Source organism: Lycium barbarum, chromosome 2 (genome assembly GCF_019175385.1).
Source record: "Lycium barbarum isolate Lr01 chromosome 2, ASM1917538v2, whole genome shotgun sequence".
NCBI lineage: Eukaryota > Viridiplantae > Streptophyta > Magnoliopsida > Solanales > Solanaceae > Lycium > Lycium barbarum.
This window is the reverse complement of record NC_083338.1, coordinates 52,353,585-52,425,673: the sequence shown is the minus strand read 5'-3', so window position 1 is coordinate 52,425,673 and position 72,089 is coordinate 52,353,585. Positions and strand designations below refer to the sequence as shown.

The following is a 72,089-nucleotide window of genomic DNA, read 5'->3' as shown; positions in this document are numbered from 1 at the left end:
GCGATTAATAGGAGAAGGGTGATTTTTGGAAAGACGGTAAGGAAAATTATGCAGATCTTTTCAATGAAAGATTAGACCCATCCAGGGCCAATATGTCTATAAAAGTATATGACCTTTTATATGTGTGTGCAACCGACCATACAAACACAAAATAAGAATAGTTATGGTTAAGATTAGTCGCGGAAATTACTGGGAGTATGTACCTACAGGAAAAAGGAGAGCTAAATGGGACGTCAAATGCAGAGTAGTGGGTTAACACCTTCAGGGGGGAAAATGAAACGACAAGTATGGGATCAGAAGTATGCCTTGTAAAGATGGGAAGATAGTAGCATAAAGGAATTGGAAACTACCTCAAAGTAATATTACGCTAGCAGGCCGGTAAGGTGTAAGGACGATTTGATAATAAACATAACCAGTCAGTCATGTGCATGACTAAATGAAGATTGGGAGATAACATTTCAAGGAATGAATTATTCGAAGTTTCAAGATAAGAGTGTAATAGGAAATTCAGTAATGAATAAGCAGAGAATGATTGAGTAAAATGGCACTCGAGGTAAATAAGGTACTAAGATAAGAAGTTAAGCGAAATAGCCACCGCGAGCTAGTCGTATGGATATGAAGTTTCAGCATCTCACAACGTTTGGGAAAACATTGTACAAGGAAAACCTTAAAGGTAAAAGCATCTGAGTCAGAATCTAGTAACATCTTGTTGAGGGAAGAATGCGAAGTTAACAATAGGAGAGGGCTGAAATGAAAATGAAATATTTGAAGGAACGCGAGTACTTGACGGTAATAGCCTACGATGAAAAAGAAAAAATGTGTATGATTATGTGGAAGAGAAATCTTATAAATGATCCGAGCATTCCAGGCATAGAATATTCAGGAAGTAAGAGAATTAAAGTCGTGTTGTAAGTAAATTGAATGAGATGGATCTAAATGAGGAACTAGAGGCTAGTGGCAGTAATGAAGAGGATAATGAGAAGTAAGTTCGTGTAAGACAGCTTAATGGCATTAAGATGAATAGGACAGATCTAGCACCGAAATGGATACGCTCATTCTGAAAGGTAGCGGAAGGATATGGAATTATTTGGTTAAGATGACCAGTTGGTATTGCTTGAATTTGCATATCAAGATGGGCCGTCTGAAGCTCTATAAGAATGGGAGAATATTAGATTGTTTGAGGTTTGGGATTTCATTCTGAAGATATTTATGAGAATTATTAAGCAAGACAAGTTTACCCTTGGATACTTTAGACTTCATAAGAATATACGCAGGATGGGCTGAAGAGGATACTAGATTTATCCTCCGAATTGGTATCTAAATATCCAAAATTTTACACATCTATGCTCAGTAAATATATTGATAAATCCCCCACATTTGTACCCATCTGATGATATTCGGATTACATAATAGTTATCGTATGAGGAAGTTCCAACTACCCTCTCAGATCACCAAGTTCTAGGGTTGTGGATTGAGAATCAGAGATGTAACCTCGGTAATAGTACTATGAAAGGATGTGAAGGTAGAAGAGATGACTTGAGAGGCTAAGAAAGATATGAGATCCAGATATCCGCATTTGTTCCCATTACCAAAGGAGATCCAGATCGAGATATCCTAACCTTAAGGTATGTATATGTTGCTAGTTACTGTCATTGGTCGTGTGGGGCCATTGTTATTACTGATTGCTATAGCCCTGGGTGGCATTATGTTATTGGGTTGCTGTGTCACAGGTTGGTAGTGGTACAGTTACAGAGGAAGCTCTGCCAAAATTTTCATAGATATCCTGAGAGTCTAACATTCGAGGACAAATATTTCTAAGGGGGAAAGAATGTTACACCTCGAAAATTTTCGCGTCATTTGTGTCGTAAGTAAACTAACGTAAGACCGGAGAGGTCATGGAACCCTTATAAGGTTAAGGAATGTTGTTAACAAGTGTTAAGTAAGTGTCTAAAGGTTCCGGGATCAAGCGAATTGAAAGAATTAAGTTTGTCAAAACTTTGGGAAAACTTGGCAGAATTTTGGTCCAACTTGAGAGAGGCATATCTCCTAGAATATGAGGAGTTATCCATAACCTATGTAAATTCAAGTTCAACGAGTCTTCTTTCCAATGCAACTGACACAACGCAATTCTGAGAAGTACGGGATGAGTTACGGCGCGTACAAAATGAACGTCCCGTACATTTTGGACGTACTTTACTCGGAATTTCCAAAAAGTTGAAATTTTTTACCTCCAAGTACGGGATGAACAGTAGCACGCACTTGAAAGTATGGGATGAACAATAGCACGCACTTTGAAAGTATGAGATGAATAGTAACACATACTTTGCCCGAATTTTTCAGAAAATTTAAGTCGGTGGACTTGGCCTATATATTGATTTCCCCACGACTTGGGCCTCATTTTTCACCAAAATAAAATCCCTAATGTACCTCTAATCTTCCCTTAACATCCATAAACACTCCAAATTATTTCAAATCAAATCAAGAGAAGATCAACCTTGAAAACCTAAGTTAATTTATGAAAGTTAGATGTTCTTGCTTTTACTTGGAGTTGTGGGGATTAAGTCTTAGAGTAAGTTGCGTGAGTTGAAATTCTTCAAATACAAGGTATGTTCTTCATCTTATCTCTTATGTTAAGTTGATTTGAAGGTGTAGCAAGTCTTAAAAGGTGAAAAGAGTGATGGTTCAAATATGAATTGATGATATTTTGAGTTGTAAATTAACTTGAGCTATAATTGTTAGCATGTTATGAGTATAATCTTGTTATGAGGGGTAATAATGATGTTGAGAAAGTGTGGTATACAAGTGTATAAGGGGTCGTATTGACGTTGTTGTTATGGATTGTTTATGAAAAGAAGTTTTGGGATTGGATTGAGTATAATTGGAATGTAATCTTTTGGTCGTATATTATGTATTATCTATATGGGGTATGGGGAAGGTGATGGTGTTATATATGCACTACTACCTGATCAGCTGGTCACATGATGATGATGCCCACAGAGTCCGCTATAATACGATGGGATGCCCATAGAGGCTAGACAGGCGTTATATACGCATATATATATATATATATATATATATATATATATATGACCCCCCAAGCGTTTGCACTAGGGGTGGGCGTTTGGTTCTTCGGTTCAGTTTTATCAAACTTTGGTTCGGCTATTTCGGTTTCGATTTTTTGAAGGTGGACACCGAACACCGAACCAACTAGTTCGGTTCAGTTCGATTTCGATTTTTTCAATTCGGTTTTTTTGATATGATATTAGAAGTGATTCCATTTACACTAATTCATATTCTTAAAAGCAATAAAACATAAAACTGATAAATTGAAATCAAAATCAAACAAACAGCATACACAAGAACAGAAAACCATAACCATGATATAGGATTACTAGGTGTTATATACATACAGTAAGAATAACTAAGAAAACACATAAGAGATATATATTAATCCTAAAGACACATCCTAGTCACCTTCCTTTGTTAAGGATATTTGATTTTCTCAACTGAAGTGGAAAATTAGTGATACAAAAGCAAAAGAGGGCTTGTTACAATTGGATTTCTTTTGGCTTAAACTTAATGGGCCTGGACTATTTTAATTTTTTGGTAATGTATTAAATTTCGGTGGGCGTTCGATTTTTCGGTTCTGTTTTATCAAACTTCGGTTCGGCTATTTCGGTTTCGATTTTTTGAAGGTGGTCACCGAACACTGAACCCAACTAGTTCGGTTCGATTCTTTCGATTTTGATTTTTTGAAATTCAGTTCAGTTCGGTCCAGTTTTTTGGTTTCAGTATTTATGCCCAGCCCTAGTTTGCACGCATGCACAATATTTATGCATATCATTGGCCCTCAAAGGCAGTTCAGACATACATGTTGCATTTATTTTTATCCTATGTACTTTTATGTCTCTTTCATATTACTTTCATGTCTTACATACTCAGTACTTTTTCCGTACTGACGTACCTCTTCTGGAGGCGCTGCGTTTCATGCCCGCGGGTTCAAGTAGATAGATTGGCGATTCGCCTCTGTAGGTTGTTATTCAACTGATATTGGAGCACTCCCTTTGTTTCGGAGTTACTATTGTGTTTTGGTACGTTATACTTTTGTGTACATATGGGTATGGCAGGACTCTGTCCCGATAGTATGGTATAGTCAGACATTGTGTGGCCCCCTTCGGCCTACATTTTGTTGTATAGTCATCTATAATGGCCTTGTCGGCTTGTACATGTTGTCCAGCATAGTTATATAGTATGTCATTTCGGGCTCATTCCTTTTCGGCATATTTCTCTTATGATCTGGCAGATTTCAATTCGATGACCCTCATGGTCCACTCTTGTTTATGATTATGATATGAAAGTATGATTAGTTGTGCTCGGCAGGTAGGGCTCGGGTGCCCGTCATGGCCCTCCGTTTTGGATCGTGACAATAAAACACGCAACAAATGTCACAACCCAGCCCGTGGGCCGCGACTGGTGCCCTATTTGGACACCCAAACAGACTTACGTACCAGATCGACATATCAAAGATTTATTCAAACTTAACATATGTTATTTTAAGCAGATACTGAAAACAAATATCATCTTAAGCGGTCGCCCGTACAAAAACATCATATCAAATCCGGTAGGCTGGCGGAATACACATCGCCCAGATATACACACATATGGGCCGTTTTGGCCATAATAGCAAACGGGACCGCATTAAGACGCAGATCATAAACATAAACGAACAAACATGACCCATGACCCACATATATGTCTACAGGCCTCTACAAACCATAACAGAAGCATATGACGGGACAGGGCCCCGCCGTACCCGAATGGTCATATATACAGAACATGTATAACAGAAGATATGTACCAAAAATATGAGCTCCGGATAAAAGGGAGTACTCCAAACAGCAGAATATGTACCCTACACTGGCGGGTCACCTGAACGAACGTCTGTACCTGCGGGCATGAAACGCAGCCCCCGAAGAAAGGGGGTCAGTACGAAATATGTACTGAGTATGTAAAGCATGAAATACAGAAATCCGAGTCATAACTGAAGTGAGGAGTACAGAAGATGGATACAGAATTAGTATATCAAAACCTGTGCTGAAAATGTATATATATATATATATATATATATATATATATATATATATATATATATATATATAATGCAAATAAAAATCATGCATAGGGCTCAGGAACGTGGCCGCCACTCCGACGCTGGCGCCACAACACATCATACTCCAGAAGGTTTCATATCTCCGTACAATCCCCGAACATATTGTATCATCATAACATATCACAACACCAAAATATATCATATGCCATATCACATCATAACGCTGTATATAAGCGGTACCCGGCCTTATGGCGAGGTCTCGGGAACCGTAACACATCATACTGCCGAATATAACATAGTGCGCACGATCACAAAACCGGCCCGGGATCCGGCGAATGATGTAATAGTAGTATGCACGAGCGGAGTAGTGCGGAAACCATATGCATACAAATAAATAAATCCCAAGACTCGACGAATAAATACATATATATATACTGATATCAGAAGGCTCAAAGTAAGTATCGAGTCAATCGGAATTAGTATACAAAAGTTGCGAGCTTTTAAATTACAAAACCTTCGAAAAACACTTCATAGGTCATTTTTGAAAATTTAAGTATCATTCATATTAAGGAGCTTTCAAATAACATTATGGAGCACTTCAAACGGAGCCTTAGAATCATAGGCACATATCCAAAATATATACATATCCAAACTTTAGCCATATCTAATATTTTTCGAACAACATCCGGAGACGTATCGACTAGAACTTCGAACATCACAAGCATGTATCAAACCACATGGGATAGTTTATGGAAATCAAAGACATGGGCCATCCTGGTGGCTCTAGGAATAGAATTGTCTTTAGAAGCATACATATATGTCATTTGTTTATTTCATAACGGTCATGCCAAAGAAAGAAAGGTAGGCTCTACATACCTCAATCGCTCGCTAACAAATCTCGATCACTCGTTAAATAAATCCCGACTCAAGTCTCGGGCTCTCCAAGATTTGCAATGATGTTATCAATTACCAAACATTAGCTACAAGTACTTAGAATTTCAATTCTAACTAGTACTTGTCTACAGAAATTTCGGTAGCACCTCCCCTGTAAATTCAACATCCCCGAGAATACAACTCGGCCAAATTCATCAATAACCATACCAACAATACCAACAACCATACCAATAACATCAAGAATCAATTCAGAACGCATTCTAACATTAATAGCCTTCTTTTCTACATAGTTCATCATTATTCAATTCAACTACGTACGTTCAAGTCGATATCGACACTTACATATTCACTACTAATTCAAGATCATTCAAATACAATTCAAAAGCATTTCATACAATTCTACAAAATATACAACAATCCCACCAAAAACCATACTTCACGCGAAACCTCCAATCTTCGATACAAACATTCACAACACATTTTTATCTTCCAATTTCATCAACAACAACAACAAGTTGCACCTTAACAACTCCATTCCCATAATTACATAAAACTATAATAAAATCACATAATTTACTACAACAACTTAACAACCAATTTTTCATGCCAAGTTGAACTACTATTCTTCCATTTACATCACAAGGCCACAACAACACAATTAACATAATAAATAAAATTTGTTCATCCTTTTCCATCAACAACAATACACGGCCACACACACACATACCCATAACACACAAATTTCATACTTTTCATTCATTTCCACATACTACAACATATATATAAGTCTTCCATAACATAAAAAGGATAGAATTCTTACTTTTTTTTTTCAATTTTTCCACTTGCCAAAAAAAAGTACTTTCTTGTCCCAAAAATTATACCACGTTGAAGAGGGTCTTGAACTTAGTAGGAATACTAGAAAAATTATGATTTTTGGATCAAAGATGGAAGCCCTCCAATTTTTCTTTCTTTCTTTCTCTATGGCCGAAGGCCTCTTTTCTTTTTCTCTCTTCTTTTGTGTTCTTGAAGCTTCTTAAAAATGAAGACTTGGTGGCCCCTTTTTATTATGTAATACATGGATTTTAATTTTGTTGTGGGCTTGGGCCATTTTTGTTGCCCATGGCCGGCCACTACATTTTTTTGGGCCTCTTTGTTTTTTTTTTCCATTTCTTTTGAGCCCAATTAGGTATGGGTCTTATTTTGTAATTCCCGAAACTAATTTTTAAAATTCCCAATTTTACCCTTGTCCTTCCTCCATATTTCCACATCAACATTTCATGAACAACACATATATATTAATAAAAAATCTGAAGATTTTTAGCAAGAAGAAAGGGCTTCTTGTATTTCTGAATGAATATACAATCCATAAGAATGGGTACTTATACATGAGTTCTAAGACTAAATAAGGAAAGACAATATTACACAATCAATTCCTAATCATTTACATCAATACAATATATTCCTAAAATTAAGCTATCAATCTTAATCATCAATATCAAATCAACATCTCAATCTTAATCATTAATACCAAATCAACACTCCCCCTCAAGTTGATGCAAAGATGTCGCACATGCCCAACTTGCAAACCAGTGTATGAAAAGTTCGTTTGTTGATGTCACGACCCAAACCCCGTGGGCCGCGACTGGTACCCTAACTGGGTACCCATACGTACCTACCTGATCGAATTCGAACCATACGGATTTTTTTTTTTAAAACAGAAGTACAGAAGTAGGCCGATACAAATACGGCGTGCGCGTAACATACATATATATACATATACCTGAACACACAGACATTTACAGATAAGCCGATAAGGCTAACATACAGACGGAACCCGTAACCCACACATCTATCTACAGGCCTCTACAGACATACAGAGTCATATGACGGGACAGGGCCCCGCCGTACCCAGAATATACAGACATACGGAGTACACAAAGACAGAAGATATATATACCAAAGATATATGCTCCGAGTCAAAGGAGCTCTTCAGATAGCAGAGTCGGAAACCTACGCTGGCGGCGTCTCACCTGGTGCGTCTGTACCTGCGGGCATGTAGCGCAGCCCCCGAAGAACGGGGGTCAGTACGAAAAATGTACCGAGTGTGTAAAGCAGGAACATAACAGATATAACATAGTCCGAACCGGAGTCACAGAAATATAACGGACAGAACCATAAATTAGACTGACGGACAGAATTGTGATCCAGACAGACATACAGAATCGTGTTCCATACAAATAAACAGAGTTACAGTTCGGACAGACAGACGGAATCATAATACGGACAGACGAGCAGAATCTGAATCCATACGGACATACAGAATCAGAAGCCATACGGACAGACAGCAATAGTCATAGCACAGACGGACAGACAGTAGTGTGACAGACAGAATTATGCATGCAGAGTAGCACGGAGTCATACAAAATCATACAGAGGCGTGTGCCTTATAAATACAGATGGCACACGCATATATTCATACAGATCCCGGCCCTGTCTGGGGGCGCGGTAACAGAACCCGGCCCTCTTAGTACGGGACGCGGTGGACAGACAGAATCAAATCAGATCATATGCCATCCTGGCCGCCATCCCCATACACAGATCATACAGACATACAGATCCCGGCCCGTACGCCGAGGGACGCGGTGAACAATGCAGAGAAAATATGCACGATAACAGAACCTGGCCCGGGTCGCAGTGAAAGAATGCATTGAGACAGACACGAATCGATAAATGAGAAACCACCTACCTACAGACTCAACATACAGACTCGATCAATCAGAAGGGTGCCAAACGGCGAGCCAAAATCAGGATATTCAGATAGTATGCATAGCACGCGCTCATATCCTAGTTAGGAAGGCACGACAGATTTTCAGAATGGGATGCTCGGATGTTCAGAAATCATATTGTATAAATTACACAAACTATCCATAATATTCACAAAATAATAGTTCAGAAGTTTTTGGAGAAGATCGGACCAAAACAGAAGTATTTTAAAAATCGTACCGGAAGTATCGGGCCTTGTGGGCCCACCTCGGACCAACCCGAGGCTACATATGTAAATTACTGATGATTGACCTTATGAGGTCACCCATACTTATTCGGAAGTGTTCCGACTCCGTTTGGGGAAGTTTTGTACAAAATCTCACTTTAAGGGCAATTTGCAATAAAATAGTTTCAATTGAATTGAAGGAATTGGAGCGGTTTTCCGTCTCGAATTCCGGGGAACGGAGTCGGACCTAGGGCTCGCGGCCGAGCCTACCACATCCAGAACATGCCTAGGAGCGTATAGAAGTGCTTCACATACCTTGATGGCGCCTTATGCTTGCTTGGCGTCAATCCAAATTTCGTCCAAAATCTGGAAATGGTCAAGTTTACCATTTGGTTATTTTCATTCTTTCAATACTCTATCTTTACACATAATTGCCTACCGAAATTTCGGCAGCATTTCCTCTGTATATACGACATCCCCGAGACTTAGCTCGGCTCAATTCCTCAACACAACAGCCCAGAGAAAACATCCAAACAACAACAAACATCAATAAACACTAATTCATACAGTATGGCATTATTAGCCATCTTTCGACACAACGAGTTATTTTTCGTTTTAAACTTGCATTTCCAACCAAAACTTATTATTTTCATATCCATTATCCATCAAAATCATTACGACACACATCGGAGGCATCCATACCATATTCACATAACATTCATAAGTTACTCAAACATTCAACTTCCTATCAAATCACTACCTTTCCAATCTTTCCTAACTTCCAACATACAAGTTCATAAACACATTTTCATATTCCAAGTTCGTTATCGTAAATCACAATTTCAAGACATTAGGCTAACGCAACATACTTTCCGACAACGACTTAACAAACAATTCTTCGTTTTGGCTTAACCATTATCCTTCAATCTACTTCACAAAGCCATAACACAATTAACATACAACCAAAATCAAATTCACATCCCATATTACACATAGTACCATACGGCCAACATACTATATTTTCCAACTCTCACTAATTCATCCCACTTTCCTTTCTAATACAATTTCCACCATACTACAACTAACTTACACAAGAATTCAAACCATTACAATCATGCAATACATATATATGCATTCGGCCACCACCCAAAAATTCCAACACACCAAATTTCCATATTTTTCATTCATTCACACATACTACAACATACATACATCATTTTTAACACAACAAAAGCATGAAATCCTTACCTTTCTTCAAGTTCTTCACTTGGGGTTGAAGTTGTTTTCTTGCCAAAATCTTTATATCAACTTGTAGATAATCTTGTGCTTAGCAATAATCTCTCAAGAGAGGAACTTTTTAAACCCAAGAATTGGCTCCAAAAAATTTTTCTTTCTTTTCCTTTTCTTTCTCTCTTGAACCCGAAACCCTTTCTCTCTTTTCCTTTTGTTCTTTCTTGTTTTCTCTTGAAAGTTCTATAGATTAGGACTACTATATAATGTCACATGGCATTTAATTGATCCATGGGCTTGGATCAATAGTGTGGCCGGTTGGGCCCTTATAGTTGGGCCTTTGTTTTGTTTCATTTTATTGAGCCCACTTTGGCTAGATTTTGCAATTCCTAAGGCAAGTTTCCAAATTTGCCCTTGGCCACCTTTTGCAATTCCACACCATTGAATTCATAACTCACACATTCATACCAAGTAGTGTCCAATAGTGGCCTTATTCATCACAAGTCATTTTACCTTGAATTCTTCCGAATGAACAAAAATGTCGGATGTAACAGTTGAGGCCTTTAGTAAACACATCAGCTAGTTGTTTTTCTGATGACACGTGGAATAAACTCAAGACACCACTCGTGACTTTTTCTTTAATGAAGTGTCGATCAATTTCAACGTGCTTTGTTCGGTCATGCTGGACTGGATTTCGAGCTATACTGATTGCAGCCTTGTTGTCACAATACAAGGAAAGTTTCCTTTTTTCGGACAATCTCAATTCTTTTAGTAACTTTTGTAACCACAAAAGTTCGCAAACACCCTGGGCCATAGCTCTATATTCTGCCTTCGCACTTGATCTAGCAACTACACTTTGCTTCTTGCTTCTCCAAGTGACCAAGTTTCCTCCTACGAGTGTACAGTAACCGGATGTAGACCTTCTGTCATCTAAAGATCCAGCCCAATCTGCATCGGTAAAGGCTTCTATTTGGAGGTGACCATGTCTGGAGTAAAGTAGACCTTTTCCTGGAGAAGACTTCAGATACCGCAAAATGTGAAAGACAACTTGCATATGAGGATCTCGAGGATCATGCATAAACTGACTCACTAGGCTGACTGAATAGGCTATGTCTGGTCTAGTGTGAGAGAGATAAATGAGTCTTCCAACCAGCCTCTGATATCTCTCTTTATCAACTGACTTTCCAACTCCGCTTTGTAGTTTGTGATTGCTTTCAATGGGTGATTCTGCTGGTTTGCAACCTATCATACCTGTTTCTTTCAAGAGATCCAGAATATACTTTCTTTGAGGAATAAAGATTCCTCTTTTTGATCTAGCAACTTCAATTCCCAAGAAGTACTGCAATTTTCCTAGATCCTTGATCTCAAATTCCTGTGCCAACAACTTCTTCAATCGGGTCATCTCCTCTTTGTCATCTCCTGTCATTACTATGTCATCAACATAAACTATGAGAAGAGTGAGTTTACCCTTTAAATGTCGTATAAAGAGGGTGTGATCCGCATTGCTTTGTTGGTAACCAAAGGAGATCATTGCTTTATAGAATCTGTCAAACCAAGTTCTAGGAGATTGCTTCAATCCGTACAAGGCTTTCTTCAGTCTGCATACCTTTCCTTGACTTTGTTCAGTACCAAAACCAGGAGGAATCTCCATGTACACCTCCTTTTCTAAGTCTCCATGAAGAAATGCATTCTTCACATCAAACTGTTGTAAGTCCCAGTCAAGATTAGCTGCACAAGATAGAAGAATTCTAATAGTATTCATTTTTGCAACAGGAGCAAATGTCTCTTGATAATCCACTCCAAAAGTCTGAGTGAATCCTTTAGCCACCAATCTTGCTTTGAACCTTTCAATGGAACCATCAGCTTTATGTTTTACAGTGAAGACCCATTTGCAACCAACCAACTTCTTGTCTGGTGGTGATGCGACAAGTTCCCAAGTCTCATTCTTTGATAAGGCCTTCATTTCTTCCATCATAGCTTGCTTCCACTTAGAATCTGCAAAAGCTTCCCTCAAATTCTGGGGAATAGACACAGAAGAAATAGACAAGGCAAAAGCTCTATAGGAGGGCGATAAAGAATTATAGGAAACGAAGTTAGATAAAGGGTGTTTAGTGCAAGATCTGACTCCTTTCCTGTGAGCAATAGGCAAATCTAACTCATTAGGAAGTATAGACAACTCACCAGAAGAAGAAGGTTCGGCTTCGGCAGGTTGCATGATGACTTCTTCTGCTCTATTTCTCCTTGAGTAAGTTATCAAATCAGGCCTATCCAAATGCCCAACAGTCTCCCCCTGAATTCTTTCTCTAATTTTACTTTCTCTTATGGCAGTAGTTTCAATAGTCTCCCCTTGAATTCTTTCTCCAATTTCACTTTCCCTTGTGGCAGTAGTTTCAACAATAGAACTAGGAAAAACCATCTGTTCTTCCTTATAATTCTCCCCCTGAAGAGGTGATGGTGTAATACTGAAATAGGGCTCAGATTCCCGAAAGGTGACATCCATACTGACAAAGAATCTCCTAGAAGGAGGGTGATAACATTTGTACCCTTTATGTGTTGGAGAATACCCAATAAAGACACATTTAAGAGCTCTAGGTTCAAGTTTCCCAGAGTTCCTAGCGTGAACAAAGCAAACACACCCAAATATCTTTGGAGGAACAGTATAGTCATTTTTACCCTTTAAAGCTTCTAAAGGACTCCGGAAATTAAGAGTTTAAAGTGGCATTCTATTGATGAGGTAGGCAGCTACTAGAATGACATCCCCCAGTAAGGCTTTGGTAGATTCATGGTAAACAAAAGGGATCTTGCTACTTCTAACAAATTCCTATTTTTTCTTTCAGGAACCCCATTTTGTGCACTAGTATAAGGACAACTAGTTTGATGGATTATCCCAAAAGACTCCAAGTAAGCTCCAAAAGTTTTATCCATGTATTCTGTGTCATTGTCAGTTCGAAATATCTTTATCTTAGCCTCAAACTGAGTACAAATCATCTTATGAAATGACTTAAAACAGGAGAAAACTTCACTTTTGGCTTTTAACAGATATACCCATGTCATTCTAGTGCAACAATCGATAAAAGTAACAAACCATCGACTACCAGATAAAGAAAGTGTTTGAGTAGGACCCCAGACATCAGAATGAATAGTCGAAAAGGGAATTGTGCTTTTATTGTCACTCAGAGGATAAGAGTTTTTAGTGTGCTTGGCATATTCACATGCATCACAAGACAAAGATTCAAACTCAGTTCTAGAAAATAAACCAGGGTATAATTTTTTTAAAGCAAAAAAAGATGGGTGTCCCAACCGTCTATGCCACTGTATTATTTCTCGGTTGACATCCTTATTTCCTACAAAAAAGGCCTGACCAGAGTCTCGAGTTCCATCGATCAAATATAAGCCATCATGCAATCTACCACTGCCAATCTTTTTCCCTGGATGAAGGTCTTCAAAAACACAATAATCAGGAAAGAATCTGACACTACAGTTTAGTTCTTTGGTGATAGCGCTAACAGATAATAGGTTAATAGGAAAATCAGGCACATGAAGAATGGATGATAAGGTAATATCAGGAGTACAAAACATTGAACCTGTTCCAGAGACAGGGGCTAGGGAGCCATTGGCTATTCTGACATAATCCCCTTTGGGACTAGGAGAGTAATTTTGAAGGCCTTTAGAAGATCCTGTCATGTGTCTATTCGCACCAGAATCAATAATCCAACAATTAAGCTGAGCATTAAAAGCAATACCTGACTGCACATAATTGGGGCTAGCAACACTAGAAGAGTCAAGTTTGTTTAGAAGACGGCGAAGATGTTGAACTTCATCTTGAGACAAAGTCTCTCCAGAAGTAGTGTCACCCATATTATCTGGATGGGAAGGGTTAGAATAGGCCTACGAACCGAGAACTGAAAAAAAAATCCAGAAAAAAATCGCCAGAAAGTTGGCTGCCACGCCGGAATCCTAATTCCGGTGATCGGAAAAAAATCAAAACTGATAGGGATAGGCTCAGAATGTTCCAGCAACCCCAACAAAGAAAAATAATCCAGAAACGAACTGAACGGGAGGAGTTTTTTGTGCGGACAACCATAAAGAGAGAGAAAAACTCGACCTCTTTGATAAAACACGGAACCCTAGTGCTGCGAGGGAGAAAACTCACCTCAAAAAGGCAGCAATGGCTCTGATACCATGAAGATTTTTAGCAAGAAGAAAGGGCTTCTTGTATTTCTGAATGAATATACAATCCATAAGAATGAGTACTTATACATGAGTTCTAAAACTAAATAAGGAAAGACAATATTACACAATCAATTCCTAATCATTTACATCAATACAATATATTCCTAAAATTAAGCTATCAATCTTAATCATCAATATCAAATCAACATATCAATCTTAATCATTAATACCAAATCAACAAAATCAAATTATGGCCTTACTTCTTACAAGTCAAAATTATTTCGAATTTTCCGTATATGTAAAAATACAGGATATAACAACAAACCTACTCGCGCACTTAGAATTCCCAAAAGAGGTCATCTTGGTCCGGTGTTGACCAAGGTCAACTCCAATTCTTCAAAATACTAGATTTTCAACCAACGATCCAAATCACACCCGAATGCCTCGGGACTAGAACCAACAGTCCAACTAAGTCAAAAATCACATTCCGGACATAATGGAATCGACGAAACTTCAAAAATGATGCATTTACCCTCGATGTTGACTTTGGTCAAACTTCCCCATTTCCTTAACTTACTTTCAATTTAGCTAAAACTAATCCGAAACTCACCCGATTTCCTTGGGAACCGCGTCACCCATCCCCGCAAGTCATAAATACCAAGATGAAACTAGGGGAAGAGTATTTTTGAAAAAACAAGCCTAAAAGCTCAAAACAACCAATCTGGTTGTTACAAAAGACCTGGCTCTTTGAGTATATAGGTTGTCGCCCGATTCAACAATTGGTATTAGAGCTAGATCTTTCTATAAAGGCTAACACCCTGAAAGATGGATGCACCTTCCGGAATTCAAAAAGGCGATTCAACAACAAGTTTACCATGCTTCCCATGGCCACATACGAGAAAGGAAATCATCACGAAAGAAAGAATGCAAGACTTCATAACCAATGAAGATTTTGAGTTATGGGAAATCATCACGAATAGTCCTACAATTCCCATACGAGAAAGGAAAGGTGACTAGCCAAAAAGAAAGAAGAGATTATAAAGAAGAAGAAGACATCAAGGCAATCCAGAAGAACGCCAAAGCCAAGAAGTTGCTTATTTATGGCAATAGACTTGATGAATATAACATTATCTCCTCTTACAAATATGCCAAAGAAGTATAGACATTTTACAGACAACACATGAAGATACAAGTCAGGTTAAAGAAGTCGAAAATTGCCTTATCAAACAAGCAATATGAGCATTTTAAGATGAATGAAGAAGAATTCTTTCAGGAATTTTGAAAGATTACCTTGTAATACACCCAATTCTCAATCCTCCTTGAAAATTGAAGAGTGTAATTACTCACTCCTAATTACACTCAATTCTCTCGTAACCAAGTAATTACTTGACCAAACAAATAGGTCAAATTGTGTAATTAGACCCAATTACACTCAAATCCAATCCATGTACTTCCAAACAAGCCTTAATAATTCTATTATAGACCCTAATTCAACTTAATAGCCCCGTAATCAATGTTTTATTTTAGAATAAAAAATTTTGGAAAAGAAAACGGAGCCTAATCATGTTTAATTGAGATTTAAGACTGAAAAAAGTCATTTTGCCTCTTAATTCATAATTTGGAATTTTTGCATTTAGAACATTTGCCGAATAAGGAGGATTTCCCTTTGCCATTTCGAATTCGTTCTGTGGAGAATAGAATAGAGAGGGAAGATGGGAGAAGAAGCCGCCCTTCCTGTTGATGATATGAATAAGTCATCGCCTTTGCAAAACAACAACAAAGCATGGCACACTTACATATCAGAGGATCTGCCTCGCACTGTCCAACAGTCTACTGATTCCGCCATTCGCTCTGCCCGCAACATTCAAAATACTTCCTCCACTCACCTTCGCACTCTTCAGGTCACTATTCATTTAATTACCCCCCCTCCCTTTTCTCCTATCCCGGGTTTTCTATTAATGCTATGAATAGCATGTCCGCTGTTTTTTTTTCTTTTTGTGTGGATTATTTTGTGTTAACTATTTTGGTATTACTATCTGTTGCTGCATTTGTTTTGTATTCTGTCTTATTTTTATTTTGAGCGAGTGTGTATGGGAAACAAGCTCTCTACTCCACAAAAATAAGGGTAAGGTCTGTGTACATCCTACCCTTCCCAGACCTCACTTGTGGAATTACAATTGGTATATTGTTGTTATTTTGTGTTTTCTGTACTTTGAGTTGGGGGTGTCTTAGGCCTCATTTGTTTTCATTAAGATGAATCTGAATGCATATCTGAACCGAATGATTAAGATGTTGTCTCTAGGTCTGAACACTGATTGTTTGTTTTCCAACATCTGAATGTGCATAATGTATTTATTTAAACTCAATAATTATATAATTCAAATAAAAAAGTAACTAAATATTATAAAATAAAACAAATTTAATAAAATAAAATATTATTTGATAAAAAAATGAAGCATTTATTTTCGCTAGTAATGGTGGAGATGCTTTGTAGTGGTGGTGGGTGGGGGTGGAGGGGGTAGGGTGGTGGGAAGTGGGGGTGGGGGGTAGGGGTGAAGGTGGGTTGGTGGGGGGTGAAGGTGGGGTTGGTGGTGGGGTGGGGTTGGAGTGGAGGGTGGGTGGTGGGGTGGGGTGGGGTTGAGGTGGAGGGGTGGGGTTGGGTGTTGAGGTGGGGTTGGAGCTGGTGGTAAAAATTATCCATATAAAAATATCTCTTAATGATATTAAGACTTGGTTCAAGATCTTAATGATTAAGACCTATTCAGCCCTAATAAGTTCTTAGATTTTAATGTAAACAAATGCACTTAATGACCTAAGGTCTGAACCATTCAGATTCAGACCTCCATTAAGTGCAAACAAATGAGGCCTTAATCTTCCAGCTAGGAGATATTTATACAAAATGAAGGGGTAACATATTTAAACCCCATCTATTTGTTTCTCTTTTTATAGCCATATTCCCTGTTAGGGGTCGTTTGGTAGGATGTATTAGAGAAAATAATGCATTTATTAATTTTATTATGATTAATCCCTTGTGTGGTAGTGGTTTTCTTTAAATTATGTACACATCCCAATTCAGTACTAGTCTTATACATAGAAAATCTATATATAACTAATGCCAGTACTATTCTTACTCTAATACACCCTATTCATTGAATACAACAGACCAAGCAATCAATAAAAAATAATTACAACATATAACTAATCCCATCATTACTAACATAGGTTGAAAACACTACCAAACAAGGGGTTAAATAATACCAAAGCTAGTACCAGTAATATTTTCTCTAATATCTCCTTCCGTACGACCCCTTAATAGTTATATTGCTTGAGTTTGAAGGAATAAAACAGACTTTCCCCATGCATGAAGTGTTGGTATGGGGAGTGGGGGTTTATAATACATAGCCTTCCCTTTGCATTTATGCAAAAAGGTTGTTTTGCACCTTGAACTCATGATCTATAGGTTACCGGAGAGCAGTTCTACCATTGTGCCATGGCCTGTCCTCATAGAAGTTTGAAGGGTTACCATTTTCTTGTGAGACCACTTGGTTGGGTGGCCTGAATTGATATGGAAAGTTCCACTGGAGATAAGCAGACACGGAATTATTACTTTGTTTGATGAAGTAATAATTTCATTAATGGAATCAAGTGGATGCAAAAATTTACTTAGATGAACTTAACAAAAAGAAATATCTTGTCAGTTCTGGCAACTAAAACTATGCTATGACTAGTGAACTGACAAATCCAAAAAAAAAAAAAAAAGTTGGGTTAAACGTTTTGCTTCTAGAGAGTGACACGAAGTTGAGATTCCATCAAAACATCTTCTGACTAAACCACCAAAAAGCAGCTCCAGGAAGGGACCGTCAGCCCGATGTTCTTGATGGCCTTGTCAACTTTGTATGAGCTCCAGCTCCGATAGGCCTCTTTGATGTTGAAAAGCATGACCCAACACCTACCAAAAAAATGAGAAGAACATATTCCATATCTCAAAAGCTATTATACAGTGGAGGAGCAGGTGGTTGACACTTTTGGCATTAGATTTACACATATAGCATCCGTTTGCCAATTGTATGCTTCTTTTCCTGAGATTTCCCGGGGCCAAGCATGCTACGTGCAAAGCTGTGCAGCTAAAGCAGATGACTTTAGTGGTAACTTTGTTCTCCACTCTAACTTCCGTGGCCAAGAGTCAAATTTCTTGAAATGTAATGAGCATATCCTGCCTTAACTATGTATACCATGTCATCTGAATTGCTCCAGGCTATAGTGTTCCTCTCCTGAGGGTTCAAAGTACAATTTTCTAGTCTTGTAAGTAGCTCAACCAAACTCTCCATTTCCCAATCAAGGTTCCTTCTCAGTTGTAGATTCCATGCATTCCCATCTCTGTTTTGAGCAATTGATGAATCATGATTGCTTGCTAGTAAAAAGACATGGGGGAACTCATTTTTCAGGGTGCTGACCAGCCACTTGTCTTTCCATAACTTTATGTCTGATTCATTCCCTACTTTGAAGTAATTGTTGGGGACAAAATCATCCCGTAGTTTAGCAAAATGTATTTCCAAGGTCTAGTTTCATGAGGGCTTCTTGCCAGCTTAGTAGACCAATGATTAAGCATGCCATGTTTAGCTGTGACTACATCTTTCCATAAACCAGGACTAATGACCCCAAAATTAAAAGTTGGGAAGAAAAAAATTAAGGCTAACTAGAAAATGATTTACCCTTTCTCTAAAGATCACCTCCTTAAAATTAAGCTCCAGGAAGCAATCTTGAAGTCCGGCAAAAGCAATTCTATTACTCAATCCTGAACAACTTGCTTCCAATAATCTTAACTTGCCAAGAAGAATGACTTGACCCGCAAGACCATAACTACTAGTGATTCTGTTCAGTTATGGAAATAATTAGCGATCCCGAGTCGAGCCACTCATTATATAACCATAGTGTTACATAAGGAACCTAAACGGAAAACTGAAAAGAACTATAAATAAATATAATTGACTTGGATTTATGACTTCAAGACCGAGCCCATGGGGTTGAGTATGCACAACTTCGTACACTTTTGGAATATTTTGTTGAAGTTGAAAATAAGAGTATTTGAAGTTGAAGGTGAAAAATAATTTTTGGAAGTTGAAATTGTGTGTGGACATGAATTTCAGTGGAAAAAGTTGACATTTTGTGAGTGAAAACCATTATTTCACTTGAAATATCCCTCAAACCAGTTTTTCAAATTCCCTATTTCAAGTTGAAGTTGAAATAATTGACCAAATCGTGAACTACACATTAATTTGCAAATATTATTCAAATATCTGAAATCAGTACCAGTTTCTCAAAAAAATAATAATTCAAATATCTGAAATAATGTGCATGTCCAAACGAGTCCTTAGCGCCTTGGTGCCAGCACTAAATCAATGCACCACCTACGCGAGGTGAAGGGACAACCTAATTTTCTTACCTAGTTTCAGAGATTAAACAGCCTTTGGCAACGTTGACCCCACATTTGTTGAGGGAATGTGTTGTTGTCTTCTTATATGGTGTTAGGGAATCCTTCACCTCATGAGCTAGCTTTTGAGGTTGAGTAAGGCCAAAGGTTCATTTGCTTCGGGGTTCCATCTAAATCTTTCCATATTATCTTATCTTTATTGCCAATTCTAATCTATAAGTAATGTTTTGCAGGATTTTATGCCAAAGATACAAGCCGAGTATAAAACTTATGAAGAGGTTTTCTTCAGGAAAATTAAAGGTTACTTGCACATGCCTTTGTATAGTTTAGTATTGACTACTGTGCTTCTACCCTCCTGAATGGTTAGATCTAAAATTGATTACTTGTCTACCTTCTATGCTTTGTAATTGGAATGCTTTTCATCATTTGTTGGTCAACAAGCTTTTGTTGCACATTTTCAAAAACAAGTGAACCCTCATTGGTTTATAGATGATATCAGTCTTGCACACTTGCTTCTCATACATGTAAATATAAACGAATTCTGTCAATCACCTTTTCCCCTACTGTGAGATCGTGTATGACCTTTCATTATGCTCTGCTTTCTTGAAAAAATCCATCGAACAATGCCTCATTCCATTGAGGAATCTTTATTGGCATGGCAGGGAGTCAACATTCTGTAAAAAATGATGAAGCCCGCTTTGCCTGATTGGGGGTCATTGAAATGGGAAAAAAAATGTAGTCGATGACTTGGGGAGAATCTTTACCAATGAACATGATAAAGTGGCTTTGCATGCTTCCTTGGGCAGGAAAAAGCTGTTCAAGGAGCTGATGAGCTTTTCACTGTTCTTTGTCCTTTTTGTAAGCCTAATTAGCCTTTAAATTAGGCTAGTTCCTATTTTTCTACCTGTGCTAGGGTACTTTATTCACTGTCTTGGTGCTTTCGTGTATAACTTCAATTTACTCTTTACTTATCCGAGGGAATAAAAAGGAATGCCTGAGTGATATTCTCCTTTATTCCTACATACATATCCTTACTTTTTATTGTTATCTTTTGGAATGTGACAAGACCATTGTGACTTTATTAATCTTACAATAGGAATCTGATTTAGAGATTAACTTGGTAAATAGATTTTTCTCCTATAAATGCTCTTCAATCTATCCTTTCAGATGAGTTGGTAACTGTGAGAGAGCACCCTGCTATGGCTGGGGGAATTGGTATTGCTGCCGGCCTCCTCCTCATGCGAGGTATTAGATGTACTTATTTTTGTTTTTCATTTTTCATGCACAATATGCTGGCGATTGACTAGGTATGAACTTAATCTTTACTTAGATTGCTAGAAGAAATGGCATTCCTTTTGTATACTGACTCCTATCCTCATTGTTTTTCTGAGGATTCCTCATTGATTATTTTAAAATGTTGAGATGACTGTGGAGTGTGGCTAAACCTTAAGGGCTCGTTTGGTATGATGGATGGAGAAAATAGTCCTGGGATAAAAATTAGTACCGCCTTATCCCACGTTTGGTTGGAAAAAAAACTCAGGATAACTAATCCCGGGATTAGTTATCCCGGGATTAGAGTGTTTTTTTATCCCACCTTGAGGGTGGAATAACTAATCTCGGGATAACTTATCCCGGGATTAGTTATCCCGGGATAAGCTGTTTCCAACCAAACGAGCCCTAAGTTTATTGTTTAAGTTATTCAACATAGAAAAATCCATCAGTCCAGTTAAATGAAGATTAACAACGCTTCAAAAGTTTTCTCAAATTAATAGACATATTGAAATTTAAGTTATTATAGTGGGAGATAAAGGATATAAGCCTGTGACTGGATAAGAGCCCATCTCCAATATGCAGTGACAAACTTATTGTGACTTTCTAAGCTCCTAGACAACAGTGTATGAAATAGGTGGCATTTGCGTTTTGTTTTCAAAATCTTTTGTTATTTTTGATGTTGAGATTTAGCGAATGTGCCATTTGTAAGTAGATCAATTTAGGAGATCTTTGCATCCTTCAGTTTGTAAGTGTGAACAGTTCATCCCAACCACTAACCCCACAAAAAAGAAGAATCATTTCTTTGTAGGAAAGGTTTTTATAGAAAAAATTAATATGCTGTTAATAACACTGTCGTTGAATTTTTTATATGTGGTATAAGTGATTGCTTCAGCACCTCTGTTAGGAGGCGAACTAATGTAACTGAAAATAGTAGTACTTTGATAATGGCTGATGTTTTCCCTTTTGAACTTTGGCATCTTTGCTTTCCTATCAGTATTCATCATTATTATAATAAAACTCGATAGGTAAACTGGTCATAGTCACCAAAGAAATGAAAACAAAACCAAGATTACAACAGCATAGAAAGGTCTCGAATGTATAATATGATATTACATAAAAAGCAGCCCCAACATATGTATTTGCCTAAAGTGAGAGGCAACTTCTTTTTGTTCTTTTCTTTTAGGATGTGGTCCATTGCGTTTTCTTCTCCTAGTTAAGATTTTTCTTTTTTTTCTTTTGACAATGAAGTAGTTAAGAATTTTAGTTTTTAACCTATTATTTTTGCTTAAATTGCAATACCTCTGCCTTTCAAAACTATATAATGGCTCCAAAAGTATTGAATTGGGATTAATAATTATTTGATATTTGTAAAAGCAATAATTTGATTGATGGTATGGGCAAACACTCAATGTACCAATGTTAACACTACCCAAAAAGAAAAAAACGCTCAATGTACCAGTGACATACAGAATAATACAGAATACAGTTCTCAACAAATCTTATCCACTCCTCTAAACTAAGTTACTAACAGGAACTTTTTGGCTGCACCAAAAATTGACTAAAAGTAAAGGGTTAGTCCTAAGTTGCAAAAACTTTTTTCATCCCTTCTCTCCCTTTTTCTCATTCCACAACATCCACATAAGCTGAGGTGAATCTAGGATTTTTAGAACATGGGTTCACCACTAAAAAAAAGAAGGAAAAAATGTGTTAAGTGGGAATTGATCCCTAGTCCTCTAGGTATATAACTCAACCTTTACCAAGTGCACCATTTAACCTTCTTGTAGCATGGGTTCCGGAAGATGATATTATACTAATTTTAGAAAATATATACATAAAATACCTGGTATGTAGAGACCATGGGTTCACGTGCCATGACATAAGTTCTCTTCATGGGTTCACGTGAACCCATGAAGAGACCATGGGTTCACGTGCCCCAAATTTTCTACCTAAATTCGCCCCTGACATAAGTTCCGAACAGACTACGTTCCATGCTCCGCATCTTTTTTTTTTTTTTTGAGATGGTAACAACTCTGCATCTTGTTTTTTCCTTCTGTACTTAGCACATCTCTAACAGTTGCCAATATTGACCATTGCATTTTCAACAGATTCAACTCTGTCTACTAGAGTTTTATTATTACTTGGCACTATACCAATAAATGGTTCATATTTTTACTCGAGGGCTTGCACCTATAACACCAGATGGCATATGTGCTAACCTTCTTTTTCTCATGTTTTCACTGATGAGGATGAGTCCACTTGCTGCCAACCAAAAGAAGCACACCTTTTCTCAGAGCTGTAGCAAATCTATACTGACTAATAGGGAAAAATGTCTCCACTCTCCTTACTAGCCTATTTAGGAATATACTAGCAAAAAGAAACTGCTACACTACTTGTAAAGTGATTCTATGTGGTTTTGAACCTCCATCATTCAGTTCTCTAAGTTTCTTTTGAACTTCATACTTCAAAGAGCCTGCTTTCTTGATCCCTGTGTACTTGTGCTGTTGTTATTCGCTTTGGTTCGAGATATAATTGATTGTTGAGAAAGCACTGCTCAGAGTGTACTCACTAATACCATGTCGCCAGTCGCCACATACGTGTCTAGAAACTTATTGTGCCCCTAATCTCAACTACTAAAGTGATGTTTCCGCTGAATTCATCCCACACCTCTGTGAAGTTTCTCCATACCCTGCATTTTGTAGGGTAAGGCAATAGTTTTGCTCCTCCATCCCCTTTGTCGAGTTCGCACTTTATACTAGAACTATCCTCTAAGGGGACTGCATTTCGTTTTCTAACCATTTTAGCCACTTCTGCTGTAGGATTTTGTTAAAGAACCTCAAATCGTTTACGACGAGCCCATCATCTTTCATTGGGAAAGTTACCACCTCTAATTAACCAAATGAAACTTGTTTATTGTCCTCCTTTGTGTCTCATAGAAAATACCTTTAAAGTCGCTCCAACCAATTTGTACCACCAATTGGCGCATGCATGAGAGATACTCCCTCTGTCCCAACTTACGAGACACTTTTTGCTTCTCAATTCAAACTGTGTGACCTTTGATCAACATTTTAAAATGTATTTTTTTATCACATTGACATGAGAAGAGTTTTGTAGTAGTTTTCATATAGTTTTTGAATATCTAAATTTTAATTTTTAAAATATTAAGTTGATCTAATCCAATTTAGCTTTGAAGATTAGTTAAATTGACTCTCGATTAACGAAAAGTGTCACATAAATTGGGCAGAAGGAGTATATGATGTGTTGGATGCTAGATTGGGTGCTCTTAATTAATACCTCCTTGTCTCCTTTCAATAAGAACCTCTTTTTCCATTTCACTGATCTTTTTACTTTTTCTAATTGCTGGGTTTCACACTGGTGCTTCTAGTTTGATGCTCCAAGTGGCAGGCCATTTAAGTTGTAGACTACCTGATCCCGCAACCGAATGACTATGCAACTATTCCATATTTTATCTCTTCCGTGGCAATGATTTCACACTTTTTAGATTGATCCTTAATACCGACATAACCGGGAACCACAAAACTGTCTTAGATACAGTAGTTGAGCTTCATATGCATCACAAAACACAAGAGTATCATCACAAAACACAAGAGTATCTGTGAATAAAAGGTGTAACATTCTGACATACTAGCTTAAAATGCCTTGAAAGATCTGCCAGCAACTGCCCTATCCATCATCTTAGTTAAGGCCTCTGTTACTAGAATAAATAACTTTGGAGAGTGAACAGCCTATCTTAACCCTCTGGAACTTGCAAAGAAACCCCATGGACTTCCGTTCCCTATTAATAAGAATAGGATCTAATCAACTTCCTTCATCTTTTGCCAAAACCTATCTTTATATTTCACTTCCCTCCCCCCATTCACTCACATCCTCTCCATTTTTCTCCCCTCCCCTTTCGTCTTGTGCACTCCGATGTTCTTTTCGCTCGCTTCAAATTTTTACCCATTCTCCTCCATGCCCACCTTCTGTCCCGCTCCTTCGCACTACTAACTTCCCTTGTTCTTGCACAATGTCCATTCATAATCCTATAACCCTATCCTCAAAATCATCGTAGGAAACCCCTAAAAATTTCCTGAGTCGCAGGACATTTTGATCCACCCACTCCATGTCCCTTTTTGAAATAACCAATTACTGGTTCTCCTCCCCTTCGTCACCTCCCCCCCCCCCCCCCCCCCCCCTACTTCCCACCTTTTCCACCTGGTAATCACCATATGCAACTCTTCCTCAGCTTGTGGATCTTCTGATACAGCTACGATTGCCCTATTTGCAGTATGATTTGAAAAAGGTTCTGGTCGAGCAAGGGAAGAATACGGGGGGAATCCTTGCCCCTTCCTTTTCTTAGGTTTTCCACCCTCTGACTTCCCTTTCTTCTTTGTGGAAAAAATATATCTGTCTTCTGGATATTTTACATAATAAAGGAACTGGGATTGCTCAGGGTTTGTATCCCATTGGTGTTATACAAGGGTTGATATCCTACACCAATGTATGCATATTTTTGTTTCTGTGTTTCATAGATATACAGCATGACATGCTAGATTCGCCCAAGTTTGTATTCAACACGATATTGCTCTCTTTGTCCTGCTCTATCCTTACCCGTGGTCATTTATCCAGAATTGAATATGTAGCTTTGAATTCGCTTCACTTACTGATTTTAGCATACAGAATGTACTTTTATGGGAAAAAAATTCAATTAGTGGGGTCCATCTTTTGCTGTTTGCTATGTCCCTTCTCATGCTTGTTTCCAGACACAACCTCTTATAGCCACATCTATTGATTACAAATTGTTCTGTAATGCAACTTCAGTACAGAAAGGATAATATTGTGGTCCTCAAACTTGATCTCCTTCAGATTGATGCCTTGTTTCACTGCAATATTTGCCAAAACCAATAGCCATATTTTAGGTTGCATTTGCTTTAACTAATTATCTCTTTTTAGAACCATTTGAGGATCATATCACTAAGGACCTGAATGTTGGAGGATTTAAGCGTGCTTGCTTTAAATGAGTTTTCCCTTGAAATAATGTTTGGTTCATCTAGCAAGATGGGTTCTCGTTTTTAGGAGTTGCCAGTTTTGAAGAATCAGGAGATCTGTTTAGGTTCCATAAACAAGCATGTGTATTGCTAAGTTTTTGTTTTTTGTCTCTCCAAGGATGCTTATTCCTTAGTTGCATTCGCTGAATAATGACATAAGTTTTTGGTAGCTAATATCAAGGTATCTTCTCTGCTGATCTAAATGACATCTTCCTGCAGGACCTAGAAGATTTCTGTTTCGTCAAACACTGGGCCGTTTCCAGAGTGAGGAGGTAGTCTACTCCCTTGTTCATGCAAAAAAAAAAAACAAAAGTTCAGTTATTTTATATGCCTCTTGTTCTAAAACTTCCATTGGGAGCTTTGACTAAGCAGCTGACATGATTCAGTCCTGAGCATATGTCATCTTTTTTAATCTGATTAAAGTAGTAATTCAACTTTTCAGGCCAAGTTTAGTAAAGCTGATAATAATGTGAAAGAGTTGGGCCTGTCTGTTGACTTAATGAAGAAAGAGAGTAAAAAACTGCTTGAAAGAGCGGCTCTCGCTGAAAAGGATATGAAACGCGGCTATTCTGATCTCATGTATGTCTTTTCTGTATGTTTGTTTGTGTGGTTGTCTTTGTAGCTTCTGCATTTGATCTTTTAGATTCTTAGGGATGCTGGAAATAAGATCCAAAGCGTTGCAAAATCGGTCTACAAGGCTGAAGCTCAAGCTGCTGGTAAGTGTACCCTACTTTCCTTATTATTTTATGAATAAGTACTTTTGCTCATTTCCTTCATTACCCTCTGCTTCTCATTGTTTGCTACATGAGTCTGCAACCAATGCAAAACCTTTCTCTTGAATGGACCCATGGTCTAGCAACCACTTTATTTCCTCTAAATTAAGAGAAGATTTGCAGATGCTGCAGAATGAAGGCTTTCTAGTCTTAGACTTATCATCTGTTACATGAAAGCATGAGTTTTTGGGTAAAACTAGGTATTGCTTTGCTAATTGAAGAAGGTTTTATCTTATACAAATTCTGGTTCCCATATAGTTTGCACTATTTGGGAATGCATAAAGTGCCTGGTTTTGGAAAAAAATATTAAAAGGAAAAAAATATTAAGGTGCTTATTGGAGGCAGATATAAGGACAGGCTAGAGTAGTGAATAAACCTGCTGTTTTGCTGTAATTGGAAAGCGGCTGATCGGTCTGCATCTTGTTATCTTCCTAGGGATGTATTGATTTAGATTGTTGTATTATGAAACGATACCTTTTTAGTTATGCTATCCATGTCCTTCCATCAAAGGACTTGATAGACATGAAAAATCAAGGCCGTACCTTGTTTCATTTGTGTTTTTGATGTAAAGAAAACTTCCCTATTAACAAATGATTTCTTATTTCATTTGTATTTTTTGTAATAAAGACAAGACTCCTTTTCTAAAGGTAGTTGGATGGATTTTCTGGAAACTTCATTTCAAATCCCCATGTAAGCTAACAATTTCTTTGTTGATGTTCAATGGAAAACTTAATGCAACTTCTCTTTCTCAACTGATAGATTTGATGGATGTGCTGCGGGAAATTCCGGGTAGAGAGGCTTTAAAGCTAAGAGCAGATGTAAGCTCCCTTGGCGAACAAATGTTTTTTGCATATGTTCATCAATTTCTACTATCTAGTTTTGATTTAAATCTGCATTGGATGTCCTCATGTTTACCTGAGTATGTCACTCAGGTTGCTTCAATGGCATCACATCTGCGTCAGCAAAGGACTACAATTGACAAAAGGATTGGCAAGATTTCTGAATTAGGTCTTCCTATATGAGAAGAAATGATTTAAGACCATTGCACTGGTTTTGGTTGCCTAATAACTTAGGATGAGTATTGAAGAGAGCCACCGGCATATGGATGAACAAAGACACTCCATTCTCCTACATTGTTTAAGCCTTCGAATGCAATTTGTTTGTAGGGAACTGCTGCGAGAGAGATGGTGCAGTAAGATTAAATGCCACAAATTGTAAGTTTGTGGATTTTTTTCATATGTTCGAGTTAACCCTGTGCAGAAACTATGATACACAATAAATGAAAATGAGACGTCTTCCCTCTTATTCGTCTGCCCCTAACACGATCAGAGCTTTCTACGTATCTTGGTCCTTAAAAAAGGGCATGCAATTAATAGAAATTTGATAGTTAGAAATTATCTAACAATAAGCTTTCTGCATCATCTGGCACTTGAAAACTAAACCTTCCTGAAATTTGGTAGGGTGCAAGTTGGACCATCTATTCGTCATATAGATTATTTTTGTGTACTTATATGGGTCTTGCTAACATACTACATGAATGTAGTATGTTAGCAAGATACCCATTTTTGCTTTACCCGAAGTACCCTTAATAGCTTATTGGAACATGTTAATATCGGTGGTTTTTTTTTTCAAAAAATTGCACATCCTTCAAAATGGGTGGTCTTTAATTTTTGCCCTTCAAAATGGGCAGTCTTTAATTTTTGCTCTTCCTTTCATTTAATGGATTTTCTTGGACCAAAATGCCCTCCAACCTAGAAGCACGACTCCATTTTTACTTCACCCCTTGTTGATTATCGAAAGAAACAACTGAAGAATAAGAAAATTTGTTGTAACTGAATCGAGACTAGAATAATGGAACCCTTTTCTTGGATCCTTACGTATTTGGTCAAAGAGAAATCTACAGGCCCGTGGTCTTTGTCCAATATATTGCAAGACGTTGATTTATCTTTAGTCTCAAGAGAATTGTAGGAATATTGAAGCCTCTGATTCTGTTTCTAAATAATGTTTGTTGTAATTGTTAGCTTAGGTGCAAGTGAAGAGCAAGATGCAAAGTGAAAGTGCACAGTGTTGTTGCTTCACTCATTTTTCCTATGATTATTGTTGGCATGCCAGATGCTTGATGAAATGCTACTCTTTGAAACTAATGAATTGCTACTCTTTTATATTTCTAAGTTGAACAACTATATATTCTTTGCTTACACCTACTTTGATAGTAGTTGATATCATTGAATGTTGTGGCATCTTCATCTACACTTCCTGTGGCTAATGTAGAATCTTTTATTTGCTCAGCTTTGGTCATTAAAGAGTTGCTCATCCCTCAGGGAAACAACTTCAGTTAGTTTGTTAAATTTAAGAAGCAGCCCTTCTGCTAGAGTTTTCTCTCTTATGAACATGACCCGCTACTCTACCTACTCCAATGATAATTCTTGTCCCTCCGTGAAGAGGAGGTCTCGTGGACCAGTAATGGCTGCTAAGAAAAGGTCTGATGGTAGGGGTTGTGACTTGACTTTTCTGGACATCACGATTTTCTGAATACAAAAATGAATATAGGTTATATTTATTTACTCCTAGTCAAGTCAGTTGTTTGCCTTATTAGGCAGGAACTTGTAAGTGTATAGAATGGGAAGTCTTGCCTTAAGACAAAATTAGTTGAATTTTTATCTAAAAAATATATTAAATAATCTTCAAGCTAAGGTTGCCTTCTTGGGCAAAACTTCTAAGTGTATAGGCAAAACTTATTAAATTTTTATATAAAAAATAAATGAAATAATCTTCATTTTTTTTTTGCATGGATTGTCCTTCAAACGCGCTGGTCTTTAATTTTTGACTTATTTGGGCAAAAAATGTAAGTGTATATAATAGGAAGTTTTGCCTCGATGCAAAACTAGTTGAATTTTTATATGAAAAATAAATTAAATAATTATCAAACTAAGTTTGCCTTATTAGGCAAACTTGTAAGTGTATATAATATAAGTTTTACCTCGAGACAAAACTAGTTGAATTTTTATACAAAAACAAAATTGAATAATCATCAAGCTAAGTTCGCCCTATTAGGCAAAACTTGTAAGTGTATATAATTGAAAGTTTTGCCTCGAGGCAAATCTAATTGAATTTTTATATGAAAAATAAATTGAACAGTCATCAAACTAAGTTTGCCTTATTGGGCAAAACTTGTAAGTGTATATAATAGGAAGTTTTGCCTTAAGGTTTAATTTTATATTCTAAAGTTAGTCAAGTTAGACCTTAAGCCTAACTTTATATTCCAAAGTTATTCAAGTTAGGCTTTAAGGCATAACTTTAGATTCTAAAGTTAGTCAAGTTAGGCCTTAAGGTCCAACTTTAGATTCCAAAGTTAGTCAAGTCAGGCTTTAAGGCATAACTTTAGATTTTAAAGTTAGTCAAGTTAGGCCTTAAGGCCCAACTTTAGATTCCAAAGTTAGTCAAGTCAGGCCTTAAGGCCTAACTTTAGATTTCAAAGTTAGTCAAGTCAGGCTTTAAGACATAACTTTATATTCCAAAGTTAGTCAAGTTATGCATTAAGACCTAATTTTATATTCCAAAGTTAGTCAAGTTAGGTCTTAAGGCATAACTTTAGATTCCAAAGTTAGTCAAGTCAGGCCTTAAGGCCCAACTTTATATTTCAAAGTTAGTCAAGTCAGGCCTTAAGGCATAGCTTTAGATTCTAAAGTTAGTCAAGTCAGGTCTTAAGACATAACTTTATATTTCAAAATTAGTCAAGTCAGGCCTTAAGACCTAACTTTATATTCCAAAGTTAGTCAAGTTAAGCCTTAAAGCATAACTTTAGGTTCCAAAGTTAGTCAAGTCAGGCCTTAAGATCTTTATATTTCAAAGTTAGTTGGCCTTAAGACCTATCAAAGTTAGTCGTCCTTAAGACCTAACTTTATATTCCAAAGTTAGAGGCCTTAAGGCATAACTTTAGATTCCAAAGTTACTCAAGTCAGGCCTTAGGGCCTAACTTTATATTCCAAAGTTGGTCAAGTTAAGCCTTAAGGCATAAGTTTAGGTTACAAAGTTAGTCAAGTTAGGCCTTAAGGCCTAACTTTATATTCTAAAGTTAGTCAAGTTAGGCTTTAAGATATAATTTTAGATTCCAAAGTTAATCAAGTTAGGCTTTAAGATATAACTTTAAATTCCAAAGTTAGTCAATTTAGGTCTTAAAGTATAATTTTAGATTTTAAAGTTAATCAAATTAGGCTTTAAGACATAACTTTATATTCCAAAGTTAGTCAAGTCAAGTAAAAATTTCCATTTCATTCACTTAAAACATACTTATTTTATTTGCAGATTCTTGACTTACACAAGCAGGGTCATTATTAGTTTTACCAACGATTGTAATGCCATAATGAGCGGTGTTATTTATATATGTAATTTTTTCTTATTTGCAGATTCTTGTATAATACAAGAAGGGTTACTTTTCAATTTTATCAAAGGTTGGATTCTTAGAGGATAAAACAGTAGGTGTAAACCTATGACCTCGTTTGCAAGAATTTCTGCAGCTTCAACACTATACTTGTCCGTCATAGGTTTACATCTACTGTTTCATCACCAAATTGGGTCATTTGTGCAAGTGTTCGAATTGGATCTATTACTCCTATAGCTTTAATGATATCATTTTTTTCGATTTTCTCCATTTTCTTATTGTATTTTTAGATCTGTAAGTGAGGTTACCCAATTGATTGGGTAGTTACTAAAGAAAAAATTGTTTGGATAATGTCAATGGAAGCTTCAAACCATTATAGAGATGCTGATGGCGAAATTTGAAATCCATCATTGTTGATATTTGGAGCTTCTGGGTTTGAAATCTGAAGGAGGAGAGAAGGATGAACTTGGGAAAGAAGATGAGTTGGAGAAAAAACATAAGCTATGATGGGAGGGGTAATTTTGTCCACTTATTATTAACTTAAAGTGTTGAAGGATAAAAACTAAAACAATGAGATAGGAGGGCCAAAAATTAAAGACCAACCCTAAATAATGGCATTCGTGCTAATGACCCCTTCATTAACGGTCCAACTATTGTATTTCACAACCTCTTTTTAAGTTTGACTAGTCTTAGGGTACTCGCAAACGTGCCTATATTAATGGAGTCCGCAATTTTTTTAACCCAAAAAGCGTCTAAAGTTACCAAAATACCCTGTTAAAAAAAAAAAAACCAAACTACCCACAAATTTAGTGCGCAATAGGATCAAAGTGTAAATTTACACTTTGGCCCTATTGCGCACTTTACACTTTTATCCTGTTGTGCATTAAATTTGTGCGCAATAGGGGTTTAGTAAAAACCCCACTTGTCTTCTCCACCCGACCAGATCCCCACCATTTAAAAAAAAAAAAAAATGACGTTCCACTCATTTTCAATGGTCCCCACAAGCTAAAAACATCGTTTTCGAATAGTTTTTTTAACCCAAAAGTCGATATTCTTGGTATATTCAAGGCAAGGAACAAGTTTCAAAGCTTTGAGCTCGGAATAAAGCGGCGTAAAACTCGATTTCAAAAACTAAAAATCACCTTCATTCTAGGTATTTCACTACGAATTTTGTATTACATTGTTCAATATATTACTATCCTAAGCATGATTGTTGTGTAATATTACGAATTACGGAAAAAAAAATATTGCCCACTTTTTTTGTACGCAATGGGTAGCCACTGTTTTTTTTTCTTCATTTTTTGAAGTTTTTTTTTTAATTAATTAATTGTTAATTGTTTGTTAGGTAGTTGTTTATTAGTTGATTATTTATTTCGTAACCCTTAATTGTTAGATTAACTAATTTTTTATTTGTTAATTATTTATTAATTAGTTATTAAATATTTGTTAATAGTTTCATTAATTAATTATTTATTTGTTAATTATTTGCTAGCTAATTGTTATTTGTTTATTTGTTAATTATTTGCTAGCTAATTGTTATTTGTTTATTTGTTAATTATTTTCTAGCTAATTGTTAAATGTATTTAATCTTTAGGTTAGGTTTGAACATCCCTAGTTTAAGAGTTAAAATATCATTAATATAATATTAGTTAGTTAATTGTAGTTAGTATAATAATTAATTAACAATTATTAATTTGCAAATTTAGATAGTTAATATGATATTCCGTTAAAGTCTTGGTTAGTTAGTATAATTGAACATCCTTAGTTTATTTGTTAGTTAATTGTATTTAATCCGTAGGTTAGGTCTGAACATCCCTAGTTTAAGAGTTAAAATAACATTAATATAATATTAGTTAGTTAATTGTAGTTAGTATAATAATTAATTAAAAATTATTAATTAGCAAATTTAGATAGTTAATATAATTTCCCGTTAAAGTCTTAGTTAGTTAGTATAATTGAACATCCTTAGTTTTTTTTTTTTTGGTAAACAACTTCTTCCATTAATAACCAAAATTGTTACATACAAAATAGTAGCAGTATTTGGACTAACTGCTAGCCTCTATATATCCTATCTCTACCGACTATAGTTACATCTCTGTCAACTTGGTAGACTAAGCTCACTATATTCAGTACAGTTAATATATCAAATATGCAAAACACTATGGGTATGAATTCAGTCCCTTCAGTGCCTCATGCCATCTTCTATTAGCTCTGCCCCTAATGTGCAACTGTATCACAATGTCCTTCAGTAGCTGAGGTGCCAATAGACTGCTGTTCTGAAACCTTATCTTGTTCCTTTCCCTCCAGATAGCATCAACAATCATTGCAAATGCACAACTGGATATTTCTGCCCGGCCTGCTCTCTTCTTGGCCAATTTGCAGGCCCACTTCACCTCTGTATTCCAGTCAGCAATGTTCCTCCGATAACCCATCCACACACATAGTCTATACCACATCTGTCTGGTGATAGCACATTCAAAGAACAGGTGTGCAAATGTTTCCCTGTACAGCCCACAAAAGGCACAATTTGGTGGCACCTAGATTCCAAACTTCACCAGCCTATCAACAGTTGCCAACCTCTGGTGTAAAGCTAACCATAATATGAATTTATATCTGGGATGTATACTAGTTTGCAGGGATAAGCTCTTCCATTCGACCTTGGGATGTTGGGGTAGCAGAGTCAAGTACATTTTCCTGATGGCAAATTTATTTCCAATCAGAGCTGCATTCAGTACTGTTTGCAGTGTTCCATCAGCTACTTGCCCTTGCAACACCAATCCCCTTGATGCTATTATCTTCCTCACCACCCATGAAGCAGTCTTAGGTATGAGCATAGTTTATAAGCTGTTATGCTTTATGTAGTAGCTATGTATCCATTGAATCCACAGGCAGTCCTTTTTCCTTGCGACGTTCCACAACTGTTTTAAGATAACAGCTCTGTTCCATAAACATATATTAATGATATTCAGTCCACCAGCAGCATATGGCAAGCAAACATCATTCCAAGCCATTAGAGGATTTTTTGATATTGAAACAACTTCTGTCCACAGAAAAGTTCTACAAATATGCTCAATGGCCTTCATAACTTTCTTGGGAATTAAGAATATCTGTGCCCAATATGCTTGGACACCAAACAGTACTGATTTGATTAACTGCAACCTGCCTGCATAAGAGAGAAGTTTGGCAGCCCAACATGTGACTCTAGCAGTAATTTTCTCAATCAGTGGCAAATATTGATGTACATTTAGCTTCTTTAATGCCAGTGGTACTCCCAAGTATCTGAATGGAAGAACCCCAACATTGAAGCCAAGTTCATCCAGTATCTTCTGTCTAGTATGGTCAGCAACTCCAGCAATGTAAATGGAGCTCTTGTCTGCATTTGCCTAGAGACCAGACACTCTAGAGAATCTCTGAAATGCAGCATTCATTAATTTAATGGATGAAATATCAGCCCTGCAATACATGAGAAGGTCATCTGCAAAGCAAATGTGTGTGCTCCTCAGTTTCCTGCATCTTGGGTGGTAATTAAAATCCCCATTGAACTCAAGTTGACTTAGTTCTCTCCCTAAATACTCCATTGCAAGTACAAAGAGGTAGATGGACATAGGGTCTCCCTGTCTAATACCCCTATTTGCAGGAAAAGGGGTAGTCAATCCACCATTAAGCATCAAAGAGTAAGACACTGTTGACACACATACCATAATCCATTGGGTGAACTTGGAAGGGAACCCAAGAGTGCTCAGCATTTGTCTTAGAAATCCCCATTCCGGAGTATCATAAGCCTTCCTTAGGTCCACTTTAAGTACACACCTGGGAGAAATCCACTTCCTAGTGTAGCATTTAAAAATTTCATGACTGAATAAAATATTGTCAAATATACTTCTTCCTTCCACAAAAGCTGATTGGGAGCACCCTACTAAGTCAGCAATGACTGTTTTAATTCTCCTTGTTAGGACCTTAGAAATGATTTTGTATAATGTGGTGCACCAAGCAATAGGCCTAGAGTCTTTTACTTTGGTAGGGGAGGGTATTTTGGGTATTAAAGTGATGGCAGTGGTATTTATCATATAGGCAAGCTCTCCAGTTGCAAAGAACTGCTTTACTGCTGCCAGAACATCCCCTTTCGCTATATCCCAATTCTTTGTAAAAAATTCTATTGGAAACCCATCCACACCAGGAGCTTTCTCCTTAGGCATACTTTTTATGGCCTCAATAATTTCATCACCAGTTACCTCTTGTATTAGTGCCCTTTGTTGTTGGATTGTAAGGCAGGTACCACCTCTTACTACTTCGATATTAAGACATGGTAATTCAGCTGCACAATCACCCATTAGACCTGAAAACAAAGATATAAACTCCTGTTCAATAAGTACAGGGTCAGAAAGTTTAGTCCCAGCATCAGTATAGATAGAGGAAATGGTATTTTGGCTAGTTCTGATTTTCCATTGTGCATGAAAGTATTTAGAGTTGGAATCACCACATTCTATCCAAGTTGCTCTTGCCTTGTGTCTCAGCACTTGCTCTTCCACCATACTCCACTTATCAATCTCTTTTAGGAGCTTTCTCTCTTCTGCAATAAACACAGGACACTCTAGATTGTCCTGCATCTGTCCCTGAATAATATCAAGTTTTTCCCTAGCCAACCTCAGTTTTTGTGAGTAGGATGCCATATAAGCATTTATATGTTTCAGCTGCACCTTCATCTTTTTTAATTTCCTCCAAATACTTACCATAGTGTGACATCTATTTCCTTGCTGCCATACAACTAGCATAGTATCATGAAAATCAGGATGCTCCATTACATTAGGGTAGAATCTAAAAGGTCTAGGATGCAAGTTCACTTGCTGGCCACATTTTACAAGTATTGGGGAGTGATCAGACACTGAAGGGTTTAAGTACTCAGCCTCTACATATTCGTATTGTTGTATCCACTGAAAATACCCCAGGGCCCAGTCAATCTTACTGTACACTCTATCATCACCAGCTTGTTTATTGCACCAGGTGAAATGCCAGCCCTGAGCCTTTAGAGGAGTAAGTTGTTTATTATCCAGTAGGCCCTGAAATCCTGCAATTTCTGCTTGAGTTACTGGTGATCCAATCCTATCCTCGGAGCTAAGAACATTGTTAAAATCACCACATAGGATCCAGGGTATGTGCATTGTAAATGATAGCTGACTTAATTCATTCGACAACACCTCTCTATGTTGACAGTCATTCCTGGCATATACCACTGTAAGATATATTGTGGCTTGTGTGAGTAGATCCTCCACTAAGCAATGTATAAATTGTTCTTTGATCTCTAATACAGTGACATTCATGGTGTGCTTCCATAGTACCCAAATTCTTCCATTAGGTGCATAGTTGTAGTTGCAACAGGAGTTCCAATCCTTAGCCACTTTCTTCAATATTTTTTGTGATCTCTGCTCCCTTACTCTTGTTTCGAGACAGCCAAATACCTCTATCTTATGTTTATTCAGAAAGAGTTTCAATTCTTTCAGTTTATGGGCTTGATTCAAGCCCCTTATGTTCCATGTTGCTATAATCATGGAGGCTGAAACCCAGCTGTAGCAGTGCCAGCTCCTCTAGACCCACCTTGCTTCTCCATATTGGTGTGCCCAGTATGCCCCTCAACAACATGAGTATCATTTTGGACTTGCTTACCCTGTCTTTGAGCTGTCCTCTGCTGAATTTGTACCAGTGATTGCACTGTATCAGTGCTATCCCCCTGTGCTCCATGCTTAGTCAAGGGATTCCTAGTCTGTGGTGGCATATTTCTTCCAACACTCTCATTGCTCACTGTTATTGTCCCTTCCTCAGCACTCTCATGACTCTGAGATGTTGTTTTAGCAAGCCAGTCCTGTCTCATGTGCTTCCTTTTCCGAGGTTTCCTCTTCTTCTTTTCAGGAAACTGCCCAGCATCCTCATGAACAACCTTTACCTCTTCATAGTCTCTATAATTCCAGCATTCAAATGCATCATGACCAAATCTAATGCACTTATTACAAAATTTAGGTTTCCAATCATAGTAATAGCCTGTTTCCAAGGTCCTGATGGGGTTTCAACAATCAAAAGGTTAGGCAAGTCTTGGGATACATCAGCTTCCACAAGAATTCTGGCATATGAAATTTTCTTAACATTAGCTGTGAATTCATCGGTGTAGAGTGGTTTCCCAACAACACTAGCAACTTTACTCAGAGCTTCAGGTGACCAGTACCCCACTGGCAACCCAGGAAATTTCACCCAAATTGGAATCACACTGAGTGCCTCCTGCTCAAAATTGAAGTCAAGTTCCCATGGTTTGAGAATTCGGGGCTTGTTATTGAAATAGTAAGGCCTCGCCTTCAACACCTTATCCTTGTCCTGAATCGAATTGAACTTGAAGATATAGTAACCCTCATCATGCGTTAACACCATCGGTTTAGTTACAAAATTCCAAACCCTAGTTACATATCCCTCCATTCGATTTGCATATGGTGTATCCCCTACTACGTAGCCAATTAGTGCAGATACTCACTGCTCCTTTTGATTTTTAAGGTCATCCTCCTCAATTGTTACTGTTATTATGCCATCTTTAATAGTCAGCGGTACATAGGTTAGAGACATACCATCATTGCGATTTCCACGAACGATGTCGGCTGTAGTCGGTGTTGGGTGAGCAGATGTACCCGCATCGAAAAATTGCAATTTGCGCACTACTGGTTCCTTGCTCTCCCCTTTGACCGAGCATAGTTGTATCTCCCCTTCAATACTGCTTGTGTCCTGCTCCTCAGTGATAGTTTGAAATGCTTGCGGTAAAAAACTCCCAAATGTTAGCGGCTTGAGTACTTGCTGGATTCCGGTCGCCGGCGTAACAAGTGTTTGCGAAGGTTGGGCTGGCTTTGATGTACGTCGTCGGGCCATCTTCAGTCACAATTGCAACCTTGCTATTGTGCGCCGAGAGAATAGCCCTACGAGCTAACGTGCACCCATCGCATATACTTTCCACCTCCTCCCTTTGCCCCTAGTTTATTTGTTAGTTAATTGTATTTAATTCTTAGGTTAGGTTTGAACATCCCTAGCTTAAGAGTTAAAATAACATTAATATAATATTAGTTAGTTAATTGTAGTCAGTATAATAATTAATTAACGATTATTAATTCGCAAATTTAGATAGTTCATATAATTTCCCGTTAAAGTCTTAGTTAGTTAGTATAATTGAACATCCTTAGTTTAGGTCTGAACATCTTTAGTTTAGATTAAACATCCTTAGTATAATTTTTTTTTTTTAAAAATAACATAATTAATAGTACATGTTAATAATTAATTAAAAATGTGTAAAACAGATACAACACCTCCATGGATCCCGCCCCTTCATCCAGGGCCCTTCGAGACAGAGGTGCTTCACCTATAGCAGTAGCATAGGTCCCAGCTAGTATGGGATTTGGATGTAGATCCCACCCGTTTGGTCCGTCCCAGGGTTGTGGAGCAAGCATGGGATATTTTAGCAGCTCGGCCACCACATCCTCGTGTCTTAGAGATACCATATCGGGGCGGTATCTACCGTTGTGTCGCTGCTGGTCACGTACAGCATGACAGGGCTCTTGTGACGGCCATGATTGAGTGATGGCGACTAGAGACCCATACGTTTCATCTCCGCACTGGTGAGGCCACCATCGCCCTTCAGGACGAAGAGGTCTTTTACGGTCTCTAGGTCGATAGACGTGCTTTGTATATTGAGGAGCCCCAGCAGATTCTGTCGTATCGGCAGAAGTTGACCAGACTCACTGGTTTCGCGCCTCAGGAGGGTCATATATGGGGATAGAGTCGGCTGTTGATGTCTTCCCTCTTCGAGCACTTGCGCCTCATAGACATGCAACATTCGATTACAGAGGACACAGCTCGGGCTGATTTTGACCGACGTGCTCGTCTGTACCTTCTCATCATATTCGGGGGCATCCTACTCCCGAACGCATCGGGTTCACATGTGAGCTTGAGGTATTTTCCCTTTCTGGAGCATCTAGACGAGTTGGGATATTACAGTTGGGGTGCTGTTGTTCTGGCTTTCATGTATCACCGATTCTGTTGAGCGTCTATTTGCGTGAGGACCGATATCACTGCATTTTGCCTGCTCCTCCAGGTGCTATATTTTAGTGTGTGTAATTTTATTCTAAATATAGCTTTTTGAAACGATGACTGATAGAATATTTGTTTAATAACCCTTTCAGATATGGGTATGGACTAGGATGAGACCTTTTCAGCCCATAGCTGCTGCCCCTCTGCCCGATTATATTGTTGAGGCGATGCCATACAAGCGGAGATGGACGAGAGGAGGTGTTATCCGAGATGCGGATACGCACCACAGTATTCTCCTGTGCAGGGATCAACTAAATCGTATGACGCCAGACACGATAAGTTTTTTTTTTGATTTAACATTAGTATGTTATTATTTTTTTTGTACTATTTTACTCTTTTATTATTAACTAATTTAATTATTTTTAAAGACTTTTATATGGATGCCGTATGATCATATTTTAGATCAGCTGCCGGTATTTTGTAGGTCTGGTGAGCCCTCGTGGAGGTCGCAGTTGGGGACGTTAGCGATGGTTGGACATGCGACTTTGGTCCAGATGTACATGTAGTAGTATGCTCGGATCACTCGGAGCTTGATTGGCAACCCCGCGAGGCCTCTTACCGATGGCCGAGGATATGCAGCTCTCTCAGGACAGTATGAGGCGTTGGTAAGTTTTATTAGTCTTAAACTTAATTAATAGTTTTGTCACGACCCGACTAAGGGGCCGGGACGAGCACCCGGTGCTGGCCCACCCGGGCACCCCTTTAACTTACACTTATGCTTATACTTAGGTGAGCCACGCAATTAAACATGCATTTCCACTTGTTCATCAAATTAGTCCCTATTGGACAACATCACGTTTCCATCATCATAGGCCTTCAAGCCACATCAATGTACATGGGCCGACGAGGCTGACAAAAGACATACAAAACATAGGCCGACAAGGCCAGACATATCTAAACATATACACGTGACTACGAGCCTCTAAGAGAGTATGATATATCACATGAGCGGGACAGGACCCCGCTATGCCCATAATTATGTACACAAAAGAATAAGTACCCAAAAGTTACAGCTCCGAAGAAACGGAGCTCTGCTATGCAATCTCTGAATGAGCAGCTAAGGATCAAGTCTGTCTCCCTGTGCACCTGCGGGCATGACACAGAGTCCACAAACAAAAGGACGTCAGTACGAAAAATGTACTGAGTATGTAAAGCATGATCAACATCGATAAATAAGCATAATGAACAACATTCGAAGTAGCATAGGAGGGGAGACAATAAGGTCGTCATCATAGTGCTTACTTGCCTTTACTCATAATCATATATCTAGTCTTATCACATTCATATTCACATTATATGCATAGTCATCTCATATACATAGCGTACCCGACCATACTTATAGGTTCGGTGATCATACGTACCTGACCAACCAAGGCTCAGTGTTACATGTACCTGGCCCTACCAAGGCTCAGTGTTATCCGTACCCAACTGCAGTGGTGCGCGCGTTACTTAATCGTACACATACTTTACACGTATCCATATACATATATTCTACCCGACATATAAGCTCGGGGTTTTATTATAGCCCTTCATAGGCACATATAAGTATACTAGCCCGTAGGAACCTTTGCATCATCATTATTATTGTCATCATTACCATCATCACCATTATCGCTACGTCTATATCATAGGCTTACTCATCATGTGAGGTGCGTAGTACAATCGTGGTACATATCAAGGATCTTGAGCTTATGAGCTCGGAACATCAATCATTCGAAGACAACATACTCATATAGAGTGTTTAGGAGTTTGGCCAAAGAACCATGCCTTATGAAAGAAGGGTTAACCTTACATACCTTTCCCGCCGCACTATTCTATACTTGTGTGTTCCTATCAAATGCTAGCGTTTCTACCTTTATTAAGGGCATACTATCGTTAGGATCGACAACTAACATACATGACTAAATCTAGAGAAAATCGGACAGCATCTCCTCTATTTATACAACATTTTCCCATATCGTAATTCAACTCCCAGACGTCAACAATACATTCACAATATCATACAATGGCCATTAATCATTCACATTATCCATATTACTCAATTCACTTACAATTCTCCATATTCAAGATCATAACACATGAATTCGTCCATCCACACGCAATGTCTAATTCATGATCTTAACGTCATTTATATACCATTCGTGTCACAACACAACGACAATCATGATTCAATCCAACCTATTTCTCAAAATGTCACTATTCATCATTCATAACCCATTTCACTATACTCTTCTAAGGACCAATAATTTTAACTCTTAAATACCTTAAACAACGTATAAATACCATGAATCTTACCTTAGATGTTGTAGGAACAAGATTTAATCGATAATACTCCACTTGAGCAAAAACCCTAGTTTTCCTCCATTTGGATTTCTTGACTTTGGATGTTCTTTGGTGGGTTCTTACTCTTGATTCACTTGGTTAATGTTGTTGATGACTACAAACTCTTGAAAACTTGTATAATATGTGTAGAGAGATGTTTTAGAGAGAAGGGGGGGGGGGGGGGGGTAAAAGGAAATCTGTCCGTATGTTTGGTCCAGAGAGTTTGGCCAAGCTGGGTTTATTGAGCAAAAATCTGTCCCGACCAAATATACGGACCAACATACGGTCCGTATAAAATCTACGGACCGTATGTCCTGGCCGTATGTTTGGTCCAGAGAGTTTGGCCAAGCTGGGTTGATTATACGATCCAGACATACGGACCGTATAAATTATACGGCCAGTATGTTTGGCCGTATAATCCCCAGTGATTCCGAATTTCGTTTCGTCGATTCATTTGATCTCCAATCCTTATGGAACCTTCATAACACTTGTTCAACACTTCGATACCAATCCAAGGGACGTTATCACTCTTCTCCAAGACATCATTAAGTCCTTGCTAACTCGTTACTCGTAATTCCTTTCCAACACTTATCCAATACTTTGCCTTCTCCTTAGAAATCCTCTTCCCCCATCTCTAACACCTTTGAAATCTTCTCTAGAGTTCGTTAAGCGTTATCGCTTACTCATGAACATATCGTATAATCGTACTCCTTACTAGCTCATTTACTTGCGTACCAACGTAAGATTTTCCGAGGTGTAACACGTTTTATGTATTAAGTTACAAATTTATTCAATCATTAATATTTGCAAACAAATGCAGCTACGGACCGTATAGAGGATGCGCTGGGAGAGCATGGACCATATGGATGCCCCCGAGATAGCGGATATGCAGCGCAAATGGTTTAGCTAGCTGAGGGTGGTATGCAGCAGGCGCAGGAGCTCGAATGTGTCTACGAGCCTGTTCCAGAGGTCCTACATCAGGCAGCGGGTGGTCATGGTCGTGCCAGAGGGGCTGTTGGCCGAGGTGGTAGGGCTAGAGAGTCTGGTGGCCGAGGTGGTAGGGCCAGAGAGGCTGGTCACAGAAGGGGTCGTGGTCTAGTAGATGAGTTTGACGACCATATACCAGGCCCAGCTCTAGCCCAGCAGCCTCCGTCAACTTCAGAGATCCCGTCTACTTCTTGCTGGCCGTCGACTTCAGAGCGACCGTCAGCACCTGTATATATGCCGGATATATTTTCAGGTCACATGTTTTGTCCATAGCCTGCACGGATGCCAATTCGTCATCCACAGGGTGAGCGTCCAGCTCGTTATCTATGGGGTGGCACGGAGCTGGACTTTAATTTCTTATTCGAGAATTGCGATATGTCTCCTGCTCCGGAGCCCGCTTAGGCGATCGCTGAGGAGTCATCTCAGGAGCCCTCTAGCCAGCCATCTCAAGAGCCCGTCAACACACAGGTTTGAATTTTTACAATTAAATAATGTGTTAAGTTAATTGTTTATATGTTATTTTATGTTTAGTTTAGCATAAAACTAAACTATATTGTTTATATGTTTTTTCAGGTTCATTCTTCTACGCCTGTGGACTCGTCTCCTGCTCCGGCACCATCTATATCTCCAGCTCCGGGGCCCACTCAGGTGACAGCTGAGGAGCCAGCTTATGAGCCCTCTAAGGATCCCTCTAGCCAACCATCTCAGGAGCCCATCGACACACAAGTTTGATTTTTTACAATAAAATAATGTATTAAATTAATTGTTTGTATGTTATTTTATGTTTAGTTTAGCATAAAAATAAACTAAATTGAATATGTATGTTATTTCAGGTACATTCTTCTGTGCCTGTGGATCCCTTTCCTACTCCGGCAGAGTCATCTCCTGAAGATCACATTTCGGCCACCGTCGTCTCCCATAGGAAGCATGTTTTGAACAAGCCCCCTAGGAAAGGAACGCAGGATGATCACACCATAGAGCGTGCACAGATTAAGAGGAAGAAGGGGGATGGAGATGATAGTGAGAGTAGTGGGGGTGGTGGGGTTCGCCTTAGGCCTAAGTTATTCTAAAGCCTCCCACTTGTGGGACCTAGGGGGATGGAGATTATATATTTGTAAATAAATGTAAATTTTATGTTAACATTTTTTTGGGTATTATTTTCTTAATAATAATTAGTTATCTTAGTTTTTATTATCGTTTAATAGTAACTCGTACGACGTCCTAAATTAATCAAAACCCTATTATATAAAACACTTAAACCTAAAGATAACAAGTTTCCAAACAAACAAAACTTACTTCGCGGCACTTTACAACCCCTGAAACGATAATCCAAATGTATAGGTATACTTGATGCGTTGAGCCTACATTATTGTTCGCAAAAAAAGATATCAGGTTCTATATATAATATTGATATTCTGGCGTTTTTAAACATGACTAATCATTGGTCAAAGTACGGAAAAAACGTGAATTTCAAAACTATTCAAAAGAATAAAGGCTGGGGTTTTTAGTAAACCCCTATTGCGCACAAAATTAGTGCGCAAAAGGTAGTTTTTTTTTTTTTTTTAGCGGGATATTTTGGTAACTTTAGACACTTTTTGGGTTAAAAAAGTTGCAGACTCATATTAATGAGTACACAATTTTATTAAAAAAATCATGTAAATATGATTAGCTAAAGTGTTTGAGTTAAAGTAAAAGTTATAAAAAAAAATTCATAAAAATTGATCTTTTGATCTTTTAGAGATTTGAGAATGAAAAGGTTGGCCTCGTACCTCTTAAATAATTGACAACAATGATGTGCAGAGTCTGAAAATTGACTAATGTCAAACTAATATTTTACAATAAATAACTTAATATGAAAAAAGAATGTAGTGAGGTGTTGTCATTTGTTGTACTGAATGTAAAAAAAAAAAAAGAAAAAAAGACAACTCATTTATACTGACTTTACTTCTATTTTCTGAACTGAATTATTTTGATAATTAGTTAATTCAAAAATTAATTATTTTATCTCAACACTAAATGAAATAATAAAGGTTTTGTTTATTCAAATTCTTACTATTAGATCATCCAAGTATTAAATATGTTTTTGCAACTGTAACTTCATTCAGAAAGAATTTTATTTTAAAATAATAAAATAATTTAAATGAATTAATTAGAATCTTAATTGGTTTTCAATAAGGAAGAATTTAGTATAAAAATTAGTTGATTCAAAATCTTAAATATTAAGAACATTAACATGGGAGGTATTATAGTAGAAATGTTGATTGACGTTTTAACCTTTGAAAAATATATTCGATATTGGAAAAAATTATACTTTTATTATTTTTCAACATTTAGAACTTTAATCAACTAATATTTTTTTAAATTTATTAATTGCTAATAAAATAAAAATTAAGGAAAAATATTCAGAATTCCTAAAAATATGTTGTCAATCCTATTTAATTAACTTGTTAGAAACTGACTGTCACCATTTTGATTAATCAGCTTGTAGGTTTCTAACCAGATAAAAAATTAACCGAATTCCAAAGTACTTGAAAATAGTACAAATTCTACAAAAACATAATTTAAAAAGGAAAAAATCTCTTAAAGCATGGATGATTGTTTTGCCGATCTTGTTAGCACATTATTGGTGATCAGTGCAGTGTATAATCACCGCTTTTAGATGAGCGTGACCAAAGTACTGGACAAAGCATAAATGACCCAAAAAGAGATGGAAAGTGACCAAAGTACTGGACAAAAAAATGGAAGGACCACGCCTAACGGCCGTTATGGTCCGGTGGACTCCTTTAACGCACAAAATTAGCGCGTTAAAGGGGTCTCATATTTTTTCTTGTTAATTGTTTTTAGTTGTTGTTTATTAATTTAAGTATAGTTAGTTTAATAGAATTAATTAGTTAATCCCAATTGTTAATGTGTTTAGTTAGTTAATATATCATTTCATATTAGTTAATATAATTTTTTCGATAAAAGAGTAGTTAGTTAATATAATTTCCCGTTAAGTGAATTAGTTAGTTAATATAATTCTAGTTACTTCTTTAATTTTTTTCTTGCTGGTTAATATAATTGTAGTTAGTTAATTAGTTTTCCATTAATTTGTTAATAGTTTTTAGTTAAGTAATTAGTTAACTAGATTATTTTATATGTTTGTTAATTAATTAATTTGTTAATTATTTTAGATGTTAAGTTAAGGAGTTAATTAACTAATTAATGGTTAGGCCTCTCATTTTCGTTATGTTAAAATTCGTGGTGTACTAGTTGCATTGGTCTTGAGTACTAAGATTTGTCTCCGAGCTTACGATGATGTTGAGTGTGTTATTTTATGTATACAAAGATTTAAGCTCATTACTTATAAGTTACGAAAGGATTAGAGATTAAACGAATTGAATTAAGTTTGAGGGCTGTGCAACTTGACGGGTAGAAGGACGGATCGTCAAGAAGAATGATGGCCCGTCGAGTCACCACCGTCGAGCCACCTTAGCCTCTGACCAAGGCTACACAACGACGGTGCAACAGGACGAACCGTCGAGCTTGCCATCGAAGTGCAGGCAGTGGAAAATTTCCCTCTTTTATAAATTAAAAGGGCCACGACCTTGGGTCATTATTTTCACCCAAAAATCAGATTTTTTTCTAGATTCTTCAAGCTCTCTCTACCATCTCTACTCATTCATAAACCTCCTAAGCTAATTCAAGTGAAAATCAAGCTTTAAAATCCTAAGATAGTTCATGGAAGATGATGGTCCTTGCTTTTAGTTGAAGTTGTGGTGGATTTGGTTTGAAAACAAGATGGTGTGAGTTGAATTTCTTCAAGTATAAGGTATGCTCTTCCTTTTATTACTTGTATTGAGTTGATTTGGAGGTTAGTAAGTTATACAGGTGAAGGAAATTATGGTAGGGAAAGTCATAAGTATTGTGTTGTAGTTGTTGACTATAATGGAATTTGAAAGGGAGTTTGGGATGGATTTGCTTATGTTTTGACTTGTAGTTCTTCATTAGGTTTTTATTGATGTCGTTGTTGATGTTTGGGCTTAATTCAGAGTTGGATGGTAGTTGAGATTATAGCGGAAATGCTACCCGAATTCCGTTAACTCAAGAAACTATTTTAAATTGGATTATAAGTATATCCCTAGCCTAATTACTATGTGAACCATCTTGAATGTAGACTTGTGAGCTCGGGAGATAGATTTGGAGTAGCTAAGTGAGCAGCAAGGTATGTAAGGCTAATCCTTTTCTTTCTTTGGCATGATCCCTGTGAACCGAACGTACATGTAACGATAATCCAGAATGGCTCCACTCTTAGAGTTAGGGATCACTCTCTGATTCGTGTTCCACAATGTATCTTCAGAAAGTCTTCCTTTAAATTCCATATAATCTTTAGAGTTACCTGTATTCCTATCATGTTTTACGCATTGCATTGCATACATATACACACGCATATATAGACCCGAGACCCTATGCTCGTATATTATGTATTACATATGTATATATGTATGGGGTGTATGGGGAAGGTGATGGTGTTATATACGCACCACCACATAATCAGCGGGTCATATGATGATACGGTGATAATGATGATGGTCGATACGATACGATACGATGGGATGCCATGTTAGCTTGACAGACATTATATACGCATACACACACACACACACACACACACACACACTAGATAGCCCGAGCCCGTGCAGAGCACGGGCGAATATTGTTATATAAAAGTGGTCTGACTTTCGCAAGATACTTCCTTATTTGTTTAGTAGGAGTTTAACCAAAAAAAGGAAGCAGTACCAGCAAGTTAAATATTACTCATAACATAATATGCTTCATATTGTGCGGAACAAAGTTATACTATTACGTTGCCAAGCTTGCTAGAAAGAGAAAAGCTGTGAAATTGTTGATGTTCTTGGTGTAAGGGGTACAATCTGGATTCAAGCAGCTGTAGTTGGCTGTAGAAATTGCATCTGGGTATTAACTAGAAAAGAGAAGAGAAAGCATACAAAGTTAGATAAGAATTGCTATAGGTTACAAGTAATACAATGAAATCGTAATGCAATGTTTAAGGTTTACCATCAATCTTTGAGAGAGTTGAAATAAAAGTTCAAAATCATGTAGGACCCGTGCTCTATTATTTCAAAGTAATTTTTCTCTCTATGGAACTTTGGTCCAATCTTTTGTTAATATAAAAAGAAAAGAGAGAGTAAACTACATGCCATATTGAGCATTAAAAGACTACTTAATGAGACCATAAGGTTCAAATGCAGATCATATGCAACTTTTTGGTGCCTGCACTAAAAGAGATAGACATGCTACATGTTCTGTGTATATGCATCTGGACTTAAGAGAATAATTAAAAGTTACTTGGACAAAGTTGAGAAGAACAATCCTTTCTCTTAGTGCGTTTAAGAGAACATATCTCTTTTTATAAGATACATTTTTAATGCAAAACAACAATCAAATGTCAAGCTGGTACTGAAGAAATCATAGGCAAAAAGGAATCCTTCAGGTATGAAAGGATTCTAGAAAATCTAACATTACAAAAGTGTCAACAGAAAAAATCAGCATTATACCATACTCTTTAAGTTCTGAATACATTTATGACTTAACAACGACAGGTGTTTTGCTCTGTTCTATCAAAGCATTTTTGGATTTTTTGAGTTCAAAAACTCCACATTGTATGCTTAAAATAGGAGCAGAGTTTGAGTTTGCTCAACCAAAATCACAATCTTACATGTACACACGAAGGCAATATATGTAGAAGGCAAAACTTGATTCTCTTGCCAGATAAAAAGCATGTTATAGCTGCAGTTTCTATCCTTTCATCTAGATTACTACTCTAGACTTGAGATTTTCAATTCAGTGAATCAAAATAAAATTACCTTCAGGAAAATGACAAAGAATATAGGTAGATAAAATAGGTTTACAAAAGGCAGAAAGATGAAAACTTTTTGGTGAAAGCTTACTATGAAACAGTCTACAGCTCCAAATTAAAGAGACTGAAGTTAATGCACTTTTTCACATTGCAACAGAGCTGTTTTCCATGAAATGAAATATCCACCAGACTTAATGACTAAAAGGCTACAATCACGTTTCTGAAATACATAGGAAAATATAGTACCTAGTAAGCTTCTGGTACTTCAGCATTTACGTTGCTGTGGAAAACCACATGCTGCATAGCTGCTAAAAAACAAATCATATAAAACATAAGTTTTAGTCTATTGCTGCACCAAACTACCACTACCAAGGTAGTCGTTATCTTGCAAATAAACATGTTTGGCCTTTCTTTATCATCTGTTTTAGAAGAGCAAAAAGTAATTGTGGAATTCAGTTATTCAAAATAATAGAAAATAAGTGCAATAAACAAAGGAAAATAGCAAAAATAACTTCCAAACCAGAGAGCTCAACCACATTCAAATAGAACAAAGATGGAAACTTTGAAAGAACGATGATCAGATCCTTATTGTTACTAGATTTAGTGCAATAAAGAAAGAAAGACTGTAGGAAAATCAATTAGCTTGTCAACAAAGTTTGTTCAGTAATTTGACCCAAATTCTTTCCATTTCGGCAATTTTTACTGCTTGATAGGCCAAATAGGATTGTATAAATAATATGAAAGAGGAAAGCTTATGATTGCAATTGTAATCATATCGAATGTCGTACACACTTATCACCATTCTGTTTAAATTCTCAATATCGTTGCTTTAACAACTACTCTTACTTTAAAATATTAAAAACATTTTAAAGGGAAGAACAAAGGTGTTACACCCCTCGTTTTCGTAGTGGTAGAACCAATGGTTTCCTAGTCGAGTATGCCCTTGGAATTGAGACTCGTGTCTGAGTTTTGGAGATAGAAAGTGCCTTACCCCTTGTACAAGGGTACCAGCAGATATTCCTGGCGATTTATAGAGTTAGAAGTTAAACAAATCGAATCAATGTGATCTGAACTGAATCAGAAAAATCTGCAGAACACCAGTCATCATCGATGGGTCGTCAACATGGTCGACGGACCGTCGATGTGCGGTGTCGACAGGGTCCGGCAGCCTTGCATCTACAGGCGTAGGTCGACGGAGCAAGTCGATGGACCGTCGACACGTCGACGGGCTGTCGACCCGCTCGTCGAACCGGACCTCTGTAGCTTTTTGGCTTCCAAGTATAAATATAGGAGCCACGACCTTATTTATTATTTTCCTCCATTCCAAATTAGAAAAACCCTAATATTTTCTCTCCCAATATTTTCCATCATATTAGTGAAGATTTGACAAGACGCGGACCCCGTAAACCCGAGCTTGTGAAGAAGAAGATTACTTCTAGGGTTTCTTCAAGGTTGTGAAGCTTAGGGAGTTGAAGTTGAAGTGATTCTTGGGATTTTTGACCCCTCAAGGTATGTAAATGATTTCTACCCTTGTATTTGAGTTTATTATCAAGAGTTTTAGTGATTCTAAATAAAGAGAAGATATTTGTGGAAGAGGTAAGTTGATGAAGGGCAAGGTAGTGACTTGAGGCTATTTTTAAGAGATGATTGGGGATAGATTTAAATATATTTTGATGTATATATGTGTTGTCATCGTGTTATGGGTACTGTGGTTGATGTTGGATCGAATGAGAAGTTGAAGAGTTGTTAAGCTTGTAAGGAAAATGTTGCCCATAAATTGTTAAGCTCTATATGTATTTAACGATGGTTAGTAAGCGAGGCAAATAGCCTAATTAAGCCCTATGTTACCTTGATTGTAGACTTTCCAGTTCGAGAGGTAGAAGTTGGACGATTGAGTATACTTCAAGGTATGTTAAGGCCATTTTTTTTTGGCATGATCCTATGACATGATCCGACAAGCGAGTAAGCGAGCTTCCATATTACTCTACTCTTAGAAACATTAGAAGTACTTCAGTCTTTGATGTTCATGTACCCCATTTATGAGTGATCCTTATGTTCATGGGTCCAGTCTTATGTAGCTAGTTCTATGCATACAATTTATGCCATTATGAGCCCTTGGTGTTTAGTAAGATTCAGATATGAGTATAGGGGTGTTTGGTCGCTAGAGGTCAGACGCTCATCACGACTCATCAGTTTGGGTCATGTCATAAGTGGTATCAGAGCAGTTTCGTCCTAGGGTTGTCTACAGACCGTGTCTAGTAGAGTCTTGTTTATTGGCGTGTTGTGCACCACACTTATAAACAGGAGGCTACAGGACATTTAAGATGATGCCTTTCTTTCTCTCTTAGATTGTGCGATAGAGCCCTATGTTAACCGTTCTCTTTATGATAAATTGTTCTGATTTCAGCGATGCCCCGTAAGAAAGCTACAACTGTGCAAAAGGGCAAGAGAGCGGCCGGTGAGGCCACTAGCCGTACTAGGCAGGACACGACGGCCCAGGATGAGATTCCCAGTGGGGGGCCGTCTGAGACATCGCATACCCCGCCTCCAGCACCTGCCTAGTTCCTCAGCCGAATGCACAGGGCTAGGATGTGCGGGATGCTGTACGGTTGTTGACCAGATTAGTAGCCGCCCAAGCACAGCGGCAGAGAGTTGGTGTTGACCCGGCAAATGAGGTTGAGTCGGTGGAGTTGGCTTCATATAGACTCCGGGATATTACAATACAGTGGTATCAGGCATGGGAGTTATCAAGGGGAGAAAAGACCCCTCCAGCTATTTGGTGAGAGTTCTCAGATGCTTTTATTCGCCATTATCTACCTCTTGAGGTCAGGCAAGCCCGAGCAGACAGGTTCTTACGTATTGAGCAGGGCAGTATGAGTGTCTAGGAGTATTTCCTGCACTTCGATTCTTTGGCTAGATATGCCCCAGCCATAGTGGCTGAGATGGAGGATAGAGTTCATCGCTTTGTGGCTGGTCTAGGGCCACACTTGATAGATGAGTGTACGACCGCTGCACTACAGCCAGGCATGGATATCTCCCGTATACAGGCGTATGCATAGAATTTGGAGGATCGTAAATGCCAGCGGAGAATAGAGCGTGAGCGTGATTGGGGCTGTGGTAAGAGGGCTAGATCTTTTGATATGGTTGGTGAGTTCAAGGGAGGATAGAGACAGCAGCATTTCGGATATTCTTATCAGCCGGCAGGGAGTGCACCTCCGTAGTTTCCAGGTTCGAGGTTTGACCGGTATTCTTATTCCAGAGTGGGCTAGATTTCTAGAGCATCAGGCGCTCAGTACAGACTGGAGTCAGGCCAGATGAGGCCCTTTTTGCCGCGGTGTGCCCAGTGTGGCAAGTTACATGCCGGTCAGTGTTGGCTGGGCGCAGATGTTTGCTATGCTTATGGCCAGCCAGGTCATAGGGTGCGACAGTGTCCGATGAGAGAGAGTGGGAGTATGGTTCAGTCCACAGGGTCCGCAGCTGGTTCATCTTCTGTAGTGCGCCCTTCAGAGTAATTTCCTCAGACACCAGCAGGACGAGGTAGAGGGAGGAGTGGAGAATCCAGCTCGAGCGGTCCTCAGCACCGCGTGTATGCATTGGCTGGTAGACAGGACCGCAAGACGTCTCCTGATATGGTTACAGGTGTATTATCAGTTTCCTCCCACGATGTTTATGCATTGATTGATCCAGGTTCCACTTTATCATATGTTACGCCCTTTGTTGCCGGCAAGTTTGGGATAGAGCCCGATTGGATTAAACCTTTTGAGGTGTCTACGCAGTTGGTGATCCGGTTATAGCTAGGCTAGTATGCCGAGACTGTGTTGTTATAGTTCGTGACCGCTATACCGTAGCAGACCTGATTGAGATAGATATGATTGATTTTGACGTTATTATGGGCATGGACTGGTTGGCTTCTTGTTATGCTAATGTTGATTGTAGAGCAAAGATAGTTCAATTCCAGTTTCCAGGCGAGCCAGTTGTTACACCTCGGAAAAGTCCCCGTTCATGTACAATGAATAGGCCAATGAAGGGTATGAGTGTGCGATGTTATACTAAGTCGGGGATGGCGATTCATAAATTTTTGGGAATAAGAAAGTTGCGGAATTTCATTCAGCCCAGTGGTCGTAAAGTGCTTTACGGCCCGTAAAGTGATTTACAGACCGTAAAGTGCCATCATCTTTCAACATTCCAAAAACTTCAACTTTCTGTCCAATGTTGAAATGGTTAAAAACGACTTGGTATACGGCCCGTAAACTGTTTTACGGACCGTAAACCTCGATCGTAAATTGCCATACTCATCAGCCAACCTTTCTGTTTTAATATGCTTAAATACGACCACACTATACGGCCCGTAAACTAGTTTACGGTCCGTAAACTGTGGTTTACGACCACTGTTCACCCCGACTGTTGATCATTAAAAATCAAACTTTGAACTATTAAAAGGGACCCAAGCCTCATTTTATTTCATTACTCATCCATACAACTCAAGAGACCTCTAGAATATTCCAAACACTTCATCCATAGGAATTCAAGAGAATCAAAAGGGAAACTTAGATCCTCAACACCAAATCCAAGCAACAAAGTGTATGAAACCTAGTTGGAGGTCATCCTCTTCAAGAAATTCCAAAAGAGGTGAAGAAGGGTTTTAGTGCTAAAGGAGTATTCTCATTCAAGGCTTGTCCAACCGTCATCTAAGGTATGTTTCATGACTATACCATGTGATTCAAGGTATTGGAAGGCTTAGATACTTGAAATGTAGAAGAACATAGAAAATAGGCCATTATTGAGTAAAAAAGTGTCATAGTTGGGTGATAGCTAGGTTGGATCATGAAAGTTGACATGCTATGATTATGAACCCGTTATAAATGACGTATAGACCATGGAATAGGTGTGAAGTAAGCAAAATTATGATGATAAGCAAAAACCATAAAATGTGGAGAAATTGGAGGAAAATGGTGGATTTTGCTTAAAGTATATGAATGAGGATTGTTGCTTGCAATATCACGAGTGTTGTTGTAAATGTTTGGGAGTTGAAATAGAATGGGGAAAAAGGTAGTAGAAACAAAGGAAATGCCGCCTATTTTTCCCTAGGAATAACGATGCGTTTTCATGATCTATTAACTAACGCGAGCCCAAATTCTCTAGTGAAGGTAACGATGTGACATCGAAGGAAGACAAGTAAACTATAGCCTAGCTAGACGATAAAGGTATGTGAGGCTAGACCCTTTTCTTTCAATGGCATGAATCTTATGATATGATTTTCTCTTCGGTCCATGATTCTCCCACATTCCTGAAAACCAAGAGTCTAAGATCATGAATAGCTATATGAGTCCAGAGATATGATATGACGTTCTTATAAAGTAAATGATGTTGTTACTTGTGTACGCTCACCTTATACATTGATCCCTTCAAGGTGAGGCAGAATGTTCGTGTATGTTCATAATGGAATCGAGGGTTCACGACCTTACGTCACCTCGATGGAATGCAGTTGTTCTAGAGCCTTTATGTATGTACAATAACAAATATATTTTTATAAGCATATTATTATAAGTATTCTTATGATGAGCATATTATGATTGCATCACACTGCGCCTAGTTGGCCGGGCAGTCACCGCTAAGGTGGGCAGCTATACGGATACACCATGACCTTTTTGGCACGGGCAGACACCACTAGTGGGCGGCATGAGATGGTACCCCGGACGCGGGCTAATATTATTGATTATCACACCGTTCCGATATGGACGGGCAGCTTGCATGTCATACATATATGATATGATGATGGGTATGAGTAAGACAGTATGCATCACTTCTCTTATGATTATCATTCAGTTCCAGATGCTCATATTGATGCGCTTATTATATTATTGTTTTCCTTCTTCATTGTTTATGCCTCTCATACTCAGTACAATATTCATACTGACGTCCCCTTTTTTTTTGGACGCTGTGTTCATGCCCACAGGTAGACAGGGAGGCGAGCTCGATCCAGATTCTTAGGAGCTGTCAGCTGAGTGAAAGCACTCCATTGTTCGGAGGTGCTTATGATTATCCTTTTGACACATATGTATATTTTGGGCACGACGAAGTCTTGTTCCGTCTATTTGTATAGTATGTCAGTAGAGGCTCGTAGATGCGCAGTGTGGGTAGTATGGTCTCACATTTTTCATGTACAGGTGCACTTATTTTTTTGATATACTAAAGATCTCTATATAGATATAAAGTATTTATGTTTTCATATAAACTATGATTTTTTTTTCATACTTTGAGTATAAATGTGATAAAAAGGGCATTAATCGAGTAAAGTGGGTAATAGAGCGAGCGGTGCTCGGTGGTTAGCCTCGGGTACCCGTCGCGACCCTTAGCTGGGTCGTGACACCAGTCCTAGAGTGGAAGGGCAATGCTGCTTTGCCTAGGGGTAGGTTTATTTCCTACCTTAAGGCAGAAAAGATAATCAGAAAAAGGTATATTTTTCACCTAGTTCGAGTTCAAGATGTGCAAGCAGAGTCGTCGACTCTTCAGTCTGTTCCTGTGGTTAAAGCGTTCCCAGAAGTGTTTCAAGATGATCTTCCAGGCATTCCCCAGAGAGGGAGATTGATTTCACTATTAACCTATTGCCAGGCACTCAGCCAATATCTATCCCTCCTTATAGGATGGCACCTACGGAGTTGAAAGAATTGAAGGAGCAGTTGAAGGACTTACTCGAGAAGGGATTTATCAAGCCTAGTACATCACCGTGGGGAGCGCCGGTGTTATTTGTAAGAAAGAAGGATGGATCTTTGCAAATGTGTATTGATTATAGGAAATTGAGTAAAGTGACTGTAAAGAATATGTATCCGATCCCGAGGATCGATGATTTATTCGATCAGCTGCAAGGCGCTAAATGTTTCTCGAAGATAGACTTGAGATCAGGATATCACCATGTCAGGGTCAAGGAAGAGGACATTCCGAAGACGGCATTCCGGACTAGATACGGCCACTATGAGTTTCGTGTTATGTCGTTCGGGATAACTAATGCCCCAGTCGTATTTATGGATTTGATGGATCGTGTATTCAGGCCCTTTTTAGATTTGTTCGTAATTGTGTTCGTAGATGATATTCTGATTTATTCGCTGTCAGAGGCTGATCACGCAGAACATCTACGGACAGTGCTTGGAATTCTTCGAGGTAAAGAGTGGTATGCCAGGTTTTCTAAGTGTGAGTTTTGGTTAAACTCTGTGACTTTTCCGGGTCACATTACTTCGGAGGAAGGCATTAGAGTGGACGCCCAAAAGATTGAGGCTGTGAAGAATTGGCCAAGGCCTACGACACCAACAGAGATACGTAGTTTCTTGGGCTTGACAGGTTATTATAGAAGGATTTTCCTCTCTTTCAGCCCCGTTGACTAAGTTAACTGAGAAATAAGGTAAGTTCCAATGGACAGATGCTTGTGAGCAGAGTTTTCAGATGTTGAAGGATAAGTTGACTTCAGCACCAGTTTTGACTCTTCCCGAAGGAGCAGATGGTTATGTGGTGTATTGTGATGCTTCAGGTGTCGGATTGGGCAGTGTGTTGATGCAGCAGGGTAAGGTTGTCACTTATGCTTCTAGACAGTTGAAGAGGCACGAGAAGAATTATCCAATCCATGATCTTGTGTTAGCGACAGTGATTCATGCCTTGAAGATATGGAGGCACTACTTATACGGTGTCCATGTTGATGTCTATACTGATCATAAGTGTCTCCAGTACATCTTTAAGCAGAAGGACTTGAACTTGCGTCAGAGGCGATGGTTAGAGTGGTTAAAAGACTATGATGTGGATATTCTGTACCATCCCGGGAAGGCCAACGTAGTAGCCGATGCCCTCAGTCGTAAATCTATGGGTAGCTTGTCACACGTGCCACCAGAGAAAAAAGAAATGGTCCATGAAGTTCATCAATTAGCTAGCCTCGGAGTTCGATTGGTAGGTTCAGGTGATGCAGGGGTTACTGTTCAAGACACAGCGTAGGTTCGGGTGATGCAGGGGTTACTGTTCAAGACACAGCGGTGTCATCTTTGGTAGTAGAGATAAAGAAGTATCAGTATGAGGATCCTGTTTTAGTTCATTACTGAGATGCAACACCTTAGAAAGAAAAGACACCCTTTGTGATTACAGGTGATGAAGTACTCAGGTATCGAGGCAGATTATGTGTCCTTAATGTTGTAGGGCTCCGTCAGCAGGTTATAGGAGAGGCATATTACTCCCGCTATTCTATTCATCCAGGCTCATTAAAGATGTACCATGATCTCAAAGAAGTTTATTGGTGGGATGGTATGAAGAAAGATATAGCAGAATTTATTGCTCAGTGTCTAAATTGTCAGCAGGTCAAAATAGAGCACCAGAAGCCCGGAGGTCTGTTGCAGACTATGGATATTCCGACATGGAAGTGGGAGGTAATTAATATGGACTTTATTACAGCGTTGCCCCGTACTCAGCGAAAGTGTGATTCGATATGGGTGATAGTTGACAGGCTTACAAAGTCAGCCCACTTTCTGCCTGTCAGAACTACTTATGCAACCAAGGATTATGAAAAGCTTTATCTTAAGGAGATTGTACGACTTCATGGCGTTCCTGCAGCCATTATTTCAGATAGCACAGCACAGTTCACAGCTAAATTCTGGAAGTCCTTTCAGCAGGGATTGGGGACTCAGGTGAGTCTTAGTACTGCATTTCACCCCCAAACAGATGGACAAGCAGAGCGTACTATACAGACCCTTGAGGATATGCTTAGAGCTTGTGTACTTGACTTTCAAGGCAGTTGGGATGATCATTTGCCTCTTATCGAGTTTGCATATAACAACAGTTACCATTCGAGGATTTAGATGGCTCCTTATGAGGCTTTATATGGGCGGAGATGTAGATCGCCCATATGATGGTTCGATATCGGGGAGAATCAGTTAGTAGGCCCAGACTTAATTCAGAAAGCAGTTGATAAGGTGTAAGTGATTAGAGAGAGGTTGCTAACAGCTCAGAGTCGACAGAAATCTTATGCGGATAACCGGCGACATAAGCTAGAGTTCGAGATAGGCGATTGGGTGTTCCTGAAAGTTTCTCCTATGAAAGAAATGATGAGGTTCTGCAAGAAGGGTAAGTTGAGCCCTCGATATATTGGGCCATATAAGATCATTCGTACAGTAGGCACAGTGGCATATGAACTAGAATTGCCTTCTGAATTAGAGTCGGTGCATCCAGTATCTCATGTATCCATGCTTCGTAAATGTATCGGAGATCCTTCAAGAGTGGTACCAGTGGATGATATCCAGGTGACCGATCAGTTATCATACGAACAAGTTCCAGTGGCTATATTAGACAAACAGGTCCGTCGGCTGTGGACCAAGGATGTAGCTTCAGTTAAAGTCTTGTGGAGGAATAAGAATGTTGAGGAAGTGACTTGGGAAGCGGAAGAGGCAATGAAGAATGAGTTACCGCATTTGTTCCCAGCAGTACAAGAGGTTCAGTCTAAGGCATCATATCCCCCAGGTATTATCTTCTTTTAGTTATCGTGATTGGTCGTGTGAGGCTATGGTATTGTATGTTGTAATATGTGGACCTGTGTGGAATTATTTTGGGTTGCTGTGTGCAGGACAGATTGGTATAAGTACAGGGAAAACTCTGCCGAAATTTTTATAACCCAGAATTGTTCGAACATTCGAGGATGAATGTTCATAAGGGGGGAAGAATGTTACACCTCTCGTTTCCATAGAGGTAGAACCAATGGTTTCCTAGTCAAGTATGCCCTTGGAATTGAGACTCGTGTCTGAGTTTTGGAGATAGAAAGTGCCTTACCCCGTGTACAAGGGTACCAGCAGATATTCCTGGCGATTTATAGAGTTAGAAGTTAAACAAATCGAATCAATGTGATCTGAACTGAATCAGAAAAATCTGCAGAACACCAGTCATCATCGATGGGTCGTCAACATGGTCGACGGACCGTCGATGTGCGGTGTCGACAGGGTCCGGTAGCCTTGCATCTATAGGCATAGGTCGACGGAGCAAGTCGACGGACCATCAACACGTCGACGAGCTGTCGACCCACTCGTCGAACCGGATCGCTGTAGCTTTTTGGCTTCTAAGTATAAATATAGGAGCCACGACCTTATTTCTTATTTTCCTTTATTCCAAATTAGAAAAACCCTAATTCCAGAATTGTTCGAACATCCGAGGATGAATGTTCATAAGGGGGGAAGAATGTTACACCTATCATTTCCGTAGAGGTAGAACCAATGGTTTCCTAGTCAAGTATGCCCTTGGAATTGAGACTCGTGTCTGAGTTTTGGAGATAGAAAGTGCCTTACCCCTTGTACAAGGGTACCAGCAGATATTCCTGGCGATTTATAGAGTTAGAAGTTAAACAAATCGAATCGATGTGATCTGAACTGAATCAGAAAAATCTGCAGAACACCAGTCATCATCGATGGGTCGTCAACGTGGTCGACGGACCGTCGATGTGCGGTGTCGACAGGGTCCGGCAGCCTTGCATCTACAGGCGTAGGTCGACGGAGCAAGTCGATGGACCGTCGACACGTCGACGGGCTGTCGACCCGCTCGTCGAACCGGACCTCTGTAGCTTTTTGGCTTCCAAGTATAAATATAGGAGCCACGACCTTATTTATTATTTTCCTCCATTCCAAATTAGAAAAACCCTAATATTTTCTCTCCCAATATTTTCCATCATATTAGTGAAGATTTGACAAGACGCGGACCCCGTAAACCCGAGCTTGTGAAGAAGAAGATTACTTCTAGGGTTTCTTCAAGGTTGTGAAGCTTAGGGAGTTGAAGTTGAAGTGATTCTTGGGATTTTTGACCCCTCAAGGTATGTAAATGATTTCTACCCTTGTATTTGAGTTTATTATCAAGAGTTTTAGTGATTCTAAATAAAGAGAAGATATTTGTGGAAGTGGTAAGTTGATGAAGGGCAAGGTAGTGACTTGAGGCTATTTTTAAGAGATGATTGGGGATAGATTTAAATATATTTTGATGTATATATGTGTTGTCATCGTGTTATGGGTACTGTGGTTGATGTTGGATCGAATGAGAAGTTGAAGAGTTTATATATATATATATATATATATATATGGGGTATGAGAAGGGATAGGCATTATATACGCATTACCACCTGATCAGCTGGTGCACATTGATGATGATATTGATTATGGCTGCAGAGGTGTCGATATGATATGATGAGATGATATAGAGGATTTACAGGTGTTATATACGCACATATATCAGGCGTTATATACACACATTTACATATGTAGATGTATGACCCTCATTGATAAGCATCAACATGCATGTTATGTGCCCACACAGGCATTGTCAGTTATACAGATTTATGCAGATACTGGCAGATACTAGTTCATACAAGTACATGCAGTTAGTCATTTTAGTTTATAAGTTCAGATCTTATCCATGATTCTTATGTATATATCTGTGGTTCTTATACCTTACATACTCGGTACATTATCCGTACTGACTCTCCATTGCTCAGGGGGGCTGCGTTCATGCCCGCAGGTACAGGTAGACAGACAGGTGGTACATCTCAATAAGGTCTTTAGATCTAGCAGTGGTTAGTGTGCTCCATTTGATTCAGAGATGCAGTCAGTTTTGGTATGCCACCCTTTTGAGATGTGTATGCATATGGGTATGACGGAGCCTTGTCCCATCCTTTCTACAACTTTCATTCCAGTAGAGGTCTGTAGACAGTTGTATGTAGTAGTCAGATGATGTAGCCCTGTCGGCTTCTATTCTTTTGTGTACAGTATATGTAGCAGCCTAGCTGGCTTGCATTGGTCTTTCGCATGTTGTGTACATTTGCAGATTGTACAGATTTTTGATGTTTCCCTTTTATGAGATTAGTTTATGCCATTATGGGCCCTTGATGTGTAGTAAGATTCAAATATGAGTATAGGGGTGTTTGGTCGCTAGAGGTCAGACGCTCGTCACGACTCATCAGTTTGGGTCGTGACAAAAGGTATTACTATAAATTATCTTATAAATTTGTTAAATAATGTAAAAATGGAATGTAAGTACGCGAGGGGGAGGATGTAGCCAAGTGGATCAAGGCAGTGGATTTCAAAGTAACAGAAAGAAAAGCAATAACTGGAGTGGGAGAGTCAGAGTCGAAAAGAGGATTCCTCACTTCTTTCTCTCATGATGCCTAGTAAAAGTGACGTGTTGGTCTAGATGATCTAATAAATTTGTTTACCTGAATCTAGCTCGCAAATGATGCCCAGTAAAAGTGCAGCCCTTTGTCCTTCCTTTCAATAAACTGCTCACTTATGTAGATTATACGGTAGACACAATCATTGAAAAGAGAACTTCACCAAAAAAAGTAGATGTAAGTTTTTGCACATAAAGGGTATATCAAGAAACATAGTAAAATCATATAGAATAGAAAGTAAATGGAAGCAGCTGCACCAAATGAACTTGGCAGTATGCGTTACAAGAGACCTAAGGGGAAAACCAAATAAGAGTGCGCAGATAATTTCAGGCTGTAATAGTAATAGTAAAGCGGGAAGTTTTGGTGAAGAATTATTTGTTGATTTCAGCAAATAAGTTCAATGTTCAACTACCTATAAATCGAAGCTAATGAGCAGGTGAAATCCGATTTTGAATCAGTTTAATTAACATCGACTGGAATTTACTATGATCTATATACTTCTTAGTTTCCACAGCAAACAACAATTCATGGATGTTTTTTTTATATCAATTGCCTAAATTTATAAACTGGTCTAAAAATAATGCCGAATTTTGTACTGTCTTTTTCTCAAGCACATCTTATACTTGCTTATACTGATTTAAGTGCAATATATTTGACTATGGGCTGTATAACGAAAAAGTTGGCTAAATAATAGTATTAATTCCAAAGAATTATTAGGAAAACTTATCAGTTAACTGAATTAAGACTGGATCTTTTGGCTTTGATCATAACAAATTGAACAATCACGGGAAGGTATAGAATTTTTTGAAGGCAGAAAATCTTAAATCCTCTGCGTTGACACTACACCTTATTTGTTTTACCAATACTTCATCCTCCATAAACACTTAACACTTAAAATTCAATAACAGGAAGTTTCTAAGAAGAGAAGTATGCAAAGTTTCTTTGCATCATGGGACTATAGTATGAATAAAGTTCTTCGCCTTCTATTATCATACCTTTTTCAGAAGATAGATACCAATCAACTGGCAAGTAATAGGGAAAATAGAAGCAGATATCTATGAGACAAAGGTTGAATGAGTTAAAATCAATTCGTACTTTTGTCATGTACAAAAATTGTTGCAAGCAAAGAAGTCAAACATAGGAAAGAAACAACACTTGCAGCATGGTATAAGCTTTTTCTGTTTGCCTTAATAATTATACGACATGTGATTGAACTATCACAAAGGAATTCAGTGGTAAGTGGTTCCAGCTGGACCCTAGTCTGGCAAAGGGGTAGGTCCAATTTGAATGTCCATTTAGGCAGTGCCAAGCAGACCTCATCATTGATTTGAGGTCTTTTATTTTTTTCATTTAGTGAGCAACTGAAGCTTTCATTGGATAAATTTACCACATGACCTATTAGAAATAATTGGCTGAGGTGCTAAAATTAGTCTATCATGCAAACAATCAGAATTTTTATGTTATATACACATAATACAAGTAGTATCGTATGTCTTCGCATCAAATGGCTTCTACCAGTCAAAACCAATCATTTTGGCCATATGGATTTACATACATCAAGCAGTAGTTATTCAAAATGACGCATTCAAATATCTATTTCTAGATATTCATGTGAAGACCAGATGAATACACTGACAGAGATGTAAGAATCAAACAAAAATTTACCCACAAACATGTGCAATAAGAAAAGATTAAAACTTACAACAACAACCTCAGGACGTGGCTTTGATTAAGGACAACAAATTCAAGAGATAGTTGATTCGAGTTTTGCCAAAAATTGATCCGACTTTTTCCAAAAGAGTACTTGTTTCTTTCAGCCTTAAAACTCTATGTTTAATATCTTTGATTCTTTACTTGACCAGTTTTATATTTGTTGACACCCAATTTCGTCCCTCCTTTATTCTTATTTATTTCTTTGGGTTTTTAAATTTATTAACGAGTTAAACACTTTATTTTCACCACTATTTTTACTGCTACTACTATTAACATTATTATCCTTCTTATTATTTTCATTTTCACTATTTTACTATCAACATTACTAGCATTACTTTATCACAAATTTCAAAATGGTTCGTCATCATTTCCATTTTCGAATTTGGTACTCGTTAAATTAATTATACTTTATTAAGTCCTTTACTTTCTAGATACTAATTACTAATTGTCTTCACACACACACACATATATATATATATATATATATATTGTACTAGTTATCAAATTAGAAGCCCCAAAAATAATTAAAAGATGAAGGATCCATATTTTCAGCCAATTAAGGGCCCAAACAATCAAGCCCATTTATCCTTTAAACGAGCAGCCCACTCGTTTGAATTCGGTACCCCGTCCACTATTTCCACCCGACCAGCCCAACTAAAAAACCTGACCCGACCCAACCCCACGTTTTCACTTCTAAACCTAAAGGACAAAACAAACGCCGCACAGTCATCGTTCTCTCCTCCCTCTCTCCCTACTCTCTCTCTCTTCTCCATTTTAGCAAACCGCAGTGGCCCTTTAGCCGCGAACAGCCTCTGTCTACCCATTTTCGTGAACAAGTTGGCTATACATCTGCTTCATCTGAGCTCTGTCGTTGACAGAGAAAGATTTGCCCTCTTTTGCTACAAGACGCGTCGATCTTCAAAAATCAAGAATGGTCGAATCGTTTTCGGTAACACCCGAATCAAATCACGTGAGGATTTGCTCAGATTTCAACGGCTCGTTTTGATTCGTTTTTTTCAAAAAAACCCAAAATGGGAACCCCGCCCAAATTTTCGGTATCTCAGAAAAACCCTAGAAGTCTATTATAAATATTCATTTCTTACTTCATTTGAGGGGAGTTCATTTTTTAGCCGCCTCAATTGTCAGAAAATAGCGAACATTCTTATTTGTTTCTTGACAGTGATTTAAAATACCATACAATATCTGCATACTTTAGAGCCTTTTATCATCCGAAATTACTTCTTCAATCTCGGTTTATACTTTAGTCGCAACAAAGATTTAGAACTCATTTGGGATTCGAGGTTTGAATCTAATCATAACGAGAGAGTAGATTCGAGGCCTCGACGCCCCGTTCACTGTACCACAAAAGGTAATATCATCTCCTGTTTAATTTCTTTAGCCCGACAATGCTTTGTCGAAATCATGGCTAGACTTGAAACTGTATATGTTCTGTTGTTGTTTAGTACTTTCAATTAGTTTCTTAATTATGCGTTCTGTGTTATTTAGAGTTCAACAAGGCTTAATCGATTTTGTAAGCATCGTAACTTTACTTTGTTTTGGTCTGTGAATTGTGAAGCATGAATCGCTTACGATTTTAGTGCTCTTTATCTGTTCTAATAATGACTTAGTATGGGTTGTTAGATTAGGTAGTTTATCCTTCAAACGCATATGTGTTTAGTTCTACATTCCTGTTTTCATTCGAACCTGTTCTTGTCTTCAGTCGAATAGTTAGCCTCTGTATTTTCTTTGGCAGTTTTAAAAGGGATATTTCTCCGAAGCTACAGTTATGAAACTACTGGTCGGGTGCCTGTTTGCAGATCACTTAAGATAAAATCTTATTTGTGTATATGTTGAGACTTTTGAGATGAGAATATGCATGTGTTGAGTCTATCTTGATCAGATGAATTCAGAATAGTTGTTGCGATTGAGACTTTGAGTTAACTGTAACATAAACTGTTACACCTCGGAAAAGTCCCCGTACATGTACAAGGAATAGACCAACGAAGGGTATGAGTGTGTGTTGTTTTATTAAGTAAGGGGTGATGATTCATGAATTTTTTGAAAATGAGAAATTTGGAGAATTTCATTCAGCCCAGTGGCCGTAAAGTGATTTACGGACCGTAAATCACCATCGTCCTCCAGCCTTCCAAAAATCTCAACTTTCTGTTGAGTGCGAAAATGGTTAAAAACGACTTGGTATACGGCCCGTAAACTGGTTTATGGACCGTAAACCTCGATCGTAAAGTGCCATGTTCTTCATTCAACTTCTCTGTTTTGATATGCTTAAAAACGACCACACTATACGACCCATAAACTGATTTACGGTCCGTAAACTGTGGTTTACGACCACTGTTCACCCCGACGATTGTTCATTAAAAATCAGACTTTGAATTATTAAAAGGGACCCAAGCCTCATTTTATTTCATTACACATCCATACAACTCAAGAAAGCTCTAGAACTCTCCAAACACTTCCTCCATAAGAATTCAAGAGAATCAAAGGGAAACTAAGATCATCAACACCAAATCTAAGCAACAAAGTGTATGAAACCTAGTTGGAGGTCATCTTCTTCTAGAAATTTCAAAAGAGGTGAAGTAGGGTTTTAGTGCAAAAGGAAGAATTTCACTCTAAGCTTGTTCCACCACTATCCAAGGTAAGTTTTATGAATTTGGCATGTTGTTTAAAGCATTAGAAGACTAAGACACTTTAATTGTAGTAAGACATAGAAAATGGACCCTTACTGAGTGAATAGTGTCACTATGGAATGATAGTTGGATGGAATCATGGAAGTTGACATGTTATGATTATGAATATGTTATAAATGGTGTATAGGTCATGATATAAGTGTCAAACACAAAGAAATGCGGTAACGGGCTAAAATCATTAAATGTTGAGAAATTGGAGGAAAATGGTGGATTTTGCTTAAGGTGTATAAATGATGATTGTTGCTTGCAATATTATGGATGTTGTTGTAAATGTTTACGGGTTGAAATAGAACGGGGAAAGAGGTAGTAGAAACAAAGGAGATGCCGCCTACTTTTCTCTAGAGATAACGATGCGTTCTTATAATCGGGTAACTAATGTTAATACGATTCTCTCGTGAAGGTAACGACGTGACACCGTAGGAAGACAAGTGAAAGATAGCGTAGCTAAACGACCAGGTATGTGAGGCTAGTCCTTTCTTTCCAATGGCATGAATCCTATAGTATGAGTTCTTTTCCTCTTCATGAGTTCATTTATCCCGAGAAGCTAAAAGCCTATATTCCTACATGCCTATATAAGATAAGAAATATGCCATGATGATGCCATATTGACAATGATGTCCTTTATTTCTCACACTCACCTTATGTACTAATTCCTTCGAGGTGAGGCAGAATATCGATAATTGCTCCATAATGAAATCGGGGGATCACGACCTTACGTCACCCCGATAGAGTATAGATGATCTTGAGCCTTATGCATGTATTATGTTAAGATAAGCATATTTTGATAAACATATTATTATCAAAATATGAAACATGATTTTTCCATGCTTTAAGTATAAATGGATAAGGTGAGTAATAGAATGAGCGGTGCTCGGTGGTTAGCCCCGGGTACCCGTCGCGGACCCTAGCTGGGTCGTGACATAAACGATATGGTTGTTATTAAACAAATGTGTTCATCTCTGTATAACTGTGATGAATGTTAGTAAGTTTTTGTTATATTTAGAAGCCTATTAAAACTTACGCTCTAGTTGTTTACTTAGTTTACCACACCACAAAGGTTTAAATCTAGGCTGGTATTTATATTCGTTTAATAGCTTACTGTGTTTATTATGCCATAGTTAGAATTGGTAAGCCGACTGAAGAACATGCGTTTGATGACCCATTAGAGATCATGAGTTACAGTTTGTACTACCTGTTTAGTGCTCATAGTTTAAAGAATTATGACGTCGTGGCTTTGTTTAATGGCTGGTATTTTTCAATTGGATCAACTATGGTTTTTTGTCAATAGCCCACTCAAATGTATGCAAGGGTCTTTCATATCTCAAATTTGGGACTTGTATGTGCGCACCCGTTATCAAATAGGTGTGGAACAGTTTGAACATATCTTGCTAAGAGGCGATTTTGTCACCATAAACAATAGCTTTTATTTGTTCTTCCTGTGAGCGATTCACAAGGAAATAGCGAAGAGACATACACTGGCAATGTAAGCAATTCATTTAGAAATATCATGTATACACAGACACAAACAATTGATTTTGCCAAAAAAAGGAAGTACCTGTTCATCTTGAAAGATCATGTTCAAATATTTTATCTTTTGGTGAGAACCTTCTCCTGGCTTGCATATGTCCACAACTTGCACTTTACAGGTCCGGTCTGGTATTTCAGGAGTGATTGCACATATACCAAGTCGCTGCGTCATTTTCTATACCCTGAAAAATAATTAAAGTGAGGTAAACAATGAAAGAGCATGATAAAAGGAGCAATGTTGATGAAAAATGCAAAGCGACTAATAACTTACATATGTTATATCAGTAGCTAGTAGCTCTTCGAAAGTCCTAAGAGAATGCTTTTTGGATAATTTCACTATATACTATATTGTAGGTAGAATGGTCATCTGGATCATCTGCTGTTGCGGGTCGGATTAACATTTCTGCACAGCCTGAACCTTTTGGTCTTGATAAAGCAACGTAAAGTTGACCATGTGAAAAGATAGGTTTACGTAAATAAATTCGTACGGAATCTAGTGTCTGACCTTGAGCTTTATTTATAGTCATAGCAAAACATAGTCGAATAGGAAATTGTGTTCTCTTAAATTGAATAGGTAATTTTTCGTCTCGTGAACATAACAATGGTATTCGAGGAATAAAAACATGTTTACCTTTAAAGTCACCACTTGAAATTTTAGCGCTAATAACATGAGTTTTGAAATCAAAACAAATTAAGCATGTACCATTTTATAACTGTGATGAATGTTAGTAAGTTTTGTTATATTTAGAATGGTTGCTTACTTAGTTTACCACACCACAAAGGTTTAAATCTAGGATGGTATTTATATTCGTTTAATAGCTTACTGTGTTTATTATGCCATAGTTTGAATTTGTAAGCCGACTGAAGAACATGCGTTTAATGACCTGTTAGAGATCATGAGTTACAGTTTGTACTACCTGTTTAGTGCTCATAGTTTAAAGAATTATGAAGTCGTGGCTTTATTTAATGGATGGCTTTGTTTTTAATCCATGGCTTTGTTTGTAATCCATGAAGTCTAATAGCTACCTGTTAGTCTACCTGTTAGTCTAGGTTTAATTCTTATCTGTTAGTCTAATGGCTTTGTTTGTAATCCATGAAGTCATGGTTATAGTTAGCAGGTAGGAATGTTGTTCATGGCTAAGGGATAATAACTATATATCTGCCTAAGCATTGTTATAAAGGACCCATGTGGGTTGTCTGAATATGAATTTGTCACGACCCAACTAGGGGCCGCGACGGGTACCCTGGGCTAACCACCGAGCACCGCTCGTACTATTACTTCTTAGACTCATTCAACAATCATTTATCGATTGCATGCCCATTTTACAAAAGAAACTGTTTTTCATTACAAAATATAATGCTTTTATACAATAACATATATCAACATATTTACACAATATCCACGTCGCGAAACCACATAACCCACATCGAGTATCTACAAGCCTCTATTGGATTACACATACAACTGTGCACAAACGATTCATCATAAGCACCTCCGGAACAAGGGAGTGCTTTCAGTCAGCTAACAACTTCTAAGAGTCCGGCGCAAGATCTCCTCCCTGTCTACCTGTGGGCATGAACTGTTACATCCCGTATTTTTGAACGTCGGATTAATTGTCAGTTGAGGTGGGGCCCACACGTCAAGATTTTTTTTTGGGACATGTGACAAATTATATGAATCACATATGTGAAGTTAAACACAACTCAAGAAGGACCCTTGGGCCAAATCAAAGTGGAAGTCCTCCAAACGAGTTGTTTTAAGAAAACGTTTTCGGGTGACCTGACTTTGGGGGGCCAAATTGGTATTATAAGTTTGGAATTTGGAAATATACCAAGAAATAGAAGTTGTAGATAATTGAATTAGCTTTCCATCCATAGGTCGTGAGTTCCCAGGTGACGTCGGTACAAGGAGATATGGACGTTTTAAGGTCGAACGGTCAGTGGGCTAGGCCCAACTCGGGACCAACCGGGTTGGCCCAAAAAAATGAAAAGAAAAATTTAGGCCCAAAGTGAGGGGGTGGCCGGCCATACCTGGTCCAAGCCCACCAAATTAATGAATATTTTCCATGTGCCAAATAATATAAGGGACCATATATGTATTATTATCCATTAGATGATTCAAGAAGCAAAAAAGAGAAAAACAAGAACAAGAGGAGCAACATGAAGGGCAATTTCGGCCCTAGCTCCTCACTTTCACCCCTCAAAAATTTTGATCCAAAAATTATTGTCTTGTGGCTTTCCTACTATATTAAGGGTCCTCTACAACTTGGTGCAATTGTTTGGGAGAATAGAGCACTTGTTCCATCAATCTCACACTTGGGTTAAGTGAAGAAGTTGAAGAGAAAAGGTAAGAATTTATCCCTCCTTACTATGTTTTGAAGGTTGGTTTATGTTGTAGTATATGGAAATGAGTAGAAATTATGGAAATAAGAAAGTTTACAAAGTGGGTTTGCATGTGTGCATGTGTATGTAAGGTTGTATAAATAAGATGAGTTGAATTTTATGTTGTATTCTAGTTGTGGTTATGGTGAAAATTATATTGGGAATGAAAGTTGAATGAATTTTGGTTGAAGTTGGAATGTAGAAGATTATGTCACTTTAGAATGATTTTGTGATATTATGGAAATAAAGTTGTTAAGATGTGAATTATGATTATGGTTGATGAAATTGGAAGATGAAAATATGTTATGGATATGTAGGTTGAATATTAGAAGTTTTGGATGAATTATGACTTTGGTGGAAAGTTTGTATATTTTGTATATTTTGTGAATATTTTGTGGAAATGATATGAAATGCTTCCGAATTGTGTTGTAATGATCTTGATTAGTGATGAATACGAGAATGTTGATATTGATTTGGAAAATATGAAGTTGGAATGAAGGTTATGACATTATGTGGGAAAGATGACTAGTTATGTTATATTGTGTTATAGTGATTATTGTTGTTGTTGGTGTTGTTGTTGGGTTGTTGTTGATTGTTTTGGCCGAGTTGAATTCTCGGGGATGCTATATGTATAGGGGAAATGCTGCCCAAATTTCTGTAGAAAAGTGTTGATTCAAGATTTAAGTCCTAAAGTCTTATGGCTAACATTTGGTAAATGTGACCATTTATAGATTTTGGGCGAAACGGGAATTGAATTTAGAAAGGCGTAAAGAGCATATAAGGTATGTAAGGCTATCCCGATTCTTCTTTTGGCATGTCCTAGGTGTACTAGGATCGGATTTGAGCCTCGAAAAGTATTCTGCTCATCGGAATCTGCATTTGAAAATACCCCTTTTTCATTCAATGGAATTGAACCCTATAAGTATGCTTTATTGAAAGAATTGTGCAAACTTCCGCAAAATTGTCTAGAAAATTATGGAATGTCCCCAGAACCTCCGTAGGTGACTTTATAAGCTTAAAATACGTAATTTGAGCCCACCGCTTCGTTTTTCCCGAGGTGGGCCCACTATTTCCGATTTTACCCTTTTGTGTTTATGACTTGTCTTCGAGCATTTTTTTTTTTTAAGAAATATTCTAACTACTCTTTTAACTACTAAATAAAAATTGTTTTAATATTTCATTAAGCCTTATGAATTGTTTTGAAACTTGGGAACGATCTCAGAAAGATTATGCTTCCGTAACCCATTTTGACATTCGAATTTCACTTACTATGACTCCGTTCGATTTCATTGATTTGATCTGTCATTCGATATGCTTCATTGAGTCTCTGGAAATATATATGGTATTTTCATTGCATTTAGTTTCTCACTACTCCATTCGTGGATGCCTCAATGTTTCCCACACTGAGCCCGGGCCAGGATATGTTGTCAAGCGTATTCCTCTGCATTGTTCGCCGTGCCTCGATGTGAGGGGGCAGGTATACATGTACATGGGTTGTGGAGTATGCTGTGCCATGTACACTATTCTGATATGATATGATATGATATGATATGTCCATTTGATATGTTATGCTATGTTACGGGGTCATTCCCCTTTTCTGATCCTTATGTGTTGTGGCACCAGCGTCGGGGGGTGGCCACGTTCTGTCTGCCGAGTCCCTTGGCAGGGGCCGGATATGATATGGCATATGTTTCTGTACACACTCTTCATGTTTTGAAAATATGCATTTGATACTCTGTATATCATACTCACTTTTCTGTACATGCTGTTTCGGTTATGATTTTGTTCCGTAATGGGACCAGGTATGACATACGTTTTCTGCAAATACTACTTATGCTTTATGATCAGCATTTTTGCTAATTTGGATATTCCGTTCATTTTCTGTATCTTCTGCTTCGATTATGACTTTGTTTACTACGTTCCGTGCTTTACATACTCAGTACATATTTCGTACTGACCCCCTTTCTTCGGGGGCTGCGTTTTCATGCCGCGCAGGTACTAATGACAGATTTGCTGACCCGCCTATTTAGGACATCTAATCTGCTATTCTGGAGCGCTCTTTTGTCCAGAGCCTATACCTTGGTACAGTCTGCTGCTGTTGTATATATATGTATGCTATTCAGGGGTATGACGGGGCCCTGTCCTGTCTTATGATTCTGTTATGTTCTGTAGAGGTCTGTAGACATACATGTGGGTTCTGTATATGTTTTGGGTTGTTATGATCTGTGATGGCCTTATCGGCTTCCACGTACAAAATCTGTTCATCTGTGATATTTAATAGCACCAACTAACTTTCATCTTGATGTTTTCTGCTAATATGCTGGTTTGGGGTATTGGGTACGTTGGGTGTCCAGCACGGACACTAGTCGCGGCCTACGGGGTTGGGTCGTGACATGAACACAGCGTCCAAAGAAAACGGACGTCAGTACAAACATTGTACTGAGTATGTAAGGAAGGAATGAAATAAACAATGTCATAGAAGCATCATGAATCATAAGAAAGGATATAACCTGCTTGAGTGTTATAAGCAACATACTTTTTACATATATCATATTTTACATCATCATAGTATATGTTTTGTCATATCCCATATATCATCACATTCATCATCACATACATCATCACATACTTCATCACGTACATCATCACATCGTACTCCGCATCATTACCTGCATCCGGGTAATCCTCATATGCCTCCCACTAGTGGTGATCATGCCCGGCCCTCTAGGCTCAGTGTAAACATAGCAGCCCGCATTAGCGGTGACATGCCCGACCATTTAGGCACGGTGGAACCATATGCAGCCCGCCTTAGCGGTGACATGCCCAGCCATCTTGGCACGGTGGAATCTCATCATCACAAAATCAATCATTACATATCACTATTACACATCTCATAACATAGCATTATCTTATCATTTCTTGGTGTTTTATACATATCATCATCGTATTACAAACTAACATTGTTAATCATCTTATAGACATATCATATATTAGCATTAAGAGCATACGTTAAG

General features: G+C 38.1%; 2 protein-coding genes and 1 long non-coding RNA gene across 4 annotated transcripts; 1 reads left to right on the top strand and 2 right to left on the bottom strand.

Moving 5' to 3' along the window:
• Positions 1–15,917: 15,917 nt before the first annotated feature.
• Positions 15,918–28,222, top strand: LOC132626501 (RGS1-HXK1-interacting protein 1). Its single transcript, XM_060341410.1, has 8 exons — positions 15,918–16,297; positions 20,061–20,127; positions 20,995–21,072; positions 26,364–26,416; positions 26,587–26,723; positions 26,796–26,860; positions 27,677–27,735; positions 27,850–28,222. The coding sequence occupies exons 1-8, from the start codon at positions 16,109–16,111 to the stop codon at positions 27,937–27,939; spliced, it is 738 nt and encodes a 245-aa protein (XP_060197393.1). The 5' UTR covers positions 15,918–16,108; the 3' UTR covers positions 27,940–28,222.
• An 8,618-nt stretch (positions 28,223–36,840) lies between these two features.
• LOC132628564 (uncharacterized) lies at positions 36,841–37,712 on the bottom strand. Its single transcript, XM_060344339.1, has 2 exons — positions 37,392–37,712; positions 36,841–37,293 (listed from the first exon to the last, which is right to left on the bottom strand). Exons 1-2 carry the CDS (start codon positions 37,710–37,712, stop codon positions 36,841–36,843), a joined length of 774 nt encoding a protein of 257 aa, XP_060200322.1.
• Positions 37,713–47,393: 9,681 nt separating this feature from the next.
• LOC132620250 (uncharacterized) lies at positions 47,394–62,574 on the bottom strand. Of its 2 annotated transcripts, none has more exons than XR_009574747.1 (4): positions 62,451–62,574; positions 60,794–60,905; positions 48,826–48,887; positions 47,394–47,682 (listed from the first exon to the last, which is right to left on the bottom strand). It is a non-coding gene; the product is annotated as an uncharacterized LOC132620250 (long non-coding RNA). The 2 variants fall into 2 exon arrangements; XR_009574748.1 differs by having other exon boundaries at positions 48,826–48,884.
• Between the last annotated feature and the right edge of the window lie 9,515 nt (positions 62,575–72,089).

What these genes read in the sequence shown, in the direction of transcription:
- LOC132626501 (XM_060341410.1), top strand. Translation starts at nt 16,109, where the DNA reads ATGGGAGAAGAAGCCGCCCTTCCTGTTGATGATATGAATAAGTCATCG. An exon ending in CGGCCTCCTCCTCATGCGAG is followed by an intron (nt 21,073 to 26,363) that starts GTATTAGATGTA and finishes ATCTTCCTGCAG; the next exon opens with GACCTAGAAGATTTCTGTTT. An exon ending in CGCGGCTATTCTGATCTCAT is followed by an intron (nt 26,724 to 26,795) that starts GTATGTCTTTTC and finishes TTAGATTCTTAG; the next exon opens with GGATGCTGGAAATAAGATCC.
- LOC132628564 (XM_060344339.1), bottom strand. Translation starts at nt 37,712, where the DNA reads ATGGTGTTAACGCATGATGAGGGTTACTATATCTTCAAGTTCAATTCG. An exon ending in GAATTCTTGTGGAAGCTGAT is followed by an intron (nt 37,294 to 37,391) that starts GTATCCCAAGAC and finishes TTTTGTAATAAG; the next exon opens with TGCATTAGATTTGGTCATGA.